The sequence below is a fragment of the Miscanthus floridulus genome, chromosome 14 (genome assembly GCF_019320115.1).
Source record: "Miscanthus floridulus cultivar M001 chromosome 14, ASM1932011v1, whole genome shotgun sequence".
NCBI classification, from domain to species: Eukaryota; Viridiplantae; Streptophyta; class Magnoliopsida; order Poales; family Poaceae; genus Miscanthus; species Miscanthus floridulus.
Window position 1 is genome coordinate 43,144,329 of NC_089593.1, and position 72,089 is coordinate 43,216,417.

The 72,089-nt window shown below is 44.5% G+C and overlaps 2 protein-coding genes across 3 annotated transcripts; one reads left to right on the forward strand and one right to left on the reverse strand.

Moving 5' to 3' along the window:
* Nucleotides 1–11,893: 11,893 nt before the first annotated feature.
* LOC136505312 (protein ELC-like) lies at nt 11,894–13,362 on the reverse strand. The gene has a single exon (XM_066500464.1). The coding sequence runs from the start codon at nt 13,240–13,242 to the stop codon at nt 12,208–12,210; it is 1,035 nt and encodes a 344-aa protein (XP_066356561.1). The 5' UTR covers nt 13,243–13,362; the 3' UTR covers nt 11,894–12,207.
* Nucleotides 13,363–39,594: 26,232 nt separating this feature from the next.
* LOC136505230 (exonuclease 1-like) lies at nt 39,595–50,546 on the forward strand. Of its 2 annotated transcripts, none has more exons than XM_066500377.1 (13): nt 39,595–39,835; nt 39,927–39,963; nt 40,070–40,244; nt 40,672–40,750; nt 45,390–45,434; nt 45,508–45,657; nt 45,731–45,845; nt 46,459–46,559; nt 47,163–47,260; nt 47,333–47,425; nt 48,146–48,360; nt 48,543–48,985; nt 50,084–50,546. In XM_066500377.1, exons 1-13 carry the CDS (start codon nt 39,758–39,760, stop codon nt 50,204–50,206), a joined length of 1,752 nt encoding a protein of 583 aa, XP_066356474.1. In that variant the 5' UTR covers nt 39,595–39,757; the 3' UTR covers nt 50,207–50,546. The 2 variants fall into 2 exon arrangements, with proteins under 2 accessions (XP_066356474.1, XP_066356475.1); XM_066500378.1 differs by lacking the exon at nt 50,084–50,546 and adding an exon at nt 49,067–50,061.
* Nucleotides 50,547–72,089: the final 21,543 nt, after the last annotated feature.

Below are 72,089 nucleotides of genomic sequence, written 5' to 3' on the forward strand. Positions count from 1 at the left end.
GTATGGTAGACGTCGGTGCCTGCCACACTGTTGATACCTAGAGGCATGCAAGAAGTTTTACCATGTTCGTCTGGTACGGTAAATGCCGGCACCCACAACACTGTTGATGCCTCAGAGGCACCTGGGGGGAGCCTTACCGTGTTTGTCTGGTATGGGAGTTGATGGCGCCCACAACACTGTAGGGGAAATGTCGGCGCCTACAATACTGCTTGGGTTCTGTCATGCCAGAGGGTCGCAGGGTACTGTCCGATAGATGTACGGGGTACGGTCCTTGGTATTGCGGTTGACTTGAGTGCCCTACCTTACTTTCTCCATCCGTTTTCTGGTCCTTACCGAGCGGGCGTCCCCGGTCGGTTGGTCGCAGTCGGAGAGGAGCTGTAAGCAGGGGTTTGGCGCATTCCCAGTCGGAGAAGCGGGTCAGAGTCGGAAGTGGTGTTTTGGCCAGGCCTTCCGGTCGGAGAGGGTCGTCCGGAGGTGGGCCGGTGTCCGAAAGCGAGCACTGTTCCTCCATTGTGAGGCCTTCCGGTCGGAGAGGCGGGCCGGAGTCAAAGCGGGCCGTTGTTCCTCCTCGCCAGGCCTTCTAGTCGGAGATCGATTGTTCTTCTGGCCTATCATTTAGGTGTTTGGGGCCGGCCCATGAGTGTGCGCGTTGTTCGCAATGTTGTTCTGCGGGGCCGAGCCTTTGTTGGAAAGCCGGTCCATGAGGGACCCCGGGTTATAAACCCGACAGGAGCCCCCGAGCCCCCGGCAATTCGGGTAGAATTGTCTTGGGGATTTCTATCGCGCACCCACGGGTGTAGCCCCTGAGCCCTTGGGCGATTCGGGTAGAATCATCTAGGGGTTTTTCGTGTTGCCAGCGGAGGAAGTTTCGTTTTGTCAGTGGGTGCGCGCGAGTGCACCCGCAGGTGTAGCCCCGAGCCCCCGGGCGATTTGGGCAGAATCGCCTGGGGGGCTTTGGCTAAGCTCACAAGGTTGCTATGTCAATGCAAATGTCTAAGAGAGTGAGCTTGAGCCGGCCATGGGGGCTTAAATAGAAGCCCCCATGAAATAGAGCCGTTGTACCCCTTCACTGGGCACAACTCGGGGGTCACCAGACACTCCGGTCAGTTTGACCAGACGCAGGACCCCAGCGTCCGGTCGCCTGATGCTTGCCATGTGTCATCGGCTTTAAACGCTGATTACCCGATCTTAACGGTCAAGTGATGACCGGACGCGTTAGTTAAAAAGTGGCCAGATGCAGGACCCCAGCGTCCGGTCATTTCTAGTAAGGTTCCAACACAAATTTCACGACCGGACGTGTCCGGTCATGCTTGACCGGACTCACCCGGCGTCTAGTCACTCAACGTTTCCTCTGTGCGCCTCACGTCAGCATACGTTAGCACTGATCGAACGCACCCTGCCAGCGTTTGGTCACTCTTCGCGCCAGCATCCGATCACAAGACCGAGACACGTGCTCACTGCTGCTACTGACCGGACTCTGAAACCAGCGTCCGATCACTTTGTGAACCCCTGTCTTTTCTATCTAGGGCGCCGGTGGCACCGTCGGACTGTCCGCACTCTACGGGTGGACACTCCGCTGGTGAAGTTTCTAACCCTTGCTCAACTGTGCCAACCACCAACTGTATCACCTTGTGCACATGTGTTGGCATATTTTCACAAACATTTTTGAGGGTGTTAGCACTCCACTAGATCCTAAATGCATATGCAATGTGTTAGAGCATCTAGTGGCACTTTGATAACCGCATTTCAATATGAGTTTCACCCCTCTTAATAGTATGGTTATCTAACCTAAATGTGATCACACTCGCTAAGTGTCTTGATCACCAAAACAAAATGGCTCCTACTATTTATACCTTTGCCTTGAGCCTTTTGTTTTTCTCTTTCTTCTTTTCAAGTTCAAGCATTTGATCATCACCATGCCATCACCACCGTCATGATCTTCACCATTGCTTCATCACTTGGAGTAGTGCTACCTATCTCATAATCACTTTGATAAACTAGGTTAGCACTTAGGGTTTCATCAATTAACCAAAATCAAACTAGAGCTTTTAATCTCCCCCTTTTTGGTAATTGATAACAACCCTTATACAAATATATGAATTGAGATTTAATTGAATCCATGTTGCTTGCCCAAGCATTTTTACCATGTGTAAAAGAATATGGACAAGTTTCATGAACTCTAAATGGTAGCAATTGCTCCCCCTACATATGTGCTAAGAGTTTGGATTGTAGCTTGCACATATGCTTAGATAGGAAATATAGGAGACAATTTCTACCGTATGATGCTAAGGTATAAGAGATAGACCTTTGAAGCGTGATACCAATCGGAGTGCATCACTATACCATCCTTAGCACCATTAGTAACTATACATACACAAAAACTAGAATACCCCATGAGATCAACATTACAAGCAAGGGTCTAGTTTCCATAAAATGAACATAAGTCGAGTTACTTTAGCCTATGCATGCTAGTTTTTTATTTCACCATTCAAGCATATAACTAGCATACACCACACAAGCATGGATATTGAAATTTAAAACTTGTGCCATCCAACCAAATATATGAAATGCACATTCAAATACAACATACAAGTTTATGAGCTTGCTCCCCCTACTTGTGTGCATTTTTTATTGATCCCCTTACAATGTCATTTCATTTGTTTGCTCTTCCTATCTTACTATCTTTGTGAATTTCTCTCCCCCTTTGTCAACAATTAGCACAAAAGGTGAGCTCAAATTATAGATAGGTTGCGTTGAAATCATGTGAAATGAGGATCATTTTTCCAATTTTGTTCAATCTAGATCACTTGCAAAAGATATTTAACTTGGTTTGATCCAAGGACAAGCTTCTTCACACCTCTAAATAAGGGTTATCTTGTACCATATTGAGTTAAACACTTATAGCTTATTTTCTAGATCAAATACTAAGTTTACAAGCCCACAAATATGTCATATGTTACCACTAGATCATTTCAAACATACAAGCAATAGTGGTACCATACAAGCATCAAATTAATTTGATTTTAATGAATGAGCCTATTCAAATGTGAAATATGTCTAGATGCACTAAACATGTCCTTAGCAAGGATGTATGCCATGCCAATCAACTTTTACCTTGGATTGCTCGAAGGAGAGACATGTCATATAAGTGGGGGTGCATCAACACATATTGGAGAAGTCAAGTATGTTAAATTCATTCCTTAGCTTGCAAAACCTCTTTTCATCAAGTGGCTTGGTGAAGATATCGGCAAGTTGATCTTCGGTGCCCACACTCTCAATGCAAATGTCCCCTTTTTGTTGGTGATCTCTTATGAAATGATGGCGGACATCAATATGCTTTGTTCTTGAATGTTGAACTGGGTTGTTGGTGAGCTTTACGACACTCTCATTGTCACATAGCAATGGCACTTGCTTGAATTTAATTCCAAAGTCACTCAAAGTAGCCTTCATCCAAAGTAATTGAGCACAACAACTACCGGCCGAAATGTACTCCACTTCGGCGGTTGAAAGTGCTACACTATTTTGCTTCTTTGATGACCAAGACACAAGTGATCTTCCCAATAGTTGACATGTGCCCAATGTGCTCTTTCTCTCAACTTTGCATCCTGCATAATCGGAGTCCGAATATCCAATCAACTCAAATCTTGCTCCTTTGGGATACCACAATCCAATATTTTGTGTATGCTTCAAGTACCTCAATATTCTCTTTGTTGCTTTTGAATGACTTTCTCTTGGTGAGGCTTAGAATCTAGCACACATGCATACACTAAACATCACATCCGGCCTTGATGCGGTCACATAGAGTAGGCTTCCAATCATAGACCGATACATCTTTTGATCCACCATGTTGCCACTAGCATCACTATCCAAGCTTCCACTTGTCCCCATTGGTGTACTAATAGCTTTACTATCATTCATTCCAAACTTCTTGAGCATGTCCTTGATATACTTACCTTGACTCACAAATGTGCCATTCTTCATTTGCTTGATTTGAAGACCAAGGAAGTAACTAAGCTCTCCAATCATAGACATCTCAAACTCACTTGCCATCATCTTGCCAAACTCCTCACAAAAATCTTGATTAGTTGACCCAAATATGATATCATCGATATAGATTTGTATTACAAACAAGTCATTTCCAAGCTTCTTGGTAAAGAGAGTGGTGTCAACCTTTCCCATCTTGAATCCCTTAGAGAGTAGGAAAATCCTTCAATCTCTCATACCATGCTCTTGGTGCTTGTTTCAATCCATACAAAGCCTTTCTCAACTTGTAAACATGGTTGGGTTTCTTTTCATCTTCAAAACTGGGAGGTTGCTCAACATACACAAGCTTATTGATGTACCCATTGAGAAATGCACTCTTCACATCTATTTGGTACAACTTGATGTTGTGAGCACAAGCATAGGCTAACAAGATCCTAATTGCTTCCAATCTTGCAACCGGGGCATATATTTCTCCAAAGTCAAGACCTTCAACTTGAGTGTAACCTTGAGCCACTAATCTTGCTTTGTTCCTTATTACTATCCCATCTTGATCTTGCTTGTTCCGAAAGACCCACTTGGTTCTAATCACATTATGATCCTTAGGCCTCTCAACTAACTCCCATACTTGGTTTCTTGTGAAGTTGTTTAGCTCTTCATGCATAGCATTGACCCAATCAACATCCTTCAAAGCTTCATCTATCTTCTTAGGTTCAATGGATGACACAAATGAGAAGTGCTCACAAAATGAAGCCAATCTTGATCTAGTTTGCACACCTCTTGAAATATCACCAATGATAGTGTCCAATGGAAGATTCTCTTGCAACATTGGTTGGTTGAAGCACTTGCACTTGATTGCTTGCATTTTATTGATCACTTGGTTGAGATGATGAACTAGCCACTTGTTGATCTTGCACTTTGTCATCACTAGTTCTTGCTTGAACTTGATCATGAGAACCACTAGCTTGCACATTTGAGTTAGAGAGCACTTGATTCTTGTCATCTTCAACATCAATTACCTCTCTAGGCCTTATATCACCAATGTCCATGTTCTTCAGTGCATTGACCAATTGAGGGCCTCTTACATCATCTAGATTCTCATCTTCCTCTTGGGAACCATTTGTTTCATCAAACTCCACATCATGAACCTCCTCAAGAGTACCACTAGCCAAATTCCAAACTCTATAAGCCTTGCTAGTATTGGAGTAACCAAGCAAGAAACCTTCATCATATTTCTTTTCAAACTTGCTCAATCTAGTGCCTTTCTTCAATATGTAGCATTTACAACCAAAAACCCGAAAGTATGCTATGTTGGGTTTTCTTCCATTCAAAAGCTCATAAGGTGTCTTCTCCATCATGGGGTGACAATAGAGTCGGTTGCTATAATAGCAAGTCGTGTTGATTGCTTCGGCCCAAAATGAATGACTCACATTGTACTCACTCAACATTGATCTTGCCATGTCAATCAAAGTTCTATTCTTCCTTTTAACTAAGCCATTTGATTGAGGAGTGTACTTGGCCGAGAATTGATGTCTAATTCTAAATTCATCACACAACTCATCAATTCTAGTGTTCTTGAATTCACTACCATTGTCACTTCTAACTTTCTTGATGGTTGTTTCAAACTCATTGTGAATGCCCTTGACAAATGATTTGAATGTTGCAAACACATCACTCTTGTCAACAAGAAAGAATACACATGTGTATCTAGTGAAATCATCCACAATCATAAATCCATATTTGTTTCCACCAATGCTTGTGTATGTGGTTGGTCCAAACAAGTCCATGTGCATCAACTCAAATGCCTTAGATGTGCTCATCATGCTCTTCTTAGGATGTGTGTTACCAACTTATTTTCTGGCTTGACATGCACTACATAGCTTATCCTTCTCAAATGTGACATCTTTCAAGCCTCTAACTAAGTCATGCTTAATCAACTTGTTCAATTGTTTCGTTCCAACATGACCAAGCCTTCTATGCCATAACCAACCCATGCTAGACTTAGTGATCAAACATGTTGTCAATTGAGCTTCTCTAGCATTAAAATCAACCAAGTATAGATTTTCATATCTAAATCCTTTGAATATCAAGTTAGAGCCATCTACAATTATAATCTCTACATCATCCACACCAAATATGCACTTGAAACCAAGATCACACAATTGAGCTACCGACAAAAGGTTGAAGTTCAAGCTCTCTACTAGTAGCACATTGGAAATGCTCAAGTCATTGGATATTGCAATCTTACCAAGCCCTTTGACCTTGCCTTTGCCATTGTCACCAAATGTGATACTATCAATCCCATTGATCTTGTTTTCATTGATTGAATTGAACATTCTTAGATCACCGATCATGTGTTGTGTGCACCCACTATCAAGCACCCAATGCCTTCCTCCGGCTTTATAATTGACCTACAAAAGAAGATCAATTCTTTTTAGGTACCCAAACTTGCTTAGGTCCTTAAAGGTTAGTTACCAAGGTCTTTGATACCCAAATGACCTTCTTCTTTGGGACCACAATTGGTGTACCAATGAACTTAGCCTTCACACCATTGGCACCCTTAACAAGCATGTAACAAGAATCAAATTTAATTGAGGATACAATAGGTAGCTTGTTCTTGTTAATCTTGCAATATTGCTCTACATGCCCAACTTGCTTGCATCTATTGCAAAACTGACCATTGCCCTTCACAAAGTTAACTTTGGGAGTGACAAAGACCGCCTTACCTTTTTTGGGGGTATAGCCTAATCCCTCTTTGTTGAGAGAAAACCCTTGGCTACCCAAGCACTTTAGCAAGCGGGCATCTCCACCATAGGCATTGCCTAAGGCATGAGTGAGCTCATTCACCTCCTTCTTGAGCATCTCATTTTCCACCATTAATGAGGCATCACAAGTGAGACCATCACTCAAAGGTGAAGTAAAAGTAGTAGTGCTACAAGAAGTGTTAGTGGGAGCAACTATAATGGGCTTATAAAAAGATTCATCAATAAGATCACATGTTATTCCCACGTCACATGATACAATCACTTGCTCCTTCTTGGCTTCCTCTTTGACTTGCTCGATGAGAGAGGAGTGAGCTTTCTCAAGCATAGAGTGAGCTTTACCAAGCTTCTCATGGGCTTCCATTAGCCTCTCATGAGTGGCATTTAATCTATTATTTCACTATAAGAAATCTTGTTTAATTCATAACTTCTTCGTTTTAGCTCCGATTTTTGTGATCTTCGCGTCTGTGTGTTCATAGCGAGACATAGATTCGTTTCCCAAACTTTTCATCTTGGTTTTATGCTGTTGGTGTACTGTTCTAATCTATAGCTTTTATTTGCTATGCATGATTGCTCCTGGATGCTTGTATGTTGCTATGGTTATCGAGTATCGACAATGAGCAATTTATGGGAGATCAAGGGTACTACTTTGATGAGAAGGATCAGCTAGAGTACTTTGCTCAAGGCAAGTATAGCATGGGATCATCCTTATTTCCTATTCACTTTAATACATTAAATTCATGTTGCATGTGTCACCTTGATAGGGATTCCCTAGAATTGAACTTATACCTTGTCACCTACGGGGTATGCATTGGGTAGCTTTGCTGGTGCTCAATTAAACCATGATCTTGTAACCTGGCTAATGGTATATGCAATAAACATTAAAATATGACTTTTCAGCAACTTGGAAACAGGGGGCTGGAGTGTTTAGCTACTTTCTAAATGCTTCAGATTCCTCTCCCTAAGGACTTATCTGTAAGTAATCATCCAGACCGTACAGTACAGCTGTGAGGGCTATATGGCTCTGGCTTTAGCTCAGTATGAGAACCTTTTCTAGCTTGTTAGTGGTTACCATTATTGATGTAAGAATGGCTTGACGAATCGGGTATAGTGCGGCCTCTGTCCCCTTGAGTATAGGCTACGTGTCATTGTGCCATCGGGAAGGGGGGCTCTATATCCGTTTGCCGAGTGAATCTAATGGCCCTAACTTGTTAGACAAACCTTTGGAAGGCTTCATAGTGACCCCTGCCTGCTCACCTTGGAAGTGTTTTGGGAGTTATAAACCTGGACATATGGGTATCACGACTCACAGTGAAAGTGTACAACCTCTGTGAAAGGTCCTAATATGGCTAGAGGCGGGTGAATAGCCTATTTAAAAATCTACAAATCAACTAGAGCAATTTGATTAGTATGACAAATAGCGAAATGCAAACTTGCTCTAGCTCTATAAGGGTTGTAAGCCACCTATCCAACAATTCTAGTTGCAATAATTACTAGGCACACAACTTGCAATGTTACTACTCACTAAGAGCTCTCAATCTTGCTACTCTAAAGAGCTCCACTAGATGAACTTAAAATAACAAAGCAAGCTCTCAATTCTAAATACACTAAAGAGCTTGCCACAACTAGTTTGCAAGAATATAAATGAGTCAGTAGGGTGATTATACCACCATGTAGAGGAGTGAACCAATCACAAGATGAATACTAAATCAATCACCGGGAGAATACCAAAAGGGCAAAAGACAACCAATTTTTCTTCCGAGGTTCGCGTGCTTGCCGGCACGCTGGTCCCCATTGTGTCGACCAACACTTGGTGGTTCGGCGGCTAAGAGGTGTTGCACGAACCTCGTCCACACAATTGGACACCGCAAGAACCTACCTACAAGTGAGGTAACTCAATGACACGAGTAATCCACTAGAGTTACCTTTCGGCTCTCCGTCGGGGAAGGCACAAGACCCCTCACAATCACAACGATCGGAGCCGAAAACAATCACCAACCTCTGCTCAACGATCCTCGCTGGTCCAAGCTGTCTAGGTGGCGGCAACCACCAAGAGCAACAAGTGAATCCCACAGCAAAACACGAACACCAAGTGCCTCTAGATGCAATCACTCAAGCAATGCACTTGGATTCTCTCTCAATCTCACAATGATGATGAAACAATGATGGAGATGAGTGGGAGGGCTTTGGCTAAGCTCACAAGGTTGCTATGTCAATGCAAATGTCCAAGAGAGTGAGCTTGAGCTGGCCATGGGGCTTAAATAGAAGCCCCCACGAAATAGAGCCGTTGTACCCCTTCACTGGTCACAACTCGGGGTGACCGAACACTTCGGTCAGTTTGACCGGATGCGGGACCCCAGCATCCGGTCGCCCGATACTTGTCACGTGTCATCGGCTTCAAACGCCGATCGCCCGATCTTAACGGTCAAGTGATGACCAGACGCGTCAGTTAGAAAGTGACCGGACGCAGGACCCCAGCGTTCGGTCGTTTCCAGTAAGGCTCCAAACGCGAAATTTCACGACCGGACGCGTCCGGTCATGCTTGACCGGACTCACCCGGTGTCCGGTCACTCAACGTTTCCTTTGTGCGCCTCACGTCAGCATACGTCAGCACTGACCGGACGCACCCTGCCAGCGTCCAGTCACTCTTCGCGCCAGCGTCCGATCACAAGACGAGACGTGTGCTCACTGCTGCTACTGACCGGACTCTGAACCCAGCGTCCGGTCACTACACCACCAGCGTCCGATCACTCTGTGAACCTCTGTCTTTTCTATCTAGGACGCCGATGAAGTTTCTAACCCTTGCTCAAATGTGCCAACCACCAAGTGTATCACCTTGTGCACATGTGTTGGCATATTTTCACAAACATTTTCAAGGGTGTTAGCACTCCACTAGATCCTAAATGCATATGCAATGAGTTAGAGCATCTAGTGACACTTTGATAACCGCATTTCAATATGAGTTTCACCCCTCTTAATATATGGTTATCTAACCTAAATGTGATCACACTCGCTAAGTGTCTTGATCACCGAAATAAAATGGCTCCTACTATTTATACCTTTGCCTTGAGCCTTTTGTTTTTCTTTCTTCTTTTCAAGTTCAAGCATTTGATCATCACCATGCCATCACCATCGTCATGATCTTCGTCATTGCTTCATCACTTAGAGTAGTGCTACCTATCTCATAATCACTTTGATAAACTAGGTTAGCACTTAGGGTTTCATCAATTAACTAAAATCAAACTAGAGCTTTCACTCTGCAGAGTGTAAAACTGGTATATCAGCCGTGCTCACGGTAACGAGCGGCCTTAAAACATTTACGGAATAGATGAACACTAAGAATTATCTGTTTATGCTATTCATTATTCATGTTTACATTGATCAATGTAAACATGAATAAGGTATATCAGCCGTGTTTTGTAATCATGAATAAGGCCTACCTGTTGCAATATTTTCAACTATGGCAACCATTTTAAAACTGGTGGCAGTAACACCTAACCAAAGTCAAGATTATTACAATGCAAGGAGTTAGTGGCAATATAGTCCACATACTGCAACATTTTTTGCAAACTGTGGTAATAAGGCTTACCTATTGCAACAAACTTTGGTGTCGTTGCAACGTGTTTCGTGGCATTAGAGAGATTTTCTAATAGTGTTTACTTTCCTTAGAGCATCTTCGATAAATTACTTAGACCCATTCCCAGTACTCAAAATATGCAATATAAGAGATTGTAGTTGCTTCAATAGATTACTTATTATATCCCCAATACCTAAAAGTTTTAAGTAGTTACTTAAAATCCACCCCCCCCCCCCCCCCCCTCTCCCTCAAATGTAAGAGATGCACCCCCTCTCTCCTATCTATACTTTAAAGGTATTAATAATCTATTGGGAGAGAAGAAGAAAAGGCTACATTACTAGTAACAGGAGATCACCTATATAGATTTTTAATAGATGTGGGATAAGTAGTCTGTTGGAGATGCTCTTATAGCTTGATTGGTTGCAGATTTCTTAAGTGACAACTAGGATTTGCTTGTTAATTTGCCTAACATAGGTTTCATTTTTTTCTCAAAAAAAACATAGGTTTCATTTTACAAATTAAGTAGTAAGTACCTTACCCTTAATGTGAACCTTTGCTAAGTACATGATTTGTGTGATGGTTGTAAGGACTTCTAAGATTACTTTTATAGAAGAACATAGGTGCATGCAAAGGGGCTTAAATTTTTCATAGGATAAGATTGTTGATTTAATTTTTGAAGGTTCAGTTCACCTCTCTCTTAGACCATTCAGTCCTTATCTACGCATACGCCGGCAAGCAAGGTAGCGACTTTTGCCTCAGCGAGACGGGGCACCGTGAGATGTCACACTTACATGCCTGCCTAGTAGGCTGGGCCAGTGGGCCTATTTAGTTTTGAGACAAGGATGGTCATGCCTTGCTGGCGGGCTAGCCTTACCTTGCTAGTGAGGTAGCCAAATTGGCTCTCCCATAGCAACAAGGTATTTCCTTGTCATTATAATTCCGAGACAAGCTAGTCTCTCAACCAACGACTATCTCTTTCCATTTCTAAGCTAAGGAAGGTGAGGTGAGGAGAATCCAGAGGACCCAACGGCCCCGAAATCTCAAAATTCTACCCCTGATCAGCTAGCTGCATGCACAACAAGACAGTTAGTGTTGACGTTCCTTCGCTGCGTTCTGTTAATTAGTTGAGAATAAGCGGATCAACGTGATGAAGAAGAGAACTCACAATCACTAGTAGCAAGTTTGTCGTACCAATCGTACACCTTTCACAGTTTCACGGCGCTAACATATGTACGTAGCAGATTTTCATGGTGCTGCTGAATTTAGTGGGTGTTTTGGATTCAGCGACTAAAATTTGGTGTCGCATAGGGTGTTTAGATACTAATAAAAATACAAATTACAGAATCCGTCAGTACTCCACGAGATGAATTTATTAAGCCTAATTAATCCGTTATTAGCATATATTACTGTAGCACCACATTGTCAAATCATGGATTACTTAGGCTTAAAAGATCCGTCTCGTAAATTAGTCGCAAACTGTGCATTTAGTTTCGTAATTAGTCTATATTTAATACTCCATGCATATGTCCAAACATCCGATGGGACAACGACTAAAGTTTACGAGGAGGAAACTAACACCCCCTTAGCAACTGGATTGACAATTTGTACAGTGATGAAGGTTGTGAATCGGACTATTTCAGAGTTAAGTTTCCTTGTTAGAGAGAGCTCAGAATTCATCAGCTGTAGCTTTCCCCAGGAAACTTGAAATCACTGATCGAACACAAGGTGATCTGAACACGGGAACAACCACCAAACGAGAAATACCGCGGAAACGCGCGCGGCCGTATCTGTTGAATATACAGTCTCTAACAAAACAATCAATGAAGTGAAGAACGATACTAAACTAGCACAACATTTCCTCGAGAAAATCATAACTAATGCAACTGATTATTTGTTGACCTTGCTGCTCATCGAGGTGGATGCTGCATGGCAATGGAAAAATTGCTCCCGAGCAAGCACCTTGACACGCTTGATGTACTCCTGGAGGCTGATGAGGTCGCCGTCCTCCAGGGCGTGGCCAAGGGCGTCCACGGTGTCGTCGACGGAGAGCTCCAACGCCTTGCTCTCGAGCCACCGCAGCGCGTCGCCCGCCGCCGCGTGCGGTACCAGAGGCGGTGCCGCTCCCGCGTCGGGCACGCGGCTGCTTGTCTTGTGCAGCCAGGCCAGCAGCTTGCCGCGGTGGCTAAGGCTGGCCGTCACGGCGCGCTCCAGCCGCATCCTCTCGTCTTCGAGGTCGCGGACGGCGCGGTCCATGGCGTCGGCCCGCTCTCGGAGGCTGCCTTGAATGGAGGACATGGCGTGTATGTCCTCGTCCACGTGGCCGCGGAAGGCGGCCGTGTCCCTGCCCAGCCTCGAGACAAGCTCGTCGAGCAGCGCCGTGCGCATGCGCTCCTGCTCCTCCTCCATCGGCGTCGTGGTCGTGGCGTGGACGACGACGGAGCCGAAGCGGGGTGTCAGCGGGTGGCACATCCGCAAGGCCCCGACAAGGCTCCGCACGAGTCCGGCGAGGCTGGAGCGCGGCACGGCCCAGTCCTCGAGGTAGGGCAGCGTGCGGCGGACGCGGCCTGTGCGGTGGTCGACGAAGGGGTGGTCGTGGGCGAGCGAAAGCGAAGCCGACGACGGAGCGGCGGGGAAGACGTAGGCGAGCGGCGGCAGGTACGGGTACTCCCGGGGAAGCCATAGCGTGAGGAGCACCGGCGGCAGGGCGGAGGAGACGGTGAGGAGGCCCCGCGCGTTGAGCAGCACGGTGGACGCGCCGCTGTCGCTGGTGTAGGTGTCGACGGACGGCGACAGGGTGGGGAAGTCCTGGAGGACGGCCAGGACATGCTTCCGGACCAGCCACCGGAGGTCAGGGTGCTCGTACGGAGCCAGCGCCGCGTCTACCAGCACCACCGTGCCGGTGGCTGCTGCCGTCGTCGCCATGCATGCCCGTCGTCCTCGATCGCAAACGAATCAAACACTCGAGGAAAGATACGATGGGTAACAGCGGCGAGGCTGTTGTGTTTGTTTGTTTCTTTCGGTAATAACGTCCGGCCAGGCCGGCCGGTGGAAAATGAGATGTTTGTTTAGTGTTAAGTACGACTTCGTCGACGCGTATTGACAGTAACGAGAAGTTTCTGCTAAACGCTATACGCAAAACGTCGTCAAGTTTCCATTGAATTTAAGCTGTTCATACGGTGACAGCTATATTATGCCTGCAATTACTGACCTGTTTACTTGTCAAAAATTGTGTACTCCCAACTGCTATATATTGGTGGTGGATTTACTGCCAACAAATAAATCAAATGATCACGACAACCTACATGAAGCACGCAAGCCAATATCTCATCTTGACATCTTCCCTAGCTACATGAAGCACGCAAAGCCACCATCTCATTTTCTTCCAGTCTCCAGGGCTACCTGCCGCCATGTCAACATCTCCACTAGATCACTTGACCTCCTCCACCCCTCCTACCGGCGACCTTCCCTCTAACCGTGAGAAAACTTGGTAGGCTAGTGCGAATCCCAAATCCCTAAACTCCAAACCGTAATCCTTGAAGGAGCCTGTAAAAAAATAAGCTAATGCCATCTATATAGTTCAAAGGAAAACAGAGTTTTTAGCCCCTTCGAAACCACTCGATTATTCTTTAGCTTTTCACCTAATACATGTATTTCCCGTTATAAATTACAGGACCTTTTAGTTTTGTCACACACAAAGATTCTTTAATTTTTGACAAATTTTATAAAAGTTACACCAACATTTATTAAATTCTTTACAAAATATGTCTTTGACAGTGCATTTATCTAGATTAGTAGATGTTAATATGTTTTTTCTTAAAACTTAGTTGAAGTGAAAGTGTTTTAATTAGAATAAAACTATGATAATATATAGTTTGGAACAAAGGAAAGAAGAACATGGCGTCTACTAATTTAACTTTCGGTAATGCTAAATTTACGTCAACGGCGGAGCAATTCATATTGTAAGGGGACGAGTCAGCTTTTTTTTTTGAAACTGGGCTCAAGGGCCTTTTAATTGATCGAAGGCTCAACAGAAGTGTGAGCCACCAAAGTTTGTACAAAGACAGGGACCGGGTACTCCAAGACCTCCGACGTCCCTATACTCCAATTCAGACTAAACTAGCTGTCTGGTACGCAGACAAGTTACAGACTCTGGAAATATGAAAACAATCAAAATGTAGAAAATTTCCCCAAATCAGTGAACGAATATCGTGGAACAGGACCCCGGCCTGAGCTTGATCCATTTCGTCAGTAAGGACTTTTCTCTGAAGGATCGTTGAGTCTGTTTCAAACTGAACTATGGGAATCCTGTGCGCCACCCCTGCTTCGATCGCCTTCCAACAGGCAACTGTTTCTGCCATAAGAGCATCGTGCACATCTATCAGCTTGCAGTTAACTTCTGGTTATTCAAGAATGCACTAGAGCCAATGAGCAAGTGGAACTAGTCGGCAACCTGAGCTGTTGGAGACTCGGATCAATCGGTGACAAAGGACTAGTGGCATGAGTCGGTCGGCGATAGGCTCAACAGTCAGATATCAATCGGGCGATGCACTCGGACCAAGCTGAGCAGAATATGGGCTTGATGAGGTCATCCAAGCCCAGTGTCTACAAATACTTGGATTTTTTTTAGTGTCAAAAACAAGGTGACGAACCCAATATAGGAGTATTCCAGAAGAGAGTTGGATACTGAAAATTCTCAGACAGATCGATGACCTGTCACAACTCTGAAATATTTTGCTTCGCTTCACGCGGATTGCACCAAAAGTCTTGTGGACTTGAGGGCCGAGATAGCTATCGTTACCTGTTTTGTCGTTGAAATGTTGGGCTGCCCAAGTTGGACGGCGGACTTGGGAGCTGTTTAATTGCTTCCTGGTGAGATTTTGACTAGAGCAACTTCAAGAGACATAGTATCCCACCTTGGTATCATCAAAATTGAGAAAAAAGATGCTCCAACAGATAACAACATCTGTAAATATATGGAGCTGGCTATCCCGTTCATTTGTCATGCCCTCGTGGCCTCCTTTTTCTCTTCACCTATACCTCCAATCCGTTGACAGGGACAATTAAATTTTGCTGCACCGTCCATCATTAATTCATGTGCCCAATCAAAAGCAATCAAACGCGGCACAAGTGATCGCTCCTTGCTCGCATCACATCTGGTGATGAAGAACGCAACACAAAATGACTTGTCGTGTTGCTTTCAGGCCCGACACACATTTTGAAGCCTAAAAAAAGTGATAGATCCAACCAAAATTGATTGAACTAGTTGCCCGGTTCGCTTGGCTTATAAGCCGTACTTTTTTAGCCAACGAATAGTATGTTTCTCTCCCAACAAATCAGCCAGCAGTACTTTCAGCCATGACTTATCAGCCAAGCAAACAGGCACAGTGATGACATGATGACTTTAAAAAATAATAAAGAGTGATTTAGAGAGTCTGTGGCGGACCGTATCTATTTTAAGAGTCTATATTGTGCCAGTTTAGAGAGCTAGATTTTCATTAGCTCTTGGAGTTGCTCTAAGCCGTCCATCTTACTCTACATGTGGTCTCAATCTCCATAGCCAGGTACACAAGCAAACATGATCTTGCAACATGGTCAATGTTGATGCTGCACGAAATTCACCTCTAAAACTCTAGAGAAAAAGTCGATGAAGGTGGATAAAAAATTGAAGTTACAAGAGATAGTCATTCAAAGACAAACAAATCCATGAATGCGTGTAAAATTGAAAAAACACTAGATTTCAAATCTTTTATCATGTTTTCATAAATTTTAAACTTTTTTGTTAAATATTCATCAAACCCTCTTAAACTTTCTCTTAAATCTTCACTTTCCCATTAAAAACTTCATTTTTTATTGAATTTGAAAAATTCAGTGAAGTTAAATTATATACTGCTCTCTATTTTTCAAATTTTAAATAATTTTAGTTTTGTCCTAAATTAATTTTGTCTAACTTTACCAAATTTATAAAAATATACATTCGCATCTACTACATCATCGAATAAAATACACTATCAAAATATATTTCATGGTGTACATATCCAATAAATCTTGTACGATGTTGTAGATGTGTCGGTGCAAAAAGTAACCAACACGTAAATATTTGTAGTTTTACTGTATGTTGTGATCGGAGGTGGCCTAACACTCAATGACACAGGGTTTATACTGGTTCAGGCAACGTGCCCTACGTCCAGTTTGAGTCGGTCGGTGACTTTATTCCTGAGCCCAGGTGCTCGAAGTTTGCTATGGGGTTACAAACAGAAGGGAGAAAGATGGGGGGTACAAGAGGTCCGGTCGGACTCCGGTATGTGCTAAGTGTTTGAGCGTGTGCTCGAGGTTTGAACCTAGTGGTTCTCCTGTTGTGTGTGTTATTCGAGTTGCTGTGAACCGATCGATCTATCTGTTTGGGAGAGAGCGCATCCCCTTTTATCGATGAAGGGGATAGCCTTACAAGTAAGAGGGAGAGAGTATACGTGTGCTAAGTCTTGCCCACGCTATCGGGTACAGGATGATTGTAGGCGCACATAACACTGTTAATATCAGATGCATATGGGAGGTCACGTCATCTTCTTCAGGTATGGTAGACGTCGGTGCCTGCCACATTGTTGATACCTAGAGGCATGCAAGAAGTTTTACCATGTTCGTCTGGTACGGTAAATGCCGGCACCCACAACACTGTTGATGCCTCAGAGGCACCTGGGGGGAGCCTTACCGTGTTTGTCTGGTATGGGAGTTGATGGCGCCCACAACACTGTAGGGGAAATGTCGGCGCCTACAACTACTACTTGGGTTCTGTCATGCCAAGAGGGTCGCAGGGTACTGTCTGATAGATGTACGGGGTATAGTCCTTGGTATTGCGATTGACTTGAGTGCTCTACCTTACTTTCTCTATCCGTTTTCTGGTCCTTACCGAGCGGGCATCCCCGGTCGGTTGGTCGCAGTCGGAGAGGAGCTATAAGCAGGGGTTTGGCGCATTCCCAGTCGGAGAAGCGGGTCAGAGTCGGAAGTGGTGTTTTGGCCAGGCCTTCCAGTTCGGAGAGGTCGTCCGGAGGTGGGCCGGTGTCGAAAGCAAGCACTGTTCCTCCATTGTGAGGCCTTCCGGTCGGAGAGGCGGGCCGGAGTCGGAAGCGGGCGTTGTTCCTCCTCGGCCAGGCCTTCTAGTCGGAGATCGGATTGTTCTTCTGGCCTATCATTTAGGTGTTTGGGCCGGCCCATGAGTTGCGCATTGTTCGCAACTGTTGTCTGCTGGGCCGAGCCTTTGTTGGAAAGCCGGTCCATGAGGGACCCCGGGTTTATAAACCCGACAGGAGCCCCCAAGCCCCTGGGCAATTCGGGTAGAATTGTCTTGGGGATTTCTATCGCGCACCCACGGGTGTAGCCCCTGAGCCCTTGGACGATTTGGGTAGAATCATCTAGGGGTTTTTCATGTTGCCAGCGGAGGAAGTTTCAGTTTTGTCAGTGGGTGCGCGCGAGTGCACCCGCAGGTGTAGCCCTCGAGCCCCCGGGCGATTTGGGCAGAATCGCCTGGGGGGTTTTGTTAGTGGGCAGTTTTAGGGATCGAGGCAGTTTTAGGGATCGGGCGTGATGGAGCTCACGGATCCTAGTGTCGGGCGCACGCGTTGGTGCGCAGCCGAGGCAGTTTAGGGATCGGGCGAGACAGAGCTCGCGGATCCTGGTGTCGGGCGTAGCTGAGGCAGTTTAGGGATCGGGCGAGATGGAGCTCGCGGATCCTAGCGTCGGGCGCACGCGTCGGGCGTAGCCGAGGCAGTTTAGGTGTTTTGAGCCCTAAGCCCTGTTTGGCCATGATAGGGGTCGGTTGAGTTTTGTGCATTACCCCATTCATGGTTTCTCACAACCGGAGGGGCTGAGCTAACATCGCCTTCCTCAATGGCTCAGGGCTCGAGTGACGCGCTCGGTGAGCTCGCTAACGGGTATGATCGAGTGAAATCCGGGTCCGTCGTTCGTGACGGGGTCAGCATAGCCCTCATGTGACATTCCACTACTCCTTTACCTACAACCTGGCAGATGCCTGGGTCATTCCAGAGACCACCCCGGGTGGCTCGCTAGCCTCCCCTCGATGGAGATTCTGTGGGTTTGGCAGAGGTTTAGGATCGAACGAGAAGGTTGAGATGACCCTGTCTGCTTCGGGACAGACTGGGCGAGGGCCACTCGGGGCTCATCTGCATTTTCTCTCCTGACTCTGTTTGACGCGAGGCGGCCTTGAGCCTTTCGTGGGCCGGCCTTCGAACCCAGGTCGGTCGTTGCTCATGTTGAATGAGGCAACTACCGCTTCGTGACGCAACACGGAGCGTTGTGATGCATTTGACTACATATGCAATGCTTTGGATGTATGGAATGAATGCGTGCATGGATGAATGAATGATTATAAAGAAAGAGTGGGGGTCGGTAATGTTACCTTGAGGACTCGAGTGATGGGGTTCGAGGAGCTCTAATCGGAAATGTCCGACCAGGATCCACGCTCGTCGTTCGTGATGGAGTCAGCATGGCCCACATGGGGCATTCCTTTACTCCTTACCTATCTCTCAGCGTTCGTCTGAGTCGTCTGATTAGACTCAGGAAGCCCATTGGTCTCTCCTGGTGGAGATCCCGTTGTTCGGGTTTTTTCCAAGTCCCGCCTGAGAAGGCGGAGAGCCACCTACGCCCAGTGGCACCTTGTTTCTTATGCCTGGTGTGCGGTAGTGGTGGGCCATACCTAGGCCACATCCTGTCTGACCAGGCGCTGTTCCATCGGGCAGGGGGCATCCCATCGGTCAGGGTGCGTCCCATCGTATCCCATCCGCATTGAATGGGGGAAGGGAGAGGGTTTTTCGCCCCCATCATTTTGCCTTTCCCCGATCGCCGCGCCTTTCCTAACTGCTATGCCCCTTTCTTTAAGTAGAAGGGAGAGGGCTTTTGCCCCGTTCCTTCTCCTATTCCTCATCTGCCATCTCTTCTCTTTCTTCCTTCTTGCCAAGAGCGTCTGAGTGTCACGGCGGTTCCTAGGAGAGAGAAAAAAAGGAAGAGCGAGGGAGAGGAGAAAACTCACAGATCCAATCGCGAACCCGGAGCGAAATGTCAGGCTAGAGGTCATCCATCGTGAGGGAGTTGGTGCTGGATGCCTTCACCGAGAAGGGGTTTCTGCCGTCGAAGGAGGTGACGCACTGGAGGGCTCCTGGGAGGGAGGTTTCCCGCAACCTCAGGCCGGCGAGGTTGTTTCATTCCTCGCCTTCCATGAGCGCGGGTTAGGATACCCCATGCACTGGTTCCTATGTGGGCTCCTCAATGAGTGGGGTCTGGAGCAGCAGCACCACAATCCAACTGGGGTGCTGCATATCGCCGGCTTTGTCACCGTGTGCGAGGCCTTCCTTGAGATGGAGCCGCACGCGGACCTCTTCCGGCAGATGTTCTCTAGGCGAGCTTTGTCGGAGGGGAAGCCGCTCATGATCGCATTGGTGGGGGGCTTCGCGCTATAGAAGAAGCCGAGCGCAGTGGGCTCGTACCCCATGTACATCCCCTACGATTCCAATCGATGGTGACAAGGGGAATGGTTCTATATCAGGAACCCGGTGGAGGCGCCGTTCCCGCCTTTCACAGGCAGGAGGCTAGAGAAGTTGGAGAGCTAGTCATGGGGCCCCGCCAGCCGGTAGAAGAAGAAGGTGGAGATTATCGAGGCGGAGCTCCAAAAGCTCGTGCGGCGTGGCCTTGATGGGGTGTGGGTGTTCCATACCCTCTTCCACCATTGGGTCGCTTCGCTAGCGAAGAGGACGCGGCCAATGTGGAAGTACAACGGCCCAACGGACCCTGACCATGTGTCATCGGAGGAGCTGCCAAACGACGAGGTCTGGAGTCACCTCGATCAGGTGGTGTAGCTGAGGCCTAAAGAGAACCTCGACAGAAAGCCCGAACCTCTCAACTCCGTGGTGGTGTCCAAACTGGTATGCTCCCTTTTCTCTATTCCATGTTCTTTTCTTCTTTGCTTTCCTGTTTTTTGATTTTGAGTCGCCTGTTCCGTAGGGACTTGGGGTTTACAAGTCCCGGCCACACCTTCCGAAGGGGCCGAAGGGCGTGGCCCAGCACGCCGCCCAAAAGGAGGCGGCAGATGCCAAGAAGAAGAAGAAAGCTGAGGAGGCTCAGTGGAAGCATGTAAAGGAGAAGGAGATCGCCCGGCGTGTGCGGGTCAGGGAAAATAGGAGCGATGTCGAGTCAGAGCTCAAGTCGGAGGACCCCACGGAGGTGGGGGATGACATGATCTTCTCCGAGGAGGAGGAAAGTCAAGAGGTCATTGTGACCTCGGCGTAGCGTTGCGATCCTACGGCCACATCTGCTGGCGATGAGCAGGAGGTAGAGAGGCATGGCGATGTTCCTGTGCCGAGGAAGCGTGCTGCGAGTGTGGACGCCGTCGGCGAACAGGAGGCAAAACGAACATGGTCACTGCGCCCTTCTAAGGCATCGCCGACCTCGTCCCCGCCTGCCGTGGGCACGGTGGAGCAAGCCAGGCGGTCAGAGGAGTGAGCTCGCACCTGCGCATCGTTGGGGCCGACGCTAGCATGCGACTCACAGCGGGAGGATGCCCCGCCAGCTACTCCGGTCAGCATGCCCCGAGTCGAAGGTCGTGGCGATTCGTGGGCTGAGCAAGAGTCGGTTGGGTCGACTCTGCCCCCGGTTGAAGTGAGGGGGCATGGGTTACGGCCCGAGAGCGGTCCTCACCCTGCGGGCCCTTTGACGTCGGGTTGGGTTTCAGAGTCATACCGCTTACATCCTGGTATGCCTTTCTTTATTTCTTTTCGATCTTGCTGTTTAGTTTTTGGAGTGTGACTTACCTGTACTTTTTTTATAGCGGCCGGATGTTGATGGGGCTGAGCATTGCCCCAACTCCCATGCAGGAGGATTGGAGGCCCACCTTGTAGTGCGCCGTGGCAAGTGGCGGGGAGAGCAGGGTGGTGGTGGCGGGTCCTTCCCTTCTAGGGGTAGCGCCCCTCGGGTCAGTTGCCAGTACGGCGGCAGCTACAACAACGGTGTTGGCAGTAATCCCAGTGGTGACGACAGAGGCCACATCGGAGGTATCCCTTGTGGCCCCTCCTCCACCAGCTATGGTGGAAGAGGAGAGGGAGACCGGGCTCCCTGTCTCACTGGGTGGGGGGCCGCATGGCTCACCCTCCTGGTCGGAGCTGGAGGTGCTAGGGGGAGATGCGGCTAGGATGAAGTCGAAACGCCTGCCAGTGGCCCGTGAAACCGAGGTGATGGAGATCCCCTCTGACGATGAAGCAGGTGATGAGGTGGAGCTATTGGCGTCGTTGCAGGAGTTGGCGGTGGTCTAGTCGGACACTGGGCCCTCTAGCGGGCTGGAGGAGACTGACCTGGTGTGGCCCTGCCCTGAGGACCTGATGAAGTCTCGGTTCATCCTTCGGGATTTGCAGGAGTGTCAGCTCTGGGACATCCTTGGGGGAGAGGATTCGCCATGGAGTCCGATCTCACCAAGTTGTCGATGAAACTTGAGGAGGCCTAGGAGCGGGTTGAGTCCGTCCAGCGGTTGGTCAAGGTCGACCTACGCTGCGCCGCGGCGGTGAGTTTCCTACGCATGTCCTTGACCCCTTGGTCTTTCATCGGTTGCCTCAGCATGCTTGCTTCTCATTTTTGTAGGGTCTGGAGGAGATGCCAAGCTACAAGTCCTGTTTCCTCCAGATGGAGCACGCGCCGGATGGCCGAGTTTGAGCGCCAGCTGGAGTCCGCCTACCGTGAGTCCCAGGACTAGGCGGCGGAGGCAACCGAGGCGCAGGAGGTGAAGTGCTTGCGACAGAACGAGCGACTGCCGCCAAGCGGGGGCTTGAGGCAACGAAGGCCCGCCAGGTGGAGACCGAGGCGGCACTGCAGAAGTCCCTGGCGGACACCAAGGTGGTGCTCCAAAGAGCCCTGGAAACCCTGGATACGGAGCGGAAGGCCCTAGAGTCAGAGCGAAAGGCCCGGTCGGAGGCTAACCAGGAAGTGCTCGCGCTTTGGGGCTGGGTGATGGGGACGGAGGAGGCGAACACCCGGCTACGCGAGCAGGTGACTTGGTAGGAGGAGGGACTCCATCCTCGAGAACACTCAGCTCGGTATGTACCTTTTATGTTTTTCAGCGTGTTGGTTTCTTCCTTTAGCTTGATTCTGAGCTTGTCGTCCTTTTTCTAGAGCTGGGTGGAAAGGTGGAGTCGTTGGAGCAGGACCTGGAGACAGCTGAAGCGACGATTGGCCGAAATGCGGAGGCGCTGGCCAAGTCCCTTGAAGAGCTACATGCTCTCGAGGGGGAACTTAATCAGATATGCAATGTTGCCCAGTTTGTCGTCTCGGAGGTCTTCGGGTCAGCGCCAAGTACTAGTGCGCCCGCCATCCGGCTGGCGGAGGTCCCAGATGAGGTTCAGGCCCTCATCACCGAGGGGTTGTTCTACGGGACATCGGGGGAGTTGACTTTGGTGGCAATGTACCACCCGGACTTGGACTTTGCCACCATCTGTAGTGGGTATGCCGACAGCTGGAGCACGGAGGACATCTAGTCACTCGGGGAGAGCTTGCTGCCACACACAAAGTTAGTGGCGGAGCAAGTCTCTGCGCAGTGGGTGATGGATGCTCATCGTGTGGACATGGCCGTAGGCGCGCATCAGGAGGACGTCGCCTAGCCTATGGATGGCGTGGACCTAGGTCAGAAGCAGACGTCGCCCCGCCTCTGACCGAGCCAAACATTGCCCAGTCAGAGGACGAGCAGTCCCTACCCTCGCCTGTCGAGCCGGTAGCCAATGCCACCACGGAGCCATAGTAGAAGTTTTAGAGTAGAAATACTTTAGCAAATGTAGAAGATAATGTCATGGGGGAGCCCCCTGTGTAAAGTGTTTTTTGTGTTGGAACTACTTCATTCGGGGAAGCTTGTTCTGTTCATTCCTTATTTTTACCTTAGCATAACTTTGTTTTTTGTTCTTTCTTTTTCGTACCTGCTCATTCGCACCATAGGCTACAACCTTAAGAGCCCGGGCATGGCCCGCAAGGCTCAGTTGCTTGTAACCGTAGGTAGAGGTGGGGTGCGATCGGTAGGAATATTTAGAGCAAAGTTACGTAAGGTAATTTAAGGAACGGACTACCCTTTCATTCGGGGAAAAATGTATTTATCATATTATAGTAAAAAGAGGGGTGACATTGCATCCTCGTGGAGCCCCTGAGTGACCCAGGCCAAAAGTGTTCGGGTTGGGGCGCTCTATAGGGGCAAACATTAAGTAAAAATGGTAAGACTGAATTTTAGGGAAAGAAACGACATAGTTGTTCGTTGTTCTAAGTGTTGGTGAGAACATTGCCGTTGTCATCCTTCCGTCGGTAGGCGCTCGGTTGGATCACCTCGATTGCCGTATAGGGACCTTCAGTCATTTGGATCCTTGCCCTGCTATGCCCCCTTTCTTGGCCGCTGTCTTTTTGCCTTTTTCTTCCTTCGGCCCGCCGGCCTATCGTAGAAGGCGCTTGAGGAGCTCGTAGTCCTTGTAGAGGTGTTTGACGGGGTAGGCGTGGTTGGTGCATGGGCTCTCCATGAGCTCATTGAAGTGGTCCGGTAGGCCCTGCTAGGGTTGCATGCCCGTGTGATCAGCCGCTGCGACCAACGCGGAGTTGGCCGGTCGGCGACCAGCCGCGGCGACCAACGCAGAGTTGGCCGGTCGGCGATGATCTTTCTTGTTCTTTTTGCCTCTCTGCATGGAGGGGCCCTCGTTTTGTTCATCGCGCTTGGCCTTGCCTTTGTCGCGACCTCCGTTGAAGTGTTGTAGGAATGGTGCTCTCTGGATGCGTCGGCCAAAGGCCCGTGGTCCCGGGCCGCCTGGGGTGCATTTCACCACTCCTCGTGATGGTTCGGCTGGGGTTTGTGTCGCCTGCCATCACTACCGCTCGATGGACGCCATCATCATGCCAGGACCGACGCTGGTTGTTAATGATGCTGCGAGCGTCTTGGTTCGGCCCAAGCTGTTCACATATAGGCGGTCGGTGCGGAGCAGGCACCAGGTCAGGCAGGGGTGCAGATGCGGCCTCCTGTGCCACGCTCGATGGCTATAGCGGTGAGCGGGTGGAGCGATTCGTCTGGTGCATCCCCACTCCCCTAGTGGGGAGAGCGGCCATGAGTTGGTGTCCTGATGCGGAGCTCTCCACCTGTTGAACGGCGGCGTTTTCCACCAGTGCCTGGAGGTTTTGGTGGATCACCTATTCCTGGGGGTTGTTCGGCTTGGGAAAGCCACGCAGAAGCATTGCCGCAGTGGCGATGTTCTGGCTAGCCTGAGCGAACTATGGGGGATCGTCCCCCCCGTCCATGATGTTGCGCTAGACCTGGTAGGCGCGACCCCGGGCGTCGCTCGCTGGGTTGTGCGCATGGGGCGCAGTGTGGTGCGCCGAGCGCGTCGGCACAGGTGGCGGCTGTTTCTGCCACCGTTGTCGTAGCACCTCGCTGTGCTCTCGTGTGAGCGCGAGGGTCCCCACACGAGGGTCCAAAGGGGTGTGAGTCTGCAAGGACTCCACCACCATCGGTAGCTATCCTGGAGCGTCTACCATAGTGCACTCTCAGGATGGACAGTGGCTAGGTGCCACATCGCCGATGCTGGAGCCGTCACTCTCAACATCGTCATCCATGAGGTCGAGGAAATAGGTGGGAGGATAGCTCACCATCCCCATGAATTTGGACATGAGAGGGGCGGCGCCAGCATCCTTTGGAGCCCCCGGGCGTACACATCTACGGGGGCGTGAGGCTAGAGGGGAACCGGTCGCATGGCGGTTGCGGCAGGGACAACGGGGTTCCTCCGGATAATCGGCGGAAGATAGTAAATAGCGAGCAAATAATAGTATGTACATTACTCACAGCAGGGTTTGAGCAGAGCGTTTGCTCGGAATGAAGCGCAGGCGCCTCGTCGTTGAAGTCATTAGGTGTCCCGGAGCCGACGGAGGGCGCCCCTCCGACGGGCATCGGGATGGTTGCGTCCTCGTGGAGGTGTAGTACACCGAGCCGGTCGGCGACAAAGTCCAGGCTTCCGAATAGGAAGTCTTGGGATGGCTCGAAGATGGGTGGAATCCGCATCCCAACAGGTGGGAGTGCAGGAAACTCTAGTGAGCCAAAGCGAGTCGTATCGCTTGAGCCCGCCATGGCGAAGGTGGTGGAAAAGTGGACCATCCGATGACCAAAAAGTGTTGAACGTACAGCGTCCTCCCCACGGACGGCACCAACTGTCGGTGCAGAAAGTGACCAACACATAAATATTTGTAGTTTTGCTGTACGTTGTGATCGGAGGTGGCCTAGCACTCAATGATACAGGGTTTATACTGGTTCAGGCAATGTGCCCTATGTCCAGTTTGAGTCGGTCGGTGACTTTGTTCCAGAGCCTAGGTGCTCGAAGTTTGCTGTGGGGTTACAAACGAAAGGGAGAAAGATGGGGGGTACAAGAGGTCCGGTCGGACTCTGGTCTGAAGGGCTGAGAGTGACGGGAGCTCCGCTGTGTGCTAAGTGTTTAAGCGTGTGCTCAAGGTTTGAACCTAGTGGTTCTCCTATTGTGTGTGTTGTTCGAGTTGTTGTGAACCTACCGATCTATCTGTTTGGGAGAGAGTGCATCCCCTTTTATAGATGAAGGGGATAGCCTTACAAGTGAGAGGGAGAGAGTATACGTGTGCTAAGTCTTGTTGCCCACGCTATCGGGTACAGGATGATTGTAGGCACCCATAACACTGTTAATGTTAGATGCATGTGGGAGGTCGCGTCGTCTTCTTTAGGTATGGCAGACATCGGTGCCTGCCACACTGTTGATACCCAGAGGCATGCAAGGGGTTTTACCATGTTCGCCTGATACAGGTAAATGCTGACGCCCACAACACTGTTGATGCCTCAGAGGCACGTGGGGGGAGCCTTACCGTGTTTGTCTGGTATGTGAGTTGATGGCGCCCACAACACTGTAGGGGAAATGTCGGCGCCTACAACACTGCTTGGGTTTTATCATACCAGGAGGGTCGCAGGGTATTGTTCGGCAAGTGTACAGGGTATGGTCCTTGGTATTGTGGTTGACTTGAGTGCCATGTCTTACTTTCTTCGTCCGTTTCCTGGTCCTTATCGAGCGGGCATCCCGGTCAGGTTGGTCCTAGTCAGCTCTGATTGCGCTAGTCGGAGATGAGGTGTAAGCAGGGGTTCGGCGCATTCCCAGTCGGAGAAGCGGGTCAGAGTCAGAAGTGGTGTTTTGGCCAAGCCTTCCCGATCGGATAGGTGGGCCAGTGTCGGAAGCGAGCGCAGTTCCTCCTTTGTGAGGCCTTCCGGTCGGAGAGGCGGGCTAAAGTCGGAAGCGGACGCTGTTCCTCCTCGGCTAGGCCTTCTGGTCAGAGATCGGATTGTCATTCTGGCCTGTCGTTTATGTGTTTAGGCCGGCCCATGAGTTGCGTGTTGTTCGCAACGTTGTCTGCTAGGCCGAGCCTTTGTTGGGAAGTCGGTCCATGAGGGACCCTGAGTTTATGATCCCGACAAGATGTTTATATATTTTTTGCATAAATATGGTAAAAATAGAGAAGTTTTATTTAGAACAAAGCTAAAACAACTTGCAATTTTGAAGGGAGGAAGTAGCTTTATTCAGACTTCTAATACTTTATGATAAAAATAATGAACGCTACCTCGATTATCTTCTAAGGCTAAAACTCATCTTAGGCCTCGATTAGTTGACATGGGTTTGTTTTTAGATAATGAATAATTTTTTTTCAGCTTAGATCTCATCAAAGATTAGGCATTGGTTGAATCTATCCCTAATGTTTTGTACTCCACATATAACGGTTTTGTGCTTTGTACTCCAGATATAAGAAAGTGAAAGGACCTTGATGTCGCCTAGGAGGCCTAGAGGGGGGTGAATAGGCCTGTAAAAATTCAACTCGAAACTCTGTTAGAACAGAGGGCGGAACTGTCGGCCTTATAGGGCGGCACTACCGCTCTTCAAAATTAAAGCAGACAGCAGTTGAGATTTCACAGATAGTAACCTGACCCTCTTAGCTGCTCAATCCTATAAATTCAACTTGAAACTCTATTAGAACAGAGGGCGGCACTGCCAGCCTTATGGGGCAGCACTGCCGCTCCTCAAAAATAAAGTAGATAGTGTTGAGATTTCACAGATAGTAACCTGACCCTCTCAACTGCTTAATCCTGCAACAGAAAGATAAAATCCAGTTCAAAGACTGGATACCACAGAAATCTCACACAAGAGATGATCGAGCTACCAAACCCTAACAACAGCTAGCAAAGAGTTGAACCAGCAAAAATACAAAGTGAAGCACACGAGACACAAAATTTATCCCGTGGTTTAGCTCGCCACCAAGGCTTGCCTAAGTCCACGTTGTTGAGGCATCCACAATAGGATTGGCTCGCCACCAAGGCTTGCCTTGCCCTCATTCTCAAATCAAGAGAATGAACTCTTGAAGTGAGGGGTAATTTCTTAGCTGCAATATGAGGTTACAAACCTCCCAAGGCTGCCACACAAGTTAGCAAGCACAAGGGCGAGGCCTAGCCAGCTAGGAGCAAGCTCCAAGAGTAACAAACCCTAGAACCGCCGGCCAAACGTGAACCAAATGCTCTTAGACTTTGGGAACCAGTGGATCTGCTCTCCAATCGAGTTTTGCTGCCTTTTCTCTCAAGTTTTGATGGTGAAAATCAAGGATTGCTTGAGGGATGAAGGAGCAACAATGGAGGAGAGAGAGGTGAGCTTTGGTCTATTCAGTTTTGAACTGAACCGTTGGAGAAGAAGGCTCTCCGTTGTGGGCCGGCCCAAATGGTATTTATACCTCTTGGGTCCCAACGGTCATTTATGGGCGGCACTGCCGCCCTAGCCAAAACAGGTAGAATCTAAAAATTTTTGGCTGGCTACTTTGGCTGGGTAAGAGGATATAGATCTGTAGTTTTGAGCATCTGGTTGCACAGTTGACCAACTGTACTAGAATCCCTCTTTATAGTACGGCTTTTCCTAAACTCAAATTCAAAGCATAAAAGAATGTAAATGCCTTTGAGCTGGTTGCCACTTCATTTGGCAATTGAGGACTTCTATTATCGAATATGTTTTCCTCATTCTCATTATACCTTGATTATGTGTCTTGAACCATTTCCATACATATGAGTTCACCTTCATGGCTTCAAGTCACTTCCACTGATGATTTGATCCTCAACACAATATGACTCATCATAGCTTGATTAGTACCTTGACTCAATGCAAGTACTCTCTTCTTCACCTTAGCCATGGTACCTCAGTCGCCAAGCCATCGCTTGCCCTTCACCTTCGCTTAGTACCTCGAAGCCCTTTCCTTGCTATCTTCACCCTATCAAGCTATACTTAAGTCACATTATATTAAGCATCCATTGAAAACCATTTCTTCAATATTTTGATCCTTGCTTGAATATTTTCTAGATATGAATGTTGAGATCAATCAAGCTTCAGTTTGTCTCACATAGAGACATACATGGATCAACATCAATATGGTCAAGCTAATTCACGATTCCTTATTCCCTTCTCATTTTGGCTTGACATTCCAATTGATCTTTCATATATTCATCCATGTAAGCAAACCAATGTAGAGACCGACTTATATCCACTATACATTGTCATTTACCAAGTATGTTTGCTTTCACATGATGCTATGGTATCCCACAATATAGACGCTATTTCATTGATTCCATTTGCATTGTTGTCTTTTGCTTGAACTAGATTGCTTCCATAAACTTCCAATACAATAATACACAGTTTGGCATTCACTTTAACATAATGTGGCATATCATCAAGTTTGCCTACTAGTTGAACCTTGTATATACTTGTTAATACACAACCCACAAGTATATGCAATAGACTCAATTTCCTATTCAACACTTAGCAAACTTATTAGACCTTTATTTGTGTTGTCATTCAATTTACCAAAACCCACTAAAGGGCTAGATGCACTTACAATCTCCCCCTTTTTGGTGATTGATGACAACACAACTAAAGCTTACAAGAGATTGATAAACATTAAGATTTTGAATTCTATTATATAGTGAGCTCCCCCTAAATGTGTGCATTGAAGGAATTTAAATTTTGGTCTCAAATGCCAAATGCACATATTTAAGATGAAGTGTGGGAACTCTCCTATATCTTGGCATCCATGGGGTGCAAGGTGTAACATGATAACCGTGATGCTCATGATAGTTCATGCACTCAAAGATTGCTGACCAGCAGAGGGCGGCACTGCCGCACTAGAGAGCGGCACTGCCGCACCTGCCTGACCATCACAGGAGAAAACAAGCATCACTCAAGGCATGAATGCCACACACTAGCATAAATGGTCCTTATCAAGAGCATCAATTTAAACTATCCTTACACACACCACAATATATATATATATTTTTAAACCTTATATATATGCCTCTCCTTTACCCTTTCCATCCTCATATCAATCTCTCTCCCCTTACATTCTCCCCCAATATTTCTCCCCCTTTGGCATTAATCTCCAAAAAGGATCTCTCCACCAAAAGGAAGAAATGTTGGTCGATAAGTGAGGGCAAGAGTAGGTAAAAGTTTAGCATATGGGATTTCTCACCTATTTTCTACCAAACAAAGTATTCAACTTTTAGGTCAGGATTCTTGAGAGGTTAGCATATTTGGCTCATACCTCACTTAGATGACAGTATAACATGAGACAAACTCATGCCATCACCACAAGAGGTATCAACCAAATATGTAAAGAATTCTCTAATCGCCACTACAAGAACAAACTTATGGTGTGACTCAAAAATTGCATACACATGCACACACTAGCATATAAAGGCCTAGATGCACAAAGGTAACACATGAGTTCATGGAGCAATATACCTTTGTTCTAAGCCTCATAATCTCCACCATGAAGATGATTTCAGTACTTGGATTTAGTGCTTTGATGGGACTAGTACTTCTTTATGCAAGATAATTTTATTTGTGCCCATCTCTCATCATTATCATTTTCAAGGAGATATCATAAACTTGTGCTTGATATCAATTGAAAGTCCATTGCTAGCTCTTGTTGTCATATTGAGATATCAGCTGAAGACATATTTCTTGATATACCAAGTTAAAGATTATCAATCAATACCAATTGAAATATGATCTTTATAATTTTGACACCAATTGAGAGAGTCTTCACAAGGCTTTGTAATGTTTTGGTCATCAACAGCTAGCCTAGGGGCCGTGGGATGAGTATATATACACCCAAAACCAAAACTAGCCATTGGAGTTCAAAAACTAGCCATCAAGACCTGTACAAGTGCGGCACTGCCGCCCTTATGCGCGGCACTGCCGTAGCTCTCAGAAACAACACAGGTCACCTCACGGAAAACATCATATCTCTTTACTCCAAACTCCGTTTTTAGTGATCTTGGACTTTCTGGAAAGCTTGTTTCGAGAGCTATCCAGCCCAACCAAGAGAAATCCCAAAGATCAATAAGTGCGAGTGTTGCTCTATTGAAAGGATCTTCACTAGTTGATGCCAATTGGAATGAATGCCCGTATCTCATAATATCACCTAGGAAATGCTCATAAAGACAAAAGATAGTATTAAATTGCACAAGAGAATTTAACAACTAGTGATCATTTTGGATGTGGAAGGCATGTAGATCACTAATTGCAAAACCTTATAACATAGACTAAATTCCCCCTTTTTTGATAGTGCATACATATACATGTGGAAGGCAAGAGCATAGGCATTTTTGGTCAATTAAGTCCAAACAAGGGAATTTAAGCTATATTATGGAGAGTAGCTACTTAAGAGATAAAAATACAATCCAAATGAATATGAGAGATAACCAATTTGGATTGAGTCAATGTAGCATACTCATGAGAGACTCATTCTCAGCAAAAGACTACACAAATTCACTAGAAGAAAAGGTTAGTCTTAAAAGACACAAGGCATAGGATGGGCTCCCCCTTAATATGTGCATCAAGTGCTTGAATTACTTATGAAATGCACTAGAATCGGTTTAAGAGTTGAGGAAGTTCATCCTATATCTTGGTCAAGGCATGATAAATTTGCAACAATTGAAATTATGCAAGAAAACATACCACCACCAAGGTAGATAGATCACCACATAAATTTTCATCGATATGACCATCATAGGTGAGACTTCAATGATTTGGATGGCTATAGTTCTCACTTGATGAAATGTGGTAAAACTGAGCTCTTGTGATCATCCAAGATCCATATTAGTTTCCTAGTTCTTTCTTTACCTAGAGCAACTCACACAGAGAGCAAAGGTAAAATTCATGAAATTTGCAAGTTATGAACTAGGAGTTACCACTCTTTGTTGATAAGATCCTAGGAGATCAATGGGATGGATCATAGGTACTTGATGAGCACTTAGAGAGGAGAAATGGCAATGAAAGCCCACTCTTCAATTATTTTCTCCATCTCATCCAAATCTAGGTCCATTTAAAGGATTGGGACATTCAACATTTAAACCAGGAGCATTTGGTTTATAAAGACCGAGACCTCCTAGAATAATTGTGAAACACCTAGAGAATCCAAAGGAACTACCCATCCTCCTTTTTCCATGTGTGGGACTGCACATCAAACACTTGAAAGAAACCAATAATCCCACAAGATATAGGCTAAGCTCCCTCTAAATTTGCGCATACAAGAGTACACAAAGTTTGCTTAAGCACATTAACAATATGAGGTCAAGGGAGTGACTTGCACTATACTTCAACTGATTTGAACTCCTTGAAACTGCTTGCAATTCAATAGTCTCAGCTGATTACTTCTTGTTCCAACTAGTTGCAATCACTTGCTGCTGCTTGTACTCTGATTGCAACTTATTTGGACCCTTGTGTGAGTTCTTTTCTTTCATTGAAACTCCTTTAAACCAAATTTATATTTCTCATATTTACTGATTCTTCATGACCAACTTGAGAGCTAACTCAATCTTGTTGCCACAATGCAATCCAATTCTATTCAGTCAGTTTTCAGATTCTGTCATCCTCAGAAAGGAAAAAGAAATCCATATCTCTCAGACCACTAGCCTAATATGCGTGAAATTTGGTAGCGATCTTCATCTATGAGTCCTCTAACTTCTCTCAAAAATTTAGCTCATTTGAACTCCATTTGGTTAGTGAAAATAATTTTCTACCAGAACTGCTCAAATCTGAAACTGCACTATTGAAGCTAACAAAAACCAACTCAAAACTGATTTTCTTCAAAACCAATCTTCATACTAATTGTACAGCAACAAGTACTAGATGTGTATAGTATGCTCACAAAGTTTTAGGTCACTTTATCAGTATTTGAATCTCTAAATCCATGCTTGAAGGCAGTCAACTCATATTTGTAATTTTTTGGACAGATTTGATGATCGATGATTCTTCTTCTTTTCTTGTCCAATCTTTGAGGTGATTTCAGTTGAGAATACATACAAGATGTTATATCCATTCAGTCCTCTCATCAACACTCGTAATCTTGTGAATTCTTCCTATATAGCTTATTCAGATCAACCTCAAACTTGATTCAAGCGAAACTAAAACTTTTGATCTAAATGGCCTTTAGCAGCAACATCTTTCTTTAGGTGAAGAATAACCTTTAAGCTTGTGAATTAAATTAGCACAACATCTTCTTATTAATTTTCTATGAATAAGCTCAATCACAAGAAGACATTAGTAACACAAGCACTAGTTTTCCATTTAGTAACCATGTATATGTGGATGACAAGTGGGTTACCAAAATGGAGAAACCTCATAACATGGACTAAATCTCCCTTGATGTCTCATGCACATTCTTTTGAGTGGAATGGAAATGTAAATGTGCATGGTTGGTTATTTAAGTCCAAAGGGCAGATTTAAGCCATATTATGGTGAGTGGCTAACTATAGACAAATCTAATCCAAATTAGCTAGAGAGAAAATACATCACATGGTTTTGGATTGATAGTCCTTCATATAATAGCACACTCTATTTGAGAAACACATTCTCATTTAGTGAGACTACATAAATCACTTAGAGAGAAAGATTAGTCTCACAACTCTAGCCATAGATTAAAATCTTTTTTTATAAGTGCTCTAAGTATTTGAATTTCTCACATAGCACTTTATTCATTTAAGAACTTGAGATTTCACTCTATGTCTAGGTCATGGCAACAATAGTGTAATCAATTTGAACTATGCCAAGAGATACTCACAACCATTATAGCATGTAGATGCCCATAAGATGAGAATGAGAATTTAGGTAATCTAACACATGACAAGATTCCATCAAGTAGGAAGTTCTTGACTTGTGAGTAATAAGTCCCTTTACTTGACTTGAGCTTGATTCTTTATTCTTGGCCATTTTGAAATCTACTTGTATCCTCCAATTGTGTACCAAGATTCCAAATCCATCAAACCAACTCATAATGTGCATGAACATAAACTTGCTTCATCTTGTTTTTCTTGGTTTGAAGTCCACAAAGGAAAGTCAAGTCACCTATGTTACTTGATGTGGATGATCAATTCAATTTTGATCATATTTCTATTCTATGACCAGCAACCAATGAATATCCTCAAGTGCTTCTTAGATGTTACCACCCTTCTTGATTGTAATGGATGAGGTGGTCTTTTCATCTTCATCTTGCACATATGAAGGTTGTAGATTTGTCCACTGAACTAGAGTGGAGTCAGCTGCTACTATGTAGGAGGGACGGCACTGCCACCCTTGGGTGCGGCACTACCGCCCTGCTGATTTGCAGCAGGGGTGTGCTACACCTCTGCATTAGAGTTGTTAGCGGAATTTGGTACAGCAGCAACTTGAGGAGCTTCCACTTTTGTAGCATGTACTTCTTGTGGTCTTATATCACTAATGGCCATTTTCTTGATTGCTCCACAAGGTGGTTCCTCATTACCTACAACATGAATAAGATCTTGCTCTACTAGAGAGCCATTAAAAGCATCATATGGCAAATGATTCACTTAGACTTGAAGTACTCTAGCCACTCTTAATAATTCACAAACACACATATATTTGTGAACTATTAGAGACTACACATGTCAAGTGGCTAGCTAGCAAGGGTTAGGTACTAGTTACCGAGGTGAATATGAAGTTTGAAGTATTTCCATTGATTCATCTTCGGGTCAACCATATAAGAATATGCAATGTGAATTGATTGATAGCTTGAGTGAATATTTTCAATCAACTTGCTCAAGCACCCCGAAGCTTCATATCACCTTCAGGTACCTACAACACTTACTAAGCACAATTTGGTACCCAAACTATGTTGGGTCCATTATGGTTAGTCACAAGAGACTTAGGCACCCAAATGGCCTGTGTGCTAGCACATGGTGAACCAATCATCCTTTCTAGCACAAGTGTCATTTTTGAGCCTCCTAAGCATATTTAAATCAATTGACAAGTTGAGCTTAGAAGTGTTACCCATGGGACAATCCTTACTTAAATGTCCCTTTCCTTTACAAGTGTAGCATAGGCGGTTCTTGTTCTTTCTAGCCTTCTCTTCTTGCACTTTGCTTGCTACCTTGCTAATGAACCTCTTTGTTGATTATGACAAGCCTTCACATTTCTTATTAGGACATGAGCCAATTTCATGTCCCTTCTCATGACAACCATAACACTTCCTCTTGCTTCTTCTTGTCTTGTTCTTTGGAAGTGTGGCTTGATCATCGACCTTGTTGGAACACATAAAAGCATTGTGTCCCATGTTGAAGAACTTGACATGAGACAACTTCTTCTTCTCTTGGATCTTGCTCATGCCCTTCTCTTCTTTCTTCAAGGGGCAATCTCTGACATGGTGACCGTCTTTCTCGCACTTGAAGCAAGTGATGAGAGTCTTCTTTGATTGACATTGCACCTTGATGGCCTTGGGAACTTTCCTGTTCTGTCTAGGTGCAGGCACTGCCGCCCTTAGGGGTGCGGCACTGCCGCTGTCTGTGTAGCTGGCTGAACTACTGCATTCTGGACAGATTGCACTTCTTTAAGTATCCTCTTCACTTTGCCATTGTTGGACTTGTAACCCTTTTGATAAGGCTTGATGCATGCATCGGTTGATCTCTTCTCAAGCTTCTTCACCATATCTTCATGGTTATCTAGAGAAGGTTGAGCATTGAACTTGCCCTTCCATTGAATCAAGTCCCTTTTTAGCATTTTAACTTCTTCCTTGAGCTGTTCATTTTCTTTTTGCAATGGAATCATCATAAGTTTCTACAATTACATGCTCAACAGAAGGTTGGCTTGCTTGAGAGCAACACTTGTTAGCACATAATAAAATAGATGAACCTTGTGTATATGTGCATTTGTGAGTGTGAGGTTGGTATGATTTTACCAGTTGTTACGACAACCTCATGAGCAACTTCTAGCATGAGATGAGACTCCATAAGCTTCTCATGAGAGCACAGAAGCCCATCATGACTTTCTTGCAAAGTCTCATTTTTGCTAGTAAGCTTTTCCAACTTGTATTTGAGCATATAATTCTGATCTTCTAATTGAGCAACACAATATAGAGAGTTAATAGTATGAGTTTGCTCAATTGACAAGTTTTGATACCTTTGGACCAAGCTAGCATGAGATCACTTAAGCTTTTCATGCTTTTTGGTCAACTTCTCCAAGCATTTGATCTTTTCAACGAGAAGCTCTTCTTGCTTGTAGAGATCTTCTTCTTGCTCTTGAATCTTCTCTATGAACTTGATCACTATCAACTTGTCTTTCTTGCTTAGACATGTAAGGTGTTGATTAATCTCATCATCATCACTACCACTGTCACTGTCACTGTCACTCTCACTCTCACTTGCCACTTTCTTCTCTTTCTTTGCCATGAGACCGATATATGAAGTGGTATAGAGAGTTGAGCTTCTTGATAAGGTGGATTCATCATTTGGCTTCCACCGATCACAAGCTTCTTCTTCCTTCACAAGGTTAGTCTCACAAGAACTAAAGAAAGTAGAAGTACCACATGTAAAAATATTGTTCTCACCAACTATTTCATTACCATCCAATAAGTCATATGTTGGCGAGGAAGTGGATGTGGCATGATCAAATAGGCCTTTTGAGAGAATCACTTGAGGCTCATCATTTGTCGATGAAGTTGAGCATTCCTCAAGTGGTTTTTCCAATGAGAGGTTGCTCTCTTCACATTTGGAGTTGCCATACATTTCCTTGAGCGTGGTCCAAATGATATGAGCATCACCAAGTGGTTTACCATCTCTAAATATGACAGCATCAAGTACATCTTCACTCAAAGCACTAAATAAGACACTAGCAGCTTGAGCATTGAGTTGTAAGCATTTCACTTCCTCTCTAGATAAGTAGATCAAATCATCATGAGGAGGTGAAATGCTCACATCTACAATCTGCTCTATTTGAGGACCCATGGTCCTAAAAACATCAAGCACACTAGCAGACCAAGATGTATAATTTGAGCCATTTAAAAGTAAAAGTTCTAGAGATACCTCCTCACTTGTCGACATCGTTCTCTCAAGGCGGTTAAGCCTGAAATTGAGAGCCAGGCTTTGATACCAATTGAAAGGACCTTAATGTCACCTAAGAGGCCTAGAGGGAGGGGGTGAATAGGCTAGTAAAAATTCAACTCGAAACTCTGTTAGAACAGAGGGCGGCACTACCGCTCTTCAAAAATAAAGTAGACAGTGTTGAGATTTCATAGATAGTAACTTAACCCTCTTAGCTGCTCAATCCTGCAAATTCAACTTGAAACTCTGTTAGAACAGAGGGCGGCACTGCCGGCCTTATGGGGTGGCACTGTCGCTCTTCAAAAATAAAACAGATAGTGTTGAGATTTCACAGATACTAATATGACCCTCTCAACTGCTCAATCATGCAACAGAAAGATAAAATCTAGTTCGAAGACTGGATACCACAGAAATCTCACATAAGAGATGATCGAGCTAGCAAACCCTAACAACAGCTAGCAAAGAGCTGAACCAGCAAGAATACAAAGTGAAGCACGCGAGACATAAAATTTATCCCGTGATTCAGCTCGCCATCAAGATTTGCCTAAGTCTACATTGTTGAGGCATCCACAAAAGGATTGGCTCGCCACCAAGGCTTGCCTTGCCCTCGTTCTCAAATCAAGAGAATGAACTCTTAAGTGAGGGGATAATTTCTTAGCTGCAATATGAGGTTACAAACCTCCTAAGGCTGCCACACAAGTTGGCAAGCACTAAGGGCGACGCCTAGCCGGCTAGGAGCAAGCTCCAAGAGTAACAAACCCTAGAACCGCCGGCCAAACGTGAACCAAATGCTCTTAGACTTTGGGAACCAGTGGATCTACTCTCCAATCGAGGTTTGCTGCCTTTTCTCTCAAGTTTTGATGGTGGAAATCAAGGATTGCTTGAGGGATGAAGGAGCAACTAATGGAGGAGAGAGATGTGAGCTTTGGTCTGTTCAGTTTCGAACTGAACCGTTGGAGAAGAAGGCTCTCCGTTGTGGGGCCGACCCAAATGGTATTTATACCTCTTGGGTCCCAACGGTCGTTTATGGGCTGGCACTGCCGCCCTAGCCAAAATAGGTAGAATCTGAAGATTTTTGGCTGGCTGCTTTGGCTAGGTAAGAGGATATAGATCTGTAGTTTTGAGCATCTAGGTTGCATAGTTGACCAACTGTACTAGAATCCCTCTTTATAGTACAGGCTTTTCCTAAACTCAAATTCAAAGCATAAAAGAATGTAAATGCCTTTGAGCTGGTTGCCCACTTCATTTGGCAATTGAGGACTTCTATTATCGAATATGTTTTCCTCATTCTCATTATACCTTGATTATGTGTACTTGAACCATTTCCATACATATGAGTTCACCTTCATAGGCTTCAAGTCACTTCTACTGATGATTTGATCCTCAACACAATATGACTCATCATAGCTTGATTAGTACCTCGACTCAATGCAAGTACTCTCTTCTTCACCTTAGCCATAGTACCTCAGGTCGCCAAGCCGTCGCTTGCCCTTCACCTTCGCTTAGTACCTTCAAAGCCCTTTCCTTTGCTATCTTCACCCTATCAAGCTATACTTAAGTCACATTATATTAAGCATTCATTGAAAACCTATTTCTTCAATATTTTGATCCTTGCTTGAATATTTTCTAGATATGAATGTTGAGATCAATCAAGCTTCAGTTTAGTCTCACATAGAGACATACATGGATCAACATCAATATGGTCAAGCTAATTCACGATTCCTTATTCCCTTCTCATTTTGGCTTGACATTCCAATTGATCTTTCATATATTCATCCATGTAAGCAAACCAATGTAGAGACCGACTTATATCCACTATACATTGTCATTTAACAAGTATGTTTGCTTTCACATGATGCTATGATATCCCACAATATAGATGCTATTTCATTGATTCCATTTGCATTGTTGTCTTTTGCTTGAACTAGATTGCTTCCATAAACTTCCAATACAACAATACACAGTTTGGACATTCACTTTAACATAATGTGGCATATCATCAAGTTTGCTTACTAGTTGAGCCTTGTATATACTTGTTAATACACAACCCACAAGTATATGCAATAGACTCAATTTCTGTTCAACACTTAGCAAACTTATTAGACCTTTATTTGTGTTGTTATTCAATTTACCAAAATTCACTAAAGGGCTAGATGCACTTACAGAAAGAAATAAAGAGTCTTTTCTTTCTTATTTTTGTCTTCATATTGTGCTCTATGTGTGTTTGTGCATGTACTGATTGATAAAACGATTTCTCAACACGTGCATTCTTAAATTCACGGTTAATAGTTTCATATATATATTTTTTAAAATAAACTATAACCTTAGGCCAGTCTTTATGAAGAGTTTCGTGATGTTGTTTCCAAGTCATGTCATATAGAATAAAATAAAACATGGATAAAACAACCACTTCCAATAAAAAGTTTTGTTTTATGGTTTTATAGATATTTAATTTTATGACTAAAAAAAAGCTGATAATCGTGTCAAGAGATTTTTATTCTCATGAAAATCACCTTTTCTCATTCTTATTAAAAACATTGCCACATCGTTAAAAATACTTATGTGATAGCTTATTAAATATAAATAAATTCTGATAAAATTTCCACTGAGACTAAAAGCTACTAATAACCGTGTTTAGCTAATAAACAATAACTAGTTAAGATCTTTCCTAAAAATTAACCTAGTTATTAGCCCTCTTTTACTAAAGCTAGTTTAGTTTTCCTTGTTTGTTCGTGCGAAAGAGCGGGAAACTAATTCGGTGCGCGCGAAACAAAGCGAGGTTCGATCCCCATTTCTTCCTCCCCGCCACTTCGCGCATGTGGCACCCACACTACCGCTATACCTGTCAGTGACTAGACAGTCCTCGTCTCCTTCAACATCCCCCATTTCTTCCTCCCCGCCACTTCGCCGCTTCTCCCCAGTCCTTCGAAATCCCAATCCAATCCTTCCAGGAAGTCAGGAACCAATAGAAATCAGTTGGCTTGTGATTGTTTGCGCAAACTGATGGGGATCCCCAACCTTCTCCGCTTCCTGAAGCCGTTCATCGAGCCTGTGCACATCAAGAAGTACGCCGGCAAACGGGTAAATAGATCCCCATTTCGTCTTTCACCCTGCAGTTCCCCTTACCTTTTCATCTTTCTTGATTTCTTGGCACTTTGTGTTGTGTCGGCAGGTCGGCATCGATGCGTACTCCTGGCTTCACAAAGGAGGTTCGATTCCATTGTATTGCCGCAGTATATTGAGTATGATTGATAGGGATTCCTGGGCAGATTTCTTAACATTTTTTCTTCTTCTGTTCTGTTTATGGCATTGCAGCCTATTCTTGCAGTATGGAGTTATGTATGGACCCTAAAAGCGCCGCAGCCAGGCGATACATCAGCTACTTCATGCACCACATCAACCTCCTGCGGCATTACAAGGTTATTCCCGTCGTCGTCTTTGACGGGGGCAGCATGCCTTGCAAGGCGGCCACTGATAACGAGCGGCAGAGGTACGGTGATTCGAGTTGTGATGACATTTGTACTGAAATCACAGTTTAAAGCTTCGTTTGTGTTTGTAGATCTGTGATCTGAATCATTATTTATGTTCCATGACCATGATTGGTACTGATTTGTGATGATTTTGGGATTATTTAGTTTTTTTAGCATACATAAGGCATTTCTATTTGTCAGTATGTATGAGGTCTTGGATTTTCAGTCTTGTTTTATGGCCATACTGAAGCTAATATTTCTTCACTACCAATTATCGCTGTGCATATGGTCATAGTTCATCAGCAATTGGATAGTTGTTCAAGATTGCACTGCTGTTAGAATTTTTTGGCAGTTTCTTAAGATGCAACTATAACAAGGATAATATGCAATTCGTAATACTTAAGCTTTAAGCACTTACATTAAAGTCTTATGGTTATTTTCATTCAGGAAGAGGGAACTCAGTTTAAACATGGCGAAAGAAAAGCTTGAGCAAGGAAATACAGCTGCTGCCATTGACTTTTTCCGGGTATCCATCTACTTTTCTTTCTTGCAGTTTTTGCCACAGCAGAAAATCTCTGCAATCTTTTCACTTATTAAGATGTTTGCTGTCATTTTGATAAATACATACATTAGGTGCTAAAAAGTTGGTCCTACATTCACTTCTAATTTTCATTTGGGCATTGCCATGCACCATGCTTTCTAATAACACGCCTGGTTTTCTTGAATTCTCGATTCAGTTTGTTTGTTAATCAAATTCAGTGGTAAAATCTCAAATCCTCTTTAGTCTTTGCTTACCCAACTTTAAGATCCTGGGTTCGCCACTGCCTGTAACTGGGAACTGCATAAAAACCTTTAATACTGAAATACAGTACCAAAAACGGCATCTCCACACAATAAGAACTGTGTCCATGGTTGGCTGATATCATATTGTGTTACATCATTACCTGAGCAAGAACCTGCAGTAGTTTCAGATGTTGATTTCTGGATTGTACTGACAGAAGGGAACAACAGAACCTGCAAACTGGATCTTTTTTTTTTCTCGAAAACGCAGGAGAGCTGCGCTTCATTATATTAAGAAGAAAATACGGGACAAGAACCCAAACACCCACACACACTCTACACACACTAAACTAGAGTTTTAGATTACATTTTCGCCTGCTAAATATAAAAAGACGATCCACAAAACCAACAACTAGGCCACTCTAAGGCAAAACCGCAAAAGTGCCGGGGTAGTCAAGGAAGAGAGGCTTCGTGCGCCTGCTATCTCCCAAAGACGCCGTTCCTCGTTGCTAACATTAAGAGCCCTTGCAATGCTAGGATCAAGCTCCGTCAAAAACACACGAATTGCGTTGAGTCCAAAGAACCCAAGCACCTAGAACAACCAGAGAATTGAGACCTTCCTTTCGCTGTTCCGGAGCAGCATGCCACAATCTGTCCCACCAATCATCGAACACCATATCAGTCGCCTGAGGAGTGAATTGCTGCAGCCCAACCTGACATAGCAGGGAATACCAGTATTGCCTTGCAAAGGGACAGGATACTAGAAGATGGTTAATTGTCTCTTGCTCCTGATCGCATAAAAGACAACGTTCCGGACAGGGCAGACCTCGACGGGCAAGACGATCAGCCGTCCAACACCTGTCATAGTTTTTTTTCTTGAACATGCCATTGGCACGGTATTCATTAAGCAGAAGAAGAGTTTTACAAATTAAAGCTGGGACGGTAATTTGAGGTTATCGAACCAAACTACTGACGGAGCTCACATAGTTGTGATTACAAAAGAAAAGAAACTATGCAGCGTGAAGAGCATGAAGCATAGGGACAAACACAACAGGCCCTGAACTCAGCGGCTAAAAAGCGTCGTGCTCGAAGCTAGTGAGGTTCAGTTCCATGGCCACCGGATCGAAATCTGGAGCGAAGAGCGCCTGAAGGGCCTCCTGTTTGGAGGGCGACAACGGCACAGCGAAGAAAGCCTTGATACTGTCCAAAGCCGCAGGCTCCGGACTCTGCGCCATGCTTGCGATCCTTAGCTTTTGCTTCAGCACATTTTGTTTCTAGACAGTCGGGTTGGAGGCCTTGGTCTTAGCAGCAAGCCTCCCACTCCGACGCACCGACATCATCGTTGAAGGTGTCCTGGACCAACTTAGCCTCGGCTTGCGGATCAACGGGGTCTCGAGCAGGATGCATACCCGCGCCTCCAATTGTGTCAACAGGGATGCATACGCATCGGTCGATGGAGGTTGAGCGTTGTGGCCTTCGTCGTCAGTTGATGACCCGTGGTTGGGCCTCAACAGCTCAAGCTCCATAGCCTTCGAATCCGGCACAGGCATCCGCGGCCGCTTCCGACCATGGGGGGAGCGACGCGGGGCCAAGTCAGGCGATGATGGCGAGCGGCGAGGCTGAGGTGACGCCGGCGGTGAATCCACAGCCCACTGAGTGGGTTGCGGAGGCGCAAGCTGGGACAACATCTGCTGCCCACAGGTGCAGACGCAGGTGACCATCGCCTTGGCCGCAACCTCTAGCTTGGTGGCCACCGGAGTTGAAGCCAGGTACTCAAGTGGAGGACACGTGACGATCTGACTGGCGGCGAGAGAAGCAGCAAACTCCCACCATCGGGTCGTCCGTGAAGACACGAACAGGGAGTAAGTCGTAAGGCCACATGGCCAGCGTCAATGGGTTGACCCCAAGAAGGGGCGTCCTGTTGGCCTGCTCGCCACGGTTAGCTGTGGCATTGTTGGAGGAGTGGTCTGGCTCGGGGAAACAGGAAGCAGCGGCGGCTGAGGTTTCTCCTGGTGCCGACGGAGCAGCCCCTGCCAACCGCCTGAGACGCCTTCGTCGTCAGCGTTGCTGCTCGCTGTTGGCAGGAACGGCGCTGTCCAGCATGGTCCCACCAGCGCCACGCGAACCACCATCGTCCACAGGTCGAGCATCAACGGGGTTGCCGGCGTCACGAACCGGACGCGGCCGGCGACCCATAGCGCCGGCATGCCCGACCTCCCAAAGCCCGCGTGCCGTGGCTGCTTGCAGTGGCGCGCAATGTGCCGAAGATCCTTGCAGCGCAGACAACGTTGGGGCAGCTCACAGGTTGCCACTCGATGTGTAGAAGAGAGGCAATTGAAGCACTTGCCGTGTATATCTAGCGGAATGCGCCTTGAAGGTCGCCGGCTCGTGGGCGTGTTGGGTTCGGTCCCGCCACCGCCAACGTTTGCCGGCAGGACCTTGCGCTAGCCGTCCACGTCCGGTGTGGAGATGCGGCGGCGGTTGCCGGTCGGAACCCGTGGGCCCAGCCTCTGATGGACTGGCAAGCGAGTGCCACCAGTCACGACCCGGGCTTTGCCACCAGCATCCTTGAGCTGTGGCCGTGCTCGGCGACGCTTAGGTGGCCTGCGCCGCCTCTGCCCTAGGCACTGGAGCACCGGCACCCGCCCGCCGGCAACCTGCGACGTCTTGGCGCCTTGCTAGCGCCTGCGGCTTGCATCGTCTCGGCAGCCGCGTCTTGTGCCTGAGCTACGCCCGGAGGACACACCTCGACGGGGGAGGCCGAGGGGGCCCGCCGAGTAGCCGCCAGGTACATGTCGACGGAGGGGGAGCGCTCGACGTCGGAGCCATCAGAGAGGGAGAACGAACATCTTCCCAATGCATGCTCTTCAACCTGCCGGCGGAGCAGGGAAAAATGGAGCGGCGTCAGGGGAGAGTGAGGAGGAGGACAACTCAGCGCTGGTGGGGGAGGTGGCTGGTGGTGTAGGAGCGACATCCGGCAGGCATGTCATGAAGGAGCAGGCAGGTGGCGTCGAGGGAGGCGAGGAAGGCAGCGGCCGACTCGTCGCTGTGCCGTTGCCGGCGGACGCGGAACCACCCGCTCTAGATCCATCCGCGGGCGGTGAGGTCCTGCCTGAGCTTGCGCCCTGCACGGTGGAGGTGGGGGCGGCCTTCGGCAGGCTGGGGTCGGGTTTGGGGCGCCCCGGAGCCACGGGCACACGAGGGGATGGCAACACAGGGCCACGAACCCCATGGACAGGGCGCGGGGAGCTTGGACCTTCATCAACTTCGTCGTCCTCGTCGCCGTCGTCATCGTCTTCATCCTCATCCTCGCCATCCATGACGTCCTCGACGAGAACTGACGCCTCGTCCTCCTGCTGCACCGCCATCCCGGGCGCGGTCACCTCGCAGTTGTCCTTCAGGGTCGGAGCTGGCGGCGACTGGACGTTGGCTTTGGTTGCTTCAACGGCGCAGAGCCTAGGGTGCGTCGGGGGCTGTGACCCATGGATGGATAGATCAGGCGGTGGTGGATGCAGATATGGTGCCTGCTGGCCATGGGAGGTCGGGGGTGGAGCGGATCTGGGGGGCGGGGTGGGTTCCGTCGCTATGGAGACGAGGAAGGGGATGAGCGGGTCGGGGTCGGGGTCGTCCATCCTCCAACACCTGTCATGTTTGACTAACCATAAGAAGAGCTTGCATTTTCCGGGGGCCTAGGTCTTCCAAATCACGTGGATAGGCGCCATATATGAACGTCCTCTATTTCATGTTGCAAAGAGAAGTCCGTGAGAAGATCCCAAAGATCAAGATACTCTACTAGTTCTCCAATCGATGAAGCTCCTCTTACATCTGAAATCGAGAGGTGTTCAGTGAGAGCTTCTGCTACCGTACGTTTCTTGATAGTTTTCTTAGCCACCAAAGAATGCAAACGAGGGGCAACATGTATAATGCGCTGTCCATGCAGCCACCTATCTTCCCAAAGGAGTGCTGCAAACTGGATCTCATATACAGATTTTGCAGAGTATTCTCCACGTGTATTCTACTTCCAATTCAAGACTTTTTATCACCTTTATGTAATGCTCTTGAAAATTAATAAAATCTTCCTTTGTAAAAAATACTATTTTTTTGTACTATATGGATGTGGCGCCAAAAACTTGTCACTATTTTCTAGTATTCGAAATAATTATTGTTTGATATTTCCTAACTAAAGTGTAATTCTTGCGATGCTGCTAGAATCTCATGGCTTGACGGTTTTCTTTGGTCTCATGATATAGAGTTAGTAGGGCACTTGGCAACCAACATGCAAGTCGTAGTCCGAATAAAGAGGATTGCTGCAATCCTTGATTATGATGAGTAGGAGAAGGATGTGAATATGACTATCTGTGACACTGATCTATGTTCATTTGCAGAAAGCTGTGCACATTACTCCATTGATGGCTTATCATCTAGTTCAGGTACTTCATTGAAAGTAATTCCGTATAGTCATTTTTCTACCTTGTATAGCAAAATCTAATGTTTATTCTCCAGATTTTACGGTCAGAAAATGTAGAATTTGTGGTTGCTCCATATGAAGCTGATGCACAGTTGGCATATCTAACTACTATTGATGCTGATCAAGGGGGCATATCTGCCGTAGTTACAGAAGATAGCGACTTGATAGCCTATTGTTGCCCAGCTGTGAGAAATCACTTTCTCTTCCCATCCTCTTCATTTACTTTTTATTTTATATGTAACATATATCAAATTTTAGATTATATTTAAAATGGATCGGTTTGGGAATGGTGAAGAAGTCACAATGGAGAGAACTCTTAAGACAGAGAAAGACGGTCTTTCCTTCCAGGATTTTGATAAAAAACTTTTTACAGGTAAAGTCATGCTCATGGTTATATCTTGTAGACTTGAACTAAGCATGGACTTGAATGTTTTCAATGTTTTCTACTTCAGCATTTCTTCTCACAGTTTGGCATGTCATTATGTCAAAGGTGTCGGCATTCTTTCACCACAGGTTTATCGATGTGTTACACTATTGTTAGTTCTGTTACTCAGTGATATCAACTTGTTTTGCTAGATAAGTTGTTGCATCTTTTGTTGCATTGTTTTTTCTGTGCAGTTTGGCCAGCCATTTTCAATATCTTTTCAGTTTCCCCCCTACAGGATCTATGCTACCAAAGTACTAGTATTTGCTTTATCACAAAAATTCTATTGCTAGAAAAGAATTCTTAATCTATTATCATTACCCAAATTGCAATATAATTGAACGCAAATGGCAGGAGCTCTGCTTATCAATTAAGAGGGGTAGTTTTACATACAAGGAAAGAGAGCCGAACAAGCATGCCCAAACCAGCAAGGGTGCCCAAATTGCAATATAAACATGTTCAAAGATAGGGGAACTGCAGAGAATGCCATAAAAGGCTGTGTTAACTGTGTTGCACATATACTTTCTTAACACTGCTGACATTTTGTATTCCATTTGGACAGGCATGTGTGTTCTTGCTGGATGTGACTTTCTTCCCTCAATTTCGGGCATTGGTACGAAAAGAGCATATTCTCTCATCTCAAAATACAAAGACATAAATCGTGTAAGAATGATTACTCTCTTATTGTGCTATTCAGAAAGTGAAACCTGATTTTTATTCTGTTGATATTTTGGCATAAACTTCATTAGTAACTCAAATATTCCATTTTTATGAGTGTCTAAACACTTTGCAGAGTAAGATACCAACATTTTGAAGCAGACATCTAGTTTGCTAGAAATGACACAGTACACCATGAAAAAATATACATCTATTTCAATACAGAGTGTTTGTGGAACTATAGTGTAATTTTGTATTTCAATGCTTTGGATTGACACTAACATAACGTTACTGCATAAAATAACTATAACTCTTTTAACTGTGTTAGTCATATTTTCTGTAACTGTCGCAATATACTGCTTGACCTTCTGGAGCATCCGAGTCCAATTTTCAGTGGAAAAATGACAAATAATATGCAGCAGTTGCATTTCATAATATATATACTTATTTTAACATAGCTGTAAAGATTTTCAGTTTGGCACCAGTTACATATGTTACACAGGTTCACTCCATAATTAAACCGTCTCTTTTATGCTTAGTAATCTGCACTCTCCAGTGATGAATGTTGTTCTCTGGTACAATCTGCCTCACTGATCTAAGCATTGCCAGGTCATATCAAACTTAAAGCTTGACAAGCGGTACTCTGTTCCAGATGATTATGCTGATTCCTTGTGGAAAACTCTTGCGGTGTTTGATCATGCTAGAATGTAAGATTGAGTTTATGTTACTTTGTGCATTGTGAAAAGACACTGATAAGCCACTTTCTTTCAATGTCCCAGATATGATGTCAAAAGCAAGTCACTTAAACATTTGAAACCTCTGGATGATCAGTGTATTTCTTACTTGGATGGTGATTTGGATATTCTTGGACCGTATCCTAAAGTTTTCATTTAATTTGCATGAGCATGGGGCATCTGTATAAAATGTTTGTTGCTGACTGCACATCTGCATGTATTAGCATCAATACAGGGGCAAAGTTTCTGTGCTACCAGTTTTCATACATCCATTGATGGTTCCTTCAGTAAATGGCTCAACTATATAGAAAAACTAGGAGTAAATCATAACTTCTAATAAGATAGGACACAAGTTGCCACTTACTGAGTTCACACGTCTGCTGCTCTCTCTCTCTCTTTTGAACGTAACAGTAGGAGCTCTGCCCTTCAATTAAGATAGAGAAAAGAAAGTTTTATGTACAAGGGAAATAGCCCTCCAGGGCAAACAAAACACAGTTAAGACCCCATATTCAACAAATGGGCTTTAACCCCTCTCTAACCTTGCTCTCTTTCTTTGCACAATATCATCCCTAACTCTGGAGGCCACCTGCATTGGTGACTTTGAAGCGTTGTTGAATATTCGCCTATTCCTTTCCTTCCAACTGTTCCATATTCTCTCTCTCTCTCTCTAAATTGCACTTACCCTGTTCCTGATTATGCGTTATATTAAGCAGTGGTCAAATAGGCACCTTTGATAGTAGCGAATATATATAGTGACTTGATATTGCTTGCTGCCTACATAGCAATTATGTTAATCAGTCTTCCATATGTTTATTTATTTTCTGAAGTCACCAGCGCGAATTCCTTAATCATCTAAAGATCATTATCACCATCAATTGCAAGAGGGATTGCAGAGGGCCGTTTGAATCCTGTTACCATGGAAGCGTTTGATCAGTACTTCAGAACCATTAATCCTATTGAGTTTATTGATACCTCGGCATTTGACGATGCTAATCAGTGTGGTTCTCAGGAAGTTTTGACACAAAGTTGTATTACAATTGTTTCATCCCAGGAATGCAAAGAAAATATGATAGGTGAGTGCTCTTGGACCAGCTCAACATTATTTTACACGTTTAAACTATTGTAATGCTTTCTTTATTGCACAATAATGTAATCTGATTTCTTTGGAAGGTAAAAATGGATGATTATCCCTCTCTGTTCAACAAAACTCAGCAAATATCATACTATTTTTTATTTTACCATATAACTTTTGCAGTCAACGAGATTTCTAGTGGAAAGAAGTGCAAAAAAGGTGTTCTGGCCCTAGGCAAATTTCTTGTGCAAAAGCAGCCCCTTCGAGTGGAAGATAACGAAGTAGGGCCAGGAAACATCCCTGAAAACAACCCATTCAAAAAGAGGAAATTGCCCACCAATCAAGTTCAAGAAATGGATCCAACTGAGTTACTAATTGATCTGCAGAATGAAGAATCATACTTGCCTTGCTCATCATTGTCACAAGAGAGCAGCCACACAATCAATAGTACGAAATTATTGAGTATAGGCCAAGATTACAACAATGGACAAAATCTGTTGATGAATGAAGTACCGGTTGCAATTTGCTCATCATTGACATGGCATAGTGCGAAATCAATGCCAAAGAAGATAAATTCCACGAGGCAAAAAATTCTGAACAAGTCCAATGACAAGACAAACAAAAAGGTAAATGGAGGCAGTGGAATATTGAAATTTTTCATGTGGCTGTAATTCTGTTCATCCACCTTTTTATGTTTTCCATTTCAGTTGCTCAGGAATGAATGGATTGACAAAGCCTTTTCGTTTGTCTTGCCATAATAGGCAAAAGTTTTGGTTTAATTGAAATATCATTTTATTTACAATGATGGTTCCCACATTTCAATTGGAGATACACATCAGTGAATGATGTGTCTATAATTTTGTTCTAAAATGACATCCATTTACATGAATGCTAGTTCAGGACTCTTGGAAAAACTGGTGCTCATGGTACTACATCAATGCATATAATATGTAGGCTAATAAATAACAGTTGTCAAATAATTTTTAGTAGGCATTAACTGAATGTTGGCATAATGGGACAACCTGGGCCGGAAGTTTTGTAACTACAGGGGAACATGCGTGTGAACAAAATATTACTGAAACACCGCATTGAATAAAGGAACCCTGTTGTAATAGCTTTCCAACTTTTATTTACTAAACATTGTACGAAATTGTGGCCTTTTGCTGGTGGACTTTGAGAAGCACCCTCCTTTTAACAGCTAGATTGTTTTGGCATATAACCTCGATTTTGCAGAGTTCAACACTGATTTTATGTTTGCGTTTTGAAAGTGCCCAATCTGGTTTGTGTATCAATAATCCCATTTCGCACTTAAATGCACTGCTTCATTAGACATAGATACAGTTCAATTCATGTATCAGTGGGAGGACACACATTTATACTTAAGTTTCACCTCGCATCCAAGTTTCACAGCTTCCACAATGTTAACAAGTAAAATATATTGAAAATAATTTCTTAGTGCTAGAACCTTGGGTACTTTCTATCTTGTATTATTGATTGTCAATTTTAATATTGTCTTAGGCGCTGGTTAACTGGACACAGAGTCTAATCAAGTTGCTCGCATTGTGATAGCCTGCATAAAAGTCTAGGGTTGGATATCCAATTCTGCATAGCCTTATGCTTTTTGAGGAGTGTTTGGTTGTCCTGCATTTCGATTTTCATAGCTTAAAACTCAGTCTTCGGCGGTAGCCTTCCTTGGGCACTTGCGGCATCGGCACATGTTGCAGCTCCATGCCATCCTGGCGATGCACAAGAAGGTCCACTTCGTGTTGGGCATTGCTGGCGGAGGCAAGATGTTTTCGGTCATGGACGCGTCTAGCCGCATGACGGAGGACCTAGCGTGGTACTAGACTACTAGTTCTTGCACTTGTTCTCCACCGTGCGCTGAGTGCTCCTTGACAGCCCGTGCGGCGGTGGCATTCTCGGCAGCGTTGGCCTCTGGGTCGTGCTTCACAAGGGCAGTACAGAAGGCGAGAGGAGTGGTGATCCAAACGATAATCGTTCTGCACTGTGGGTGCAAGCTGCGGCATTGCGTATGCTGCATCCGTGGATACGGCCGCTTTGGTTGAATTGGTGGATGCAACTTTCTGGTGCTTTGAGTATAGTGCTAGCCTGTATAAAAAACATGTAGGGAGTCAAACACCTGTAACTTGAACTACAATACCGTTGTTGAATGTTAATGTAAATGAATAAAGATTTGGGAACAACTATTATGTTTCATTGATCTCGTAGAATATATATATGTGAAGGGGTATGTCCAAAGGACACAGCCGATGGGAGAAGTTACATATCGTCGTCAAGAGACATGCCCCTTCGGTAACATAGTTAATTACTAATCTAATCTCTAATCCTAACTGCTTGTACGGACGCCATACGGATTCGTACGAACAGATGAGATCATATGTAGAAGGACGCCTGTTGGTGTACTGGCGTTGTTTCACAACACTCCTTATTGAATCTTCCTTGAGATCAATGCTGCTGTAAACTGAGATTCCTCGAAAAACCCTGTGGAAAAAATCTGAGGAATATATATGTATATGTAAGGGACCGTGACGTCTAAGAGGGGGTGAATTAGGCAACTTAAAAATCTACTCTAAACTATGGCCTATAATTCCATCTAGTCAAAACATATGCAAAAAAATAATTTATCTAGATGTACAACTACGATTTTGCTAGGTGTGTTGCTATCTCTATCGCAAAAGTGTTATGCAACCTAGGTTCCAATCATATCAACTAGCCTATCAACTAACTAGGAAAGTAAAGCAATCAACCAAGGTAGCAATGTGAATGCGGAAGGTAAAGATGAGGTAGAAATGTAAACTTCCGTCGACGACTCCGGTATTTATACCGAGGTATCGAGAAGCGCTCAAGCTTCCCCTAGTCCTCGTTGGAGCCCCTCGCAAGGAATCCCTCGCAAGGGCCAAGCTCCCGGTCAGGTAACTCCATGGATAGTCCCGGTTCTTCCCCACGCGCAAGTGGGTCTCCGGTGTGCCCTCCGACAAGCCTCTCCCGGAACGCTCCCCGTCGTCTTCACTATCAAGCTTCTGGCCGAACCGTCGCGGGCCTTGTTCCCTTCGGTACACGGTGGCGGCCACACCACAAACGCCGTTGGCGTGATCTCGCAAGACTACAAGCCCCTCCGATGTACAACAATGGTGCACGCAAGCACTGAGTAATAAGAGGTGTGCAAACCTCACTAAACACTAGGCCTAAACCTAGAGCAAGCACATAAGCGGTGGTCTAATCAATCTAAGCACTTCGCAAAGCACCTACGTTAATCACCTAATGAATCACTATGCACTATATAAGTGGAGATCACTAAAATGGTGTATCAACATCCTTGATATATTTTCTCAGCTCTTCACCCTCAAGTGGTCGGTTGGGGGTCTATTTATAGCCCCACAAGTGAGAACTAGCCATTGGACCCGAGACCTAACTTTTTGCTAGTGACCGGACGCTGATCACGTCCTGATCAGACGCGTCTGGTCCTACCGACCGTTGGAGCGCGCGCGTTGATTGGACTCTGGGCCGAGTCCAGTCTCACTCGGTCGGACGCGTCCGGTCGCTCTAGCGCCGCTCTGGAACCTTTCTGGACATGATCGGACACCACTGCTTGGCGCGTCCGGTTGTCCACAGCTACTGCGTCCGGTCCTCACTGAGTTGTTGCCGCGACGATGAACCGTGAAATCCATGCGTCTGGTCACTGCCTCGCTTAGCGTCCAATCGCTACTGCTGACGCCGGACCTCATAGCATCGTGTCCGGTCACCTCTGCCGAGCTCGTTTCTTCGTGATCTTGTGTCCAGCTTGGTTCCCATCTTCGTGCTTGGACTTTGCTTGATATCTTAGGTCTTCTCTTGTGCTGTTAGGGTCTTACTTATGGTGTTGATCGTCGGATCATCATGTTGCCTTCGTCCAAGTAACGTCTTGCACCTATTAAACTAAAAAATAATTACTTGCAAATTCATTAGTCAAATTTGGTTGTGTTGGTCATCAAACACCAAAATCCAAAGTAAATGGGCCTAGGGTCCATTTTCCTTACAATATAGATATGCTATAAAAACTCATTTAAACCTTATACGAAATAAGAAGAAAATAGCATATGTCAGTGTGATTTAAAGAAACTACTATGTCATTGGTAACCCATTAAAAACCCCAATGAGGAAAAATATTGGAGATACGACATATAGATAACTCCCCTAAAAACCTTTTCATGAAAAAAATATTAGGAGCAATATAAGGTGATATGCCGCTAAAACTTCTGTAAAAACCCAGTGAGAAAATTAGGAGAAAATATGATGATATATTATTGGTATTGCCTCTAGGATAACTCACATGAAAAACTTTTTCAGGGAAAAACCATTGATAAGTTGTGAGGGCAATATGTGTCTTTGATATTTCCAACAAAAACCCGATGGGGAAAATAGAAAATATGACACATGCTTATGTTAATATTATCTCATTAAAAACTTTAACAAGAAACCTTGTGAGTAAAACTTATGAAAGAAAAGAGTATAATATGATGCTGGTACAGGTCAACAATTAGGAGATGTCTCCCCCTAACAAATCTTGAAGTCGCCGCATATCAATTCCATGTACCAATTTTTGAAACACGGAAGTTGGTAAGGACTTAGTAAATAGGTCAGCGAGATTATCATATGACTTGATTTGCAAGATGTTTATTTCCCCGCTTTCTTGTAATTCATGGGGATAAAACAATTTAGGAACAATATGCTTAGTGATATTGCTCTTTATGTACCTGTTTGTATCTGTGTAACACAAGCGGAATTATCTTCATAGATAATTGTAGGTGATTCAATTGAACCAATACCACATGATTGTTGTATGTGGTTAATCATTCTACGAAGCCATACACATTCTCGTTATGCCTCGTATAGAGCAATAATTTTAGAATGATTAGTAGAGGTCGCTATTAGAGTCTACTTAGAAGACTTCCATGAAATAGCTGTACCTCCATGTAGGAATACAAATCCTGTATGGAATTTTCCATTATGAGGATCAGATAAGTAACCAGCATCAGTATAACCAATCATACTGGGATCATGATTTTTCTTGAAAAATAAACCAAGATCCTTTGTGCCATTAAGGTATCTGAGGATACACTTTGCTCCCGTCCAATGACGACGAGTTGGGTCCACACTATGCCTAGCTAGTAAGTTCACTGCAAATACGATATCAGACGTGGTGCAATTTGCAAGATACATAAGTGCGCCAATGACACTAAGATATGGGATTTCTGGTCCCAACATCTTTTCCCCCAATATCTCGTGGTCTAAATGGATCTTTCCCTATTTCTAGGGAACGAACAACCATCAGAGTTTTATAGGGTATGATTTATCCATATTGAATTACTCCAATATTTTCTAGAAGGACGGTGCTCAAGTTGTAAGCCTAGGAAATATTTGGTCTTACCCAAATCCTTCATCTCAAATTCTGTCTTTAGGTGATTGCGTACTTCTTTTATATCCTTTGGACTACCAATGATATTTAAATCATCAACATATACGGATATAATACAAAATCCTGTTTGAGATTTCTGAATGAAAACACATGGGCAATCATCATTGTTAGGTATCCTTTCTTTTGAAGGAATTTCACTCAGTCGGTTGTACCACATTCATCCCGACTACTTCAAGTCATATAATGACTTTTGTAGTTTTACACAACACATGTTGCGATTTGCATTTGGATTCGGAATTTGGATTCCATCAGGAACCTTCATGTATATGTCCGAATCAAGTGACCCATATAGATATGCTGTCACCACATCCATCAACTGCATAGATAGATGATTTTGAACTACCAATGATATTAAGTATCGGAAAGTAATTCCACTCATTACTGGAGAATAAGTTTCATTGTAATCAATGCCGGGTCTCTACATGAACCCTTGTGCTACTAGCCTCGCATTATATCTCACCACCTCATTGTTCTCATTCTGTTTTCGAACGAAAGCCCATTTAAAGCATACAGGAAAGACTTTGGAAGGTGTAGATATTACAGATGTGAATACCCCTTTTCTAGTGAGCGAGGCTATCTCAGCTTGAATTGCTTCTTTCCATTGAGCCTAGTCCAAGCGCTTTTTGCACTCTGCCATGGTCTTGGGATCTGGATCATTGAGAAAGATTTCTGCAATTGCTGCGGAGAAGTACATGTCGACAACAGTAGTCTTACGATCGTATGATTCTTCAGAATCGATATAATTGATGAAAATTTCTTTCACCCCATTAATTGAATCGTCATTTCCCAAAATTATGGAGTTAGGGTATTTTGATGTCCCAGGATCAGAATTTGGATGCACCGTTGATCCGGGTTGTGAATTTGGTCCTGGTTTTGGATTTTTATCCACTATTGGGTGTCTACCAACTTGAGGTTGGTTTGGATTTACTGATTTGGAGGATTTAGCCCTTAATATCCCCGAACGCTTACTTGGAGCATTATCCTTAGGAGCAGCCATACTTCTCCGCCTCTTCTTTGGAAGTGGGAGTTGAATGATTTTTATTGGTTCCTCCACTCTTTCGGGCGCATTACGAGCATGATAAGAGGATTTAGTGACACCCTTATAATCAGTAAATGCTTTTGGTAGGTTATTTGCAATATGTTGCAAGTTTATGATTTTCTGAACTTGTTGTTCAGTCTCTTGAGTGCGTGGGTCTAAGGAGGAAATGCCTTGGGCATTCCAGTTGATTTCCTGGCATTCATTTTGGTACTTGAAATCTCCCCCTAATACCGGGAAATGGTCCTCATTAAATATGCAATCAGCATACCGGGCCATGAATAAGTCCCCTGTAAGAGGCTCGAGGTATTTGATAATCGATGGAGATTGATATCCCACATAGATGCCAAGTTTCCTATGTGGGCCCATAGAGGTACGCTTAGGCAGTGAGATCGGTACGTATACAACGTAACCGATTTTTCATAGATGGAAAATATTTGGCATATTCCCATGTACTAATTGCAATGGGGAGACAACGTGAAATGCAGTTGGTCGCAATTGAATTAAGTCAGCAGCGTGTAAGACTACATGACCCCAACATAAAGTTGGTAGGTTGCAATTTTGTAATAACGGTCTTGCAATGAGTTTAATTCTCTTAATAAGAGATTCTGCTAAACCATTTTGTGTATGGACATATGCGACAGAGTGATGAACTTGAATTCCTAAAGCTATACAATAATCATTGAAAGCCTTTGAGGAAAATTCATCAGCATTGTCCATTCGAATTGATTGAATTTGATGTTCAGGATTATGTGCTCTAAGTATAATAACTTGAGCAATAAATTATGCAAATGCATGGTTACGTGTGGATAAAAGACACACATGAGACCATCTAGTAGATGCATCTATTAGAACCATGAAGTACCTGAATGGTCTAGACGTTGGTTGTATGGGGCCGCAAATATCTCCTTGAATACGTTCAAGAAATTTGAGTGGCTCATTTTAGATTTTAACGTGCGAGGGACGTAAAATCAATTTCCCTATAGCACATGAAGTGCACATAAAATCTGAAGATTTTGGGAATTTAGCAGTATTTAACTCATGACCATTAGAATTGTTGATAATTTTCTGCATCATCCCTATACCAGGATGACCAAGGCGTTCATGCCAAATTTTGAATGCGTCAACATTATAAAAAATTACGTTGTACGCAATATGTGGTACGGGTTGATGTATGTGTAGTACAATTCAGACAGAAAAGAGGGAATCGCTTTGAATCGGAATACAATAATGCATCCTCAATTGTAATTTGGGTACCCATAGAGAGTACAATAGTGGCACTACCAGAGCCAACTATCGTAGCATCACGCTCGGTGATTGTCAAAACATTTCCTTGTCTTTTTATAAGAGTTTGGAAATACTTTGTTTCCCTAAGTATAGAATTAGTGGTGCCACTGTCCACTAGGCATAATTCCTCCTCCATCCCCCATAGAAACTATATATAAATAAAGAATTTAATATGAAACTCTTTGATGATATATAGAATACATACTTTATTTATTGAATATCAAATGTGGACAATACATTTATCGGATATCCAAACTAAATAATGATGACATAATTAAATATTTACAACACATAGGATATAAATTGTGTTTATTATTACAATCACTAGGACATAAAGACATTAAAATCTAAGGGATTAGGAGCCTATTCAAAGTCTCCAAATATGTCGTTGGATGCATATTCCATGATCATATTCCCTGTATCAGCAAGATCCTCGCCTCCTCATTTGTTGTTGCTGCTTAGTTCTATTGGAACTTGTTGCAAACAACCAGCCTCATTCCTGGTGGTGTCAGGTCGAATGTTAAAGTGGGCTTCATACTTCTATCCTGATGCAGCACATCCGCAACCCACAGACTTTAAGTAGAGATCAACAAGATGACTTGGGGTATGACATTTCTTTGTAGCATGGCTATAACAACCACACTTCTGACACATAGGTTTGTCATTCCTATGTTTGGAAATGTTCTTACCATTATTGGAATTTCTTGTTGCGCCTATGTTTGTTTTTACTCTTCTTGGAATTTTCCTGATGATGGGTCTTAGAAGGTCCATCATTTAATTTGGGTTTATTCTGAGTGTAGGCATGTACTTCAGACAATGGAGCAGACCCTATGGAGCGCTAATGATTATTCCAAACCATAAGTTTAGAATGTTTTTTGGCCTCAAGTAAAGTTTGTATAAGCTTAGAATAAACCTGGAAACACCTTTCACGATATTGTTGTTGAAGAATCTTTTCAGAGGGAAGCATAGTAGATAGAGTCTTTTCTATCTTATCCACATTTATAGCTTGTTTCTCGCAGAATTGCAACTTTGAGCAAATCCTATGAACAACATGGTTGTAATCACTCATAATTTTGAAATCCTATAAGCGAAGTTGTGTCCACTCATAGTTGGCCGCTGAAAGGTCCTAATGGCTAAAGGGGGGGTGAATAGCCTATCAAAAATTCTACAACAACACTAAGGCAAGTGATTAGTAAATAAGATGTCGAAGCGAATTTTGCGCTAGCACTACACTTGTGTTGCAAGCCACCTACCCAATTCTAAAATCTATGATCTCTAGTATATCATAACAAGGCTTAGTCACTAATTTACACCTAGGTGAGCAAGCTAGCAAGAGAACTACAACTAAGAAATACACTAACTAGTTCCAATTACCACAAGCTCTACACAAGTAAAGGCACAATATAATACAAGAGAGTGGTAGAGAGGTATACCACCATGGCAAGAGATCAATCAATGAATACCAATGAATACCAAGGAGACAATCAAGACACAATGATTTTTCCTCCGAAGTTCACTTGCTTGCCAGCAAGCTAGTCCCCATTATGGCGATTCACTCACTTGGAGGTTCATGCGCTAATTGGCATCACACACCAAACCCGTGACCAGGTGCCGCACAACCAACACAAGATGAGGATCACACAAGCCACGAGTAATCCACTAGAGTACCTTTTGGCTCTCCATCGGGGAAAGGTCAATAACCCCTCACAATCACTATGATCAGAGCCAGAGACAAACACCTTCCTTCGCTCAATGATCCTCGTTGCACCAAGCTATCTAGGTGGTGGCAACCACCAAGAATAACAAGCGAATCCCACAGCGAAACACGAACACCAAGTGCCTCTAGATGCAATCACTCAAGCAATGCACTTGGATTCACTCCCAATCTCACAAAGATGATGAATCAATGATGGAGATGAGTGGGAGGGCTTTGGCTAAGCTCACAAGGTTGGTATATCAATGCAAATCCTCAAAATAGAGTCGTTGGGCACCACGGGCAGCTCACTGCGTGGTGATCGTACGCGTAGGTCAGATCGACTGGATGCTTGGCCCCCAACATTCGGTCATAGGATCGTTGCCACGTGTCATAGCTTCAAATGTGCGCCATGCGATCCCAACGGTCAACTCAATCATGCACTCAAATTAATGAACGATTAGACGCACCATGCCGAGATCAGACACGGCCACCTAGTGTCCACTCATGCCTCACCCAAGGCGCCAACCCAGAGACCTGATGCGCCGATGGAATGACCAGATGCTCCATTAACGTGGAGTCCGGTCACTTCTAGAGAGCATTCAGAGCCATACTTTCTCGATCGGAGGTGTTCGAGGGAGCATGACCAAACTTAGGGCTAAGTCCGGTCCTCACTACCGCTACGCACTAATAGTTTTGCTACCATGTCACCATTCATCATTGTTGACCGGACCCAGAGGCTACGTGTTCTATCACTTCTTGTGCTGGCGTCCGGTCAACTAGACCGAGACCGCGCCACTGCTCCACTATTGACCGGACGCATAGGTCCAGCGTCCAGTCCTATGTTCGATCAGCACAGTGACCTCGACTTTCCAAACTTCACCACCCTTGCTCAAATATGCCAACCACCAAGTGTATCACCTTGTGCGCGTGTGTTAGCATATTTTCAAAAAACATTTTCAAGGGTGTTAGCACTCACTAGAATCTAAATGCATATGCAATGAGTTAGAGCATCTAGTGGCACTTTGATAACCACATTTCGATACGAGTTTCACCCATCTTAATAGTACGGCTATCGATCCTAAATGTGATCACACTCGCTTAGTGTCTCAATCACTAAACCAAGAAAGCTCCTATCGAGTTTTACCTTTGCCTTGAGCTTTTTGTTTTTCTCTTTCTTCTTTTCCAAGCCGAGCACTTGATCATCACCATGGTCACACCATCATCATGATCTTCACCAGTTGCTCCATTACTTGGAATGTGCTACCTATCTCATGATCACATTGATAAACTAGGTTAGCACTTAGGGTTTCATCAATTCACCAAAACCAAACTAGAGCTTTCAATCTCCCCCTTTTTGGTAATTGATGACAACCCTTTCACAAAGATATGAATTGAAATTCATTTCAATACATGTTGCTTGCCCAAGCATATTTACTATGTATAAAAGAATATGGACAAGTTTCATGAACCCCCATTGGTAGCATTTGCTCCCCCTACATATGTGCTAAGAGTTTGGATTGAAGCTTGCACATATGCATGGATTTGAGTTGTGGGAGAGTAATGTCTACCAAATGATGCTAAGGTATAAGAGATGGACCTTTGAAGTGGGATACCAATTAGAGTACACCATTACACCATCCTTAGCACCATTAGTAACTAGACATACACAAAAACTAGAATACCCCGTGAGATCAACATTAGAAGCAAGGGTCTAGTTTTCACAATATAAGCACAAATCTAGTTACTCAACCTATACATACTAGTTTTTCATTTCATCATTTAAACCTACAACTAGCATACACCACACAAGCATGGAATTTGAAAATTAAAAAAAAACTTGTGCCATGCAAGCAAACATATGAAATGCACATTCAAATGCATTAATCAAGTTTATGAGCTTGCTCCCCCTACTTGTGTGCTCAAATTTTAATTGATCCCCCTTACTTTCTCATATCTCTCCCCTATGTTAAAGTTCTCCCCCTTTGTCATCTTTTCACTATCTTTGTGCAATTTCTCCCCTTTGTCATCAATGACCACAAAGGTTCAATTTTAGATAGGTTAAGATTATCAATGTCAATCAATGGGAGTGAGGATCATTTTCCCATATTTGGTCCAATCTAGAACACTTGCCAAAGATATTTAACTCGGTTTGATCCAAGGACAAGCTTCTTCACACCTCATTTCAAGGGTTATCTTGTACCATGTTGAGTTAAACACTTATAGCTCATTTTCTAGATTAAACACTAGGTTCACAAGCCCACAAACATGTCATATGCTACCACTAGATCAAATCAAGCATAGAAGCAATAGTGGTACCATACAAGCATCAAATTCATTTGATTTTCATAAATGAGCCTAAGACATGTGAGGAATGACTAGATGCACTAAGCAAGTCCTTAGCAAAGGATGTATGCATGCCAATCAACTTTTACCTTGGATTGCTCGAAGGAGAGGCATGCCATATAAGTGGGGGTGCATCAACACAATATTTGAGAAATCCAATATGTTCAACTCATTCCTTAGCTTGCAAAACCTTTTCTCATCCAATGGCTTGGTGAATATATCGGCAAGTTAGTTTTCGGTGCCCACACTCTCAATGCAAATGTCCCCTTTTTGTTGGTGATCTCTAACGAAAAGGTGGCGGACATCAATGTGCTTTGTTCTTGCATGTTAAACCGGATTGTTGGTTAGCTTGATTGCACTCTCATTGTCACAAAGCAACGACACTTTCTTGAACTTGATTCCAAAGTCATTCAAGGTAGCCTTCATCCAATGTATTTGTGCACAACAACTACCGATGGATATGTATTTGGCTTCAGCGGTTGATAATGCAACACTATTTTGCTTCTTTGATGACCATGAAACAAGTGATGTTCCCAATAATTGACATGTGCCCGAGGTGCTCTTTCTTTCAATCTTGCATCCCATATAATCCAAGTTAGAGTAACCAACTAGCTCAAACTTTGCTCCTTTGGGATACCACAAACCAACATTTTGTGTATGCTTCAAGTACCTCAATATTCTCTTTGTAGCATTCAAATGGACTTTCTCTTGGTGAGGCTTGAAATCTTGCACACATGCACACACTAAACATGACATCCGGCCTTGATGCGGTCACATAGAGTAGGCTTCTAATTATAGACCGATACAACTTTTGATTCACCATGTTGCCACTTGCATCACTATCCAAGTTGCCATTTGTTCCCATTGGTGTACTAATGGCCTTTGCCTCATTAATGCCAAACTTCTTGAGCATGTCTTTGATGTACTTGCCTTGACTCACAAATGTACCATTCTTCAATTGCTTGATTTGAAGACCAAGGAAGTAACTCAACTCTCCAATCATAGACATCTCAAACTCATTTGCCATCATCTTCCCAAACTCTTCACCAAAGTCTTGATTGGTTGATCCAAATATGATATCATCAATATAGATTTGCAACACAAACAAGTCTTTGCTAATCTTCTTGGTGAAAAGAGTGGTGTCAACCTTGCCCATCATGAACCCTTTAGAGAGTAGGAAGTCCCTCAACCTCTCATACCATGCTCTAGGTGCTTGCTTCAAGCCATATAATGCCTTCTTCAACTTGTACACATGGTCAGGCTTCTTGTCATCTTCAAAACTAGGAGGTTGCTCAACATATACTTCTTCATTGATGTAGCCATTGAGAAATGCACTCTTGACATCCATTTGATAGAGCTTGATGTTGTGGGCACAAGCATAGGCTAGCAAGATTCTAATTGCTTCCAATCTAGCAACCGGGGCATATGTTTCTCCAAAGTCAAGACCTTCAACTTGAGTGTAACCTTGTGCTACCAATCTTGCTTTGTTCCTTACTACTATCCCATCTTGATCTTGCTTGTTTCTATAGACCCATTTGGTTCCAATCACATTATGGTTCTTTGGTCTCTCAACTAATTCCCATACTTGATTTCTTGTGAAGTTGTTCAATTCTTCATGCATAGCATTCACCCAATCAACATCCTTCAATGCTTCATCTATCTTCTTTGGTTCAATGGATGACACAAATGAGAAACTCTCACAAAATGAAGCCAATCTTGATCTAGTTTGTACACCTCTAGAAATATCTCTAATGATAGTGTCCAATGGATGATCCCTTGCAATATTAGTTGGTTGGAGAATAGGAACTTGATTGCTTGCACTAGCTTGATCATTGGGTTGAGATGATAGTACTAGCCACTTGATCTTATTCATTGTCATGAGAGCCACTTGAACTTGCTTGATTAGTGTCATCTTGCACATTTGATTTAGAGAGCACTTGCACTTGATCATCTTCTTCATCAATCACTTGCCTAGGCCTCAATTCACCAACATCCATGTTCTTCATGGCATTTGAAAGTTGAATGCCTCTAACATCTTCCAAGTTCTCATTCTCATCTTGTGAACCCTTGGTTTCATCAAATTCAACATCATGAACTTCTTCAAGAGTACCACTTGCCAAATTCCAAACTCTATATGCTTTGCTTGTAGTGGAGTATCCAAGTAAGAATCCTTCATCACATTTCTTGTCAAACTTGCCCAATCTAGTGCCTTTCTTCAAGATATTGCATTTGCAACCAAAGACTCGAAAATATGCAATGTTGGGCTTTCTACCATTCAAGAGCTCATAAGGTGTCTTCTCTTTCAATGGGTGACAATACAAGCAGGTTGCTACAATAGCAAGCCGTGTTGATAGCTTCAGCCCAAAAAGATTGACTCACATTGTACTCACTAAGCATAGACCTTGCCATATTCAATGAGTGTTCTATTCTTCCTCTCAACAAGACCATTTGACTGTAGAGTGTACTTAGCCGAGAATTGATGTTTAATTCTAAACTCATCACATAACTCATCAATTCTAGTATTCTTGAACTCACTACCATAGTCACTTCTAACTCTCTTGATGGTTGTTTCAAACTCATTGTGAATGCCCTTGACAAATGATTTGAATGTTGCAAACACATCACTCTTGTCCACTAGAAAGAATACCCAAGTGTATCTTATATAGTCATCCACTATCACAAAGCCATATTTGTTTCCACCGATGCTAGTGTATTGTGTTGGCCCAAACAAATCCATGTGCAATAACTTAAATGCTTTACTAGTACTCATCATGCTTTTCTTAGGATGGGTGTTTCCAACTTGTTTATCGGCTTGACAAGAGCTACAAAGCTTATCCTTCTCAAACATAACATCTTTCAAGCCTCTAACCAAGTCATGCTTAACCAATCTATTCAATTATTTTATTCCAACATGACCAAGCCTTCTATGCCATAACCAACCCATACTAGACTTAGTGAACAAGCATGTTGACAATTGAGCTTCACTAGCATTGAAATCAACCAAGTATAGATTCTCATATCTAAAGCCTTTGAAGATCAAGTTAGAGCCATCTACACTTATGATATCTACATCATCTACCCCAAATATGCATTTGAATCCAAGATCACACAATTGAGCCATGGATAGCAAATTGAAGTTCAAGCTCTCAACTAGCAACACATTAGAAATGCTCATGTCATTGGATATTGCAATCTTACCAAGCCTTTTGACCTTGCCTTTGTCATTGTCACCTAAATGTGATACTATCATAACCATCATTACCATTGGGGTTGATTGAGTTGAATATTCTTGCATCACCAGTCATGTGTTGAGTGCACCCACTATCAAGAACCCAATGCCTTCCTCCGGCTTTGTAATTGACCTAAAAAAAGATCAATTCTTTTTAGGTACCCAAACTTGCCTAGGTCTTTGAAGGTTAATGACCAAGCTCTTTGGCACCCAAATGACTTTCTTCCTTAAGCCCATCCATGGTGCACCAATGAACTTAGCTTTCACACCATTAGTACCCTTGGTAAGCACATAGAAAGACTCAAGCTTAATTGAGGATACATTGGCTTGAGACTTCTTTTTCATGCACTTTTGCTCTACATGACCAACTTGCTTGCAATTTGTGCAAAACCGACCATTGTTCTTCACAAAACTAGTCTTATGAGGAGCAAAGGCCGCCTTGCCTTTCTTAGGGGTATAGCCCAATCCCTCTTTGTAGAGAGAAGCTCTTTGGCTACCCAAGCACATAAGCAAGCGGTCCTCACCACCATAGGCCTTAGTCAAGGTGTGATTGAGCTCTTTTATCTCCTTCTTGAGTGTCTCATTCTCAACCATTAGTGAGGACATCATAAGTGAAACCATCACCACTAGATGAGCTAGAAGTGGATGTGCTACAAGAAGGGTTAGTGGGAGCAACAATGATAGGCTTATAGAATGATTCATCAATTATATCACAAGTTAAGCCTTTGTCACATGTTATAACATGCTCCTTCTCATTTTGCTCATTAAGTAGAGAGGAATGAGCTTTTTCAAGCTTCTTGTGAGCCTTGCCAAGCCTATCATGGGCTTCCTCTAGCCTCTTATGAGATGCATTGAGCTCATCAAAGGCTTGCTTAAGGGCTTTTAGTTCCTTTCGCAAGACTTTGCATTCCCTTCTCTTAATAGTCAAAATGTTCCTTAGCATCATCTAACATGTCAATTAATTCATCTTTAGTGGGTTCATCATCATCATCACTATCACTTTCATTTTTATCATGTTCCTCATCATCACACTCATCATCGGATTGTACCTTAGTGGCCTTAGCCATGAAGCATGATGGAGTGTCGAAGAGAGAAGGCTTCTCATTAATAGCAATGCTTGCAAGAGCCTTCTTCTTGGTGGTCTTGTCATCATCACTATCATCATCATTACTTGAGGAATCATCACTATCCCAAGTGACCACATATGAACCACCCTTCTTCTTATTGAAGGTCATCTCGTCCTTCTTCTCCTTCTTGTCTTCCTTCTTGCTCTTCTTGTCATCATCATCATTGTCGCTATTGTATGGGCATTGAGCAACAAGATGATCCTTGCTTCCACACTTGAAGCATCTTCTTGCACTCTTCCTTGTTCTTGGATGAAGACTTCTTCCTTCTAGCACGGTAGCCCTTCTTCACCATGAACTTGCCAAATCTCTTGATAAAGAGAGCCATCTTCTCATCATTATCATCCCATGAGCCATTATCTTCACTTGATGTATCTTGCTTGGCCTTGCCCTTGGATGATGAACCTGGCTTTGAATGCCACACTCTTCTTCTCATCCTTCTTCTCTTTGTTCTTTTCTTTCTTCTCATCATCATCTCTATAAGCATCATCGGTCATGATATCTCCCAAGATTTGGTTTGGTGTCATTATGTCCAAACCGGTCCTCACTAGCAAGGTGACCAACATGCCAAATCTTGTGGGTAAGCATCTCAAGAACTTATAGGAGAAGTCCTTGTCTTCCACCTTCTCACCAAGTGCTTTGAGATCATTGACAAGCACTTCCATCCGATGAAACATGTCTGGCACACTCTTATCTTCCTTCATCTTGAAGCTAGCAAATTTCTCCTTGAGAATATATGCCTTTGCACCCTTTATTGCCTTGGTGCCCTCAAATGATTCTTCCAACTTCTTTCAAGCTTCATGAGCCATCTTAATATTCTTGATTTGCTCAAATGTTCTCTCATCAATAGCATCATGAATCTCACTAAGAGCAATGTCATTGTTTTAGAGAAACACTTCTTCGAGCGCGGTGGGATTCTCTAGATCGGCTATCTCAATTTTGGTCTCCACCACCTTCCACACTCTTCTATTGATTGACTTGATATGAGTGGTCATCTTTGACTTCCAATAAGGATAATTTATGCCATCAAATTAGGGTGGCTTCTTGGTGTTGTTGATTTGAGCCATTTTGACACCGAAGGTTGTTAAGCCTCAAATCACGATGACCATGGCTCTGATACCACTTGAAAGGTCCTAATGGCTAGAGGGGGGTGAATAGCCTATTAAAAATTCTACAACAACACTAAGGCAAGTGATTAGTAAATAAGATGGCGAAGATAATTTTGCGCTAGCACTACACTTGTGTTGCAAGCCACCTACCCAATTCTAAAATATATGATCTCTAGTATATCACAACAAGGCTTGGTCACTAATTTACTTAGGGTAAGTCTAGCTAAGTACCTTCTTATACTCATGGTTTATTTCCCATTGTTGTAGATAATACGATGTATCATGGCTACTTTAAGAACTACTTCTGTCCCAATGTGGATGAGGAGTAGGGCCCTTAGCAAGGCGTCTCATGATAATCCCTCTCTTATGCTTTTGTGGAATTGTGATCATGAGCTAGCACCATATTTGAACAATGATGATAGATGTTGGTTTCAAACTTATTTGCTTCTGTTACTATTTTATTTGAACTTGGTTTGTAATAACTTTTAATCATACTCTGATGTATGGAACTGTATTTGTGAACTTTATGTAACGTGTGACATGTATGTTGAATCATGTACGATCTTGGTTGTATGTTGATGGTTAATCAAGACCCTTCATGGTACTTGATGGACTACCGGGTTTATATGAGCTCAAGTATGATAGTACGACCGTTTGCGGGCTGCTATTGCACTTGTGCTCTTATAAATTGGACGGTTCTACTACACCTAGCGCCCTAGTTGAGATCACTGAAGCTTGGCGATGCCGACAGAGCCTGGTAGAGTATCCCCGACACCTTGAAAGACCCTCGCCATTGATCCCATGCCACCGCTGCCTGCCGTAGAGCCACTGTCGGCCTGAGAGAGAGAGAGAGCCCCAAGGTACCACCTTTAACCCCTTGGTGGGTTCATCTCAAGCCCGCGATGTTGATGAGACCATTCATGGCCCACTGATCCATCATGGTGCGTAGCGCCATGAGCTCGCCGTAGGTGGGGAGACGGCCAAGGAAGAGAAGGGAGCCATCACACCTCTGCCTCCCTGTTCGGTGTGCCTAGTCCACCATGAGCCTTAGAAGGAAGAGAAGGAGTGGGCGCGGTCCACCATGGACACTCTCTATGGTCCATAGACTTGCGCCACCCAGACCACCGTGAGCCACGGATGTAGACCAAGCCTAGTAGGAGCCTAGCTATGCCACATGGTCGCCTATCTGGGTGACACGTGTATAGGCCTAGAATGGCCCAACCCGGCCCATTATCCGGCCCGCCGAGCCTAGCCTGAGCCCGGTCAACATTGACCATTGACCATTGACCATTGACCATGGACCTGGTTCCACTTGTCAGTGACTAGATCCACCTCGCCCATTCCCATGCTGCCATGTGTCAAGCCCTAGAATTTCCTTTTCTTTTCTTTTTAAGAAAATGATTTAAACTTAGAAAATTCATATGACCTCAAAAAAATATATTACCAGTGCCCAAATTTTTCTAAAAATGAGCTCTACGTCATAGGCTTGTGTTTGAGTGTATTTGGATCTTTTGAATTTATATTGCTTCTTGTGATCATCTATAGGAGTCGCTTATCGTGGCTATATGTCTCATTTGACAGACCCGGAGGAGCCATAGACTGAGGAGCATGACCCCAACTACACTGAGGAGCTTGGAGATGACCTGCCAGATGCCACATCCCACCTAACCTCATAGAATCCTATTAGACATGCTACAATGTAGATGCTAGTGCTTTACTTTTATGCAAATGATCTGTGATAGGTTGCATGGTAGAATTGCTTGTAAGCCATTACCTTGTCACAACCTATACCCATGCACACCCACTGTTAGGTTAGACGCTTGCTTACTTTTTGGCTACTGCTTCTAGTATGCATTATATCTGTGATGTGATGTTTGGTGGAGGATTGTATGTGAGTGGTTAAGGCACTAGGTGCCGGTAATGTGGTATCAACCGGGGAGATCTTGGCGTGTGTTTTGGGTGTGTGGTGTGGGTTGAGTCGATCGGGTAGGATCTTACAATGAGTCGTTGGACGAGTCTTGCTAGAGGGGTGTGACCTAGGCATCCCCTTTGAGTGGTACATATGGTGGGTGCATGTGAGATGAGGAGATCCTAGGGTGGAGTGTCTTTGTGGGATGAAGCCCCAAGATGGAGGTGTTGTCGAGGCACGGGGTGTTGGTTATCCCCTATTGAGAAGATATCCTATCCAGTCCCTGTAAGGACTGGTATGTCGAAAGAACCAGATCATAGGACCCTACGTACACACCACTCGCTCCTGAATGGGTGGGGGACGGTTACCCGACTAGCTAGGACGGTGCCACTACTGCTAGGTTGGAAGTGGATAGTGTAGGGAGGTATGAGCGTATGGCCCACACCCTCCTAAGATAGTGTAGTGACCTTTGGGGGTCCGGTACTACGTCTCATAGTCTTTGTGTGCTGGTGGACTCTAGGGTGGCCCAGGGCTGAGTGGTAGGGTGGCACAATATCGGTTGGGAGGCAGTCGGTATCAGCCTAGGCGGGGCACCATCGATGATGGTGATCTTATGGTTCTAGGTGTACATGCTCTGCAGAGTATTTGATGTATGACTGTGACATCAATGTATCACCAAGGACTATCATGTTATACTTAGAATATGTGGATTCCCCTTCGAGAAAATCAGGATTATTGCAATAACAGTTGTGTAGTGACTAGGGAGGCAATGACCCCTTGGGTCCATGCATAAAGCAGCCATCATGCTCGTGCCCCACATCATGCTTAGGAAAACTTCCCTCTGACCGTCCCTTAGAAGGACTCAAGGCCAACTGGAGATAGGGACAGGAAGAGATTGGCCCTCGCGGCTCTAATCGGTGGTGCAGAGCCACACGACCATCTCTCCCTGTGTTCGAATCGTCCGCTTCGAAGTCTCCTGGGTTGACCCCCTATGGGGGAGGCATCTTGCCCTCTGGCTGCTATGGAGGCGATTGGGGACCAACGGGATTGACAACTGATGATTAATGGGACGTCTCATGTGAGGCATAGCCAAACTCCACGTCGATTGGGGAGGATATCGGGTACACTCGAATTACCCTTTGACCTCACCAAGGTGCACCGCTCTGACCACGTGGTTATGGTGGATGAGCCTCTCCCTGCATGGGATGAAAACCAAACTTGCCTGCAACAAGGCATCATGACCCCTCTGGGTCAGAAGGGGCACTAGGGAACAAAGAGTAGGAACCTCAAAATCCCATCTAGAACCGAGACCCAAACCATGGCTAGACTCTTTCCTATGTCTCAGGCTCCCTGCACCCCGTTCAAGGTTGAGGCTAGATCCAGAACCCTCCACCTCACGTCCTAGATATCATAGCCAGCACTGATGCATAGCAGATGGTAGAACAAATTGCACAAGAAACCATCAGACCCGGCACATGAGGTCGAAGCTTATTAACGACAATCAAGAAATGCGATTCTCAACCAAGACGTGCTGAAAAAATGGCCCAAGCCCCAAAAGCTAAGATGCTAGAAGGGAGCTTGAGGGACGCTCCCCTCCATTGTTCGAATGAACGAACAGAAGGGAACGCCTCGCAAACCTCCTCCTAGCACCATAGCTCCTAGGGCAGAAAACGTAGGGGGAGATAGGAAACTTGCTTCCCCTTGCTCACAAAACCTCTTCTAGCACCAATTAGGAAAAGGAACAACGCCCCTTTCCAAGACTCCCTCTCTCTTCTTTCCTCTCCCCTCAACTCAAACAGTGCAAACATAAGTTGAGAATAACACCAACGGGAGACCAACCATTATTTATAGGCCAAAAGTGGACTGAGCAGCCTGAGACCCTCACGCCACATGGTGGACCATGGGTGGTCACAACCAGCACTAGATACTCGCAAAAATAGAGAAATCAAGGCTCTCTCAGAAGTGGGACCGACGCAGCAACAATGAGACTGTTCGGACCCGCTAGAGCCACAAACCCTGATACACGGTATGCCAACACAACCGAGCTCTTCAATCACGTACCACGTCATTAGGACATCCTAATGGAATAGGATGCCATAGTCACCTACTGCATTAAATACGTCAGACAGCAAGGAGTCGAGCGACGAAGCTTGATGAAACCACAACCATGAGCCTATGCCCTAATGCACACACGCGCTAGCGCTTTCATGATCACTTCATGATCACAAAAACGCTTAGGGGCTACTGTCAGGGTTGTAACCCCAGGGTGTCTCAAGGCACCGATTAGTTAGCAGGCCGCATGGCCTACAATATAGCAGCCAATGAAGGCCCAAACGATCGAAGTCTAGCCGAGCTAAGCAAGCTAGGCCCGACACTAGGGCCAGGGTCAGCCATGACCTCTTCATCCTTCCTTAGCCACATGGCGCACGAAAGGTGCATGACCTCACCCCAGTCATGATCCCTAAAAGGGATGGGGGAGGTCAAGCATAGCTAGGTGTGCCTGCTCTGACAAGAGCAAGCATGCCACATTGATCCCAGAAGGACCAAAGGGATAGCAATCACCTCGGCCTAGTCAGACACCGTCTCTGTGCCATGCCACACCAATGAGACAACACCACACCACAATGGCAATGGGTATGATACCCATCATCCAAACATAGATTGACTAGACGCTTGTACGATCCCATCCACTATGGGATGGGATCCATAACAAGGGACTCAATGAAGAGGCCATCCAGACCGGTAGAGCACCTCGATCCCGATGATCAGGGTCGTAGCTCTCAGTCCCATAAAGCCACCAGGCGAACGATGACCTAGGGTGGTTACCTACTTCGGGTATGATCCCCCTGGGAACCAGGAGATGATGACGAAGGCCACAACAGACACTGCATTGCAGAGGAAGGCTGGCAAACCACCATTGAGGCAACAGTGCCACCACAGCCGACATAGTAGCGCCATGCCACACCCTGTCATAATGTGGATAGATGACCATGATGATAGCCATGACCGGACGTGCACCAGAAAACGGCATAGCTTGCAAGTCAAGTTAGCTAGGACCTCCCTCAGGCTCTCAACCCTTCGGTCGGGAGAACCTCCTGCTCTGTATGCGCCCTAGCCCCAAACTCTATATAAGGGCAGCTAGGGCACCCTCTCTAGATATATTCTGAATCCTCTACCATTCCATTCATTCACCATTGTAGTAGGGCTCCTGGATCTTCTCTTCAGGTAGCCCTTTGACTAGCATAGGTCCTTCCATCTTTTCCACCTTTCTTGCACCCCATTGTAAGAACTTTAGAGTATTCAAGCGAGGAACACACACTTGATCAGCTCTAAGACTAGACGTAGGGCTTTGGCCTAAACCAGTATAAATCCTCATGTCTATTGGATGCTACCATCATCTTCCTAGAGTAGTGTGGCAATCGTGTATATTTACTAGTCTGGTTTGCAAAACAACAATAACGCGACTTCTATGACAAACCATTTTTCGTCATAAAACTAAAATTATGATGAATTTGGCTCCTTCAATGACAAAAACTGTTTGTCATAGAAGTGGATATTTCTAGTGGTGATCCCACCAGAGCCATACATAATATGATAGACTAGGAAACCTTTTACATTTACTGCTTGTCATTGTATTGAGTTTGGTCAAACCTTGTGACCCTTGTTGAGAAATTTATCATGCTCCCAAGATCAAGATCACATACACTCCACATATATCTGCTACTCCTACACTAGGGGTACGCAACAACATGTTTTCCATCCACCCAAAAATGTTCTACTCCTACACTAGGAATAGAGACCAAAAAAATATTTTTTAGGATAAATGCTCTAAGTTCTGGTTATTATCTCTCTTGAAAAGTTTCAATTGCAGAAAAAGAGGCATGGGCTATGCAAAAGTTATTCATAAAAAAAGAAAGCATTGAAAAAAATGGACAAGTGTCTAAGAAATTTTAAACAATGGATACTCAGATGCCCACCTGAAAAAAGAGATGAATAAGGTAGCCCATGTTCTCTTGCAAAGTATTTTCAAGTTTTAAACAAGAGAGATATGTTCCAAGGAGCATAGAATTAGGTTAGCTACCATATATATATCCACACACATGCACATGCACATCTTGATCTAAGAGTGACATTTTTCTCCTTGGATCCTTGTTTTGACTTTACAATATATGCAATGCAAGTATGTTTTCATATTTATCCCTACCTGAGCTCCACATAAGCTTTTAGAAGTAGGAAAAAGGAAGGCAAAGTCATCATTGCCTCGGTGAGGATCTAAAAATACCACATATATATTAAGTGATTTGAGAGTACCACAAGAGGAGAAGGAAAGTTATGTTTTGCTTTCAAAATCTTAAAATGTTTCTCCAACTGTCTTGATTGAAGGAAGATGGTGATCTGTTTCAAGCTGTTCCATTCTTCAACCGCTCAAAGTTTCATGGTAGACACTTTGAACCCTGTAGTGCATGTATGACTAGAATAGTTTTATGTTGATGTCTTGTCCTAAGGTTATGTCTTGAGTAA

Excerpts from the sequence above, each read along its gene's own strand:
- LOC136505312 (XM_066500464.1), bottom strand. The coding sequence starts at position 13,242 with ATGGCGACGACGGCAGCAGCCACCGGCACGGTGGTGCTGGTAGACGCG.
- LOC136505230 (XM_066500377.1), top strand. The coding sequence starts at position 39,758 with ATGGGGATCCCCAACCTTCTCCGCTTCCTGAAGCCGTTCATCGAGCCT. Across the intron at positions 39,836-39,926 it reads AGAAGTACGCCGGCAAACGG|GTCGGCATCGATGCGTACTC; the intron begins GTAAATAGATCC and ends TTGTGTCGGCAG. Across the intron at positions 48,986-50,083 it reads ATGACAAGACAAACAAAAAG|CTCCATGCCATCCTGGCGAT; the intron begins GTAAATGGAGGC and ends CACATGTTGCAG.